The 60,948-nt window shown below is 41.9% G+C and overlaps 1 protein-coding gene and 1 pseudogene across 1 annotated transcript; one reads left to right on the top strand and one right to left on the bottom strand.

Annotated features, from left to right (window-relative positions):
• Positions 1–1,840: 1,840 nt before the first annotated feature.
• On the bottom strand, positions 1,841–4,437 carry LOC128103821 (leucine-rich repeat-containing protein 40-like; annotated as a pseudogene).
• Positions 4,394–27,955, top strand: Snrnp48 (small nuclear ribonucleoprotein U11/U12 subunit 48). Its single transcript, XM_052728070.1, has 9 exons — positions 4,394–4,591; positions 9,636–9,749; positions 10,123–10,183; positions 11,503–11,577; positions 16,759–16,947; positions 17,396–17,517; positions 22,130–22,218; positions 22,724–22,882; positions 27,134–27,955. Exons 1-9 carry the CDS (start codon positions 4,436–4,438, stop codon positions 27,180–27,182), a joined length of 1,014 nt encoding a protein of 337 aa, XP_052584030.1. The 5' UTR covers positions 4,394–4,435; the 3' UTR covers positions 27,183–27,955.
• Positions 27,956–60,948: the final 32,993 nt, after the last annotated feature.

Genomic DNA, 60,948 nt, shown 5'->3' with positions numbered 1-60,948 from the left:
ACATTTAGTGGCAGTGAATACAGTGTGGCCTGCGACTACCTAGTGACACTGAGTACTGAATACAGTCACTGGAGGCCAGCTTTGTCCTTTCCAGGATGACCATTCCTAGGATGAGAAGCCAAATAGAACTCAGGCAGGAATTTGGTCTCTCAGATCCCAACACAGTGGCTGTGTCTTTCCTTAATATTATTGCTCAAGGGATGTGGAACAGATTTCCATCAAGCAATAGTGTTTATAAACACACACAGTTCCCAAGCTGCTGGGGAGCCTGCAGCAGGCCATTGTGTGGAAGGCTCGGGTGCTCACATTTTCCACCAGCTTCATTGAGGTCCATGGAGACAACCTGACTGCTAGCAGGTCAGAGCTGTTTGCAGTGTGGGTGGAGCACAGAACTGCACTCTGAAATGTGTCAACGGAAGGATCAATCATTTGTAGCTCTGCTAGTGATGCTGATTTCTTCAGGGTAAAAACTCAAAAAGCTTGTTCACAGATCTAAAAACACCAAACTGTGGAAAACACCTAACTCTCAGGGTGCAAAGGAAAGCTTGTTAAAGCTGAGATTGACATCAGACGTCAACCCTTTAGACGTACAAATCCTTTCTGCAGTTTCATACAGACGATGCTTACTGTGGAAGTGATGATGTTTTTCCACCATCAAACACATCACTGGAATGAAGGTTGCTTGTCTATCACACCGGTCTAGCAGCCCTAGTGTGACAATGGGGTGATCACTAACTCTGGCTTCATTGGCAGTGCCAAGGCAGTCTCAGGTACACAGTCTTGGATCTTTCAGCTTGCTTTGTAGGTATTTTGGAACTCCTTGGGTTCTTTGCTTACCATTTTCTTTGAACAGTTTGTAAAGGATTACCTTTTAGTGCCAGGAATTTCAAAGGGAGGTTTCCCAATGGACTGGACAGACTATTAGTGTCGTTGTTGCTTAGGTCAAGCTTTCCCAAAGATGATAGTGGGGCTGTTTCCTCTGGGAGAGTTTAACTTGTCCCTCAGGTCTGGTACAAGGATCACATCCAAGGCTTAAGACATTGCTCCTAATGCAGTGGTTCTCAACCTGTAGGTCATGATCCCTTTGGGGGGGGGGTCACATTTCAAATATCCTGTATATTAGATATTTACATTATGATTCATAACAGTAGCAAAATTACAGTTTTGAAGTAGCAATAGAAATAATTTTATGGTTGGAGGGTGTCTTAGAGATTTTATTGCTGTGAAGAGACCCCATGACCACAACAACTCTTTTTTTTCTTTGTTTTGTTTTGTTTTTCGAGACAGCGTTTCTCTGTGTTGTTTTGGTGCCTGTCCTGGATCTTGCTCTGTAGACCAGGCTGACCTCAAACTCACAGAGATCCGCCTGGCTCTGCCTCCTGAGTGCTAGGATTAAAGGTGTGCATCACTCACTGCCGCCCAGCTGACCACAGCAACTCTTATAAAGGAAAACATTTAATTGGGTGGCTTACAGTTTCAGAGGTTCAGTCCATTATCATCATGGTGGGACACAATGCCACACAGGCACACATGGTGCTAGAGAAGTTGCTGAGAGTGGAGAAGGAACTACATCTTGATCCCTCAGGCAACAGGAAGTGAGCTGTCTCACTGGGCAAAGCTTGAGTATATATGGGACCTCAAAGCCCGCCTCCACAGTGACACACTTCCTCCAAAATGACCACACCTACTCCAACAAAGTCACACCTCCTAAATGTGCTACTCCCTCTGGGGGCCATTTTCTTTCAAACCATCAAAGGGAGGGGGTCACCACAACATGAGGAACTAAGTTAATGCATCACAGCATTAGGGAAATTGAGAACCATGGCCCTGATGTTTCAGTTTATTCTTCATCTATGTGTAATTATTTCAATAGACTACATGAATGAAATTCTGGTAGAACACTCCATTTATTTCTTTATTTCTTTGCAAATAAAGTAATTCTAGTGATTCCACACTGGCCAATTCAGGAGGCACAGGCTCTAAGAGATTTGAACTACAACCCAAATGATTTAATCTTTTTATTTTGCTTATTTCTTTGGGCAGATGCTTTAGTTGTCTGTTATACAGAGGGGATTGCAGCAGAATGGATACAGAAATAAAGTAGCAGGCAGAGTTTTCAGATGATTGTTTGAAAGACTTAAATCTTCTAAACTAGAAAGGTTCAAATCCCTCTAGTACACAAGTTGGTTTGTTTTGCTAGATATACAGCACCTTCAGATTTCTTATGTTTCTAATTTCTTTATGGCACATTTTCAGTTTGTTATGGCTGACATTACATTTCTGAAGGTTTTCTAGCTCTTTCGTAGCAGAAGGAAGGAAGGAATGAATGTCAGCTGATCATCATGCACATCAGTAACAGCTAGAGCGGGCAAGAACCAGAAGCCATCTGAGAGTGACTGAAGTTGATTGCTTTCGATGACAAGCATGGGCAGATCTGTCTGCTCCCACTGTCATTCAGGAGATCATTCCCAAGGTTCCTTCATGCCAGACTGAGCTGGCTGCTACGTTAACGCAGTCTGTACAATTTCATGGGTTGGGCTCAGGACTGAACGAGAAGGGGAGAGATTGCTGAGTGTGGGATGCATGCACTTTTACCACACTCTCTGCTTCCTTACTGTGAATGCTATGTGACTAGATTCTTCAAACTCCTGCCACAGTGATTTCTCCTGGAATGATAGACTGTAACCCTGAACTGTGAACCAAAACAAACCCTTTTCCCCATGTATTAGTTACTTTTCTGTTGCTGTGATAAAATAAAATGTGTTCAAACACATAAACCTATTGGGGATGTTTCACAACACCCTCTTAAATAGCTTTTGTCAAAGTATTTTATTAAAGCAATAGACAAGAAACTGAGACAAATGCCTATTAATAAATGTGAACACATGACACTATATGGGAACAATGATTTTTAACTTGTAATAATTGTTGCATAAATCCTAATTTGTTTTAATAAAAACCTGGAACCAGATATCAGGGTGAAAGCTGGAAGATCAGAGAAGCAGAGCAAGCCACAGCCACCATCTCTTACCTCACCAACTCCCCAGCCTGAAAGAGAGAGAGAATCCCTATTTCCTCCCGTCTTATATTCCTTTCTCCACCCAGCCATATCACTTCCTGTCTCAACCTTCCTAGTGGTGAAATTAAAGGCATGTGCCACCATTGCCTGGCTCTGTTTCTCTTTTAGACTGGATTAATCTCATGTAACCCAGTGTGGTCTTGAACTCACAGAAATCCTGACAGATCTCTGCCTCTGCCTCCCAAGTGCTAGGATGTGTACTACCATTGCCTGACCTCTATGGCTAACTCTATGGCTGACTCTGTCCTCTAATCTTCAGGCAAGCTTTATTTCTTAGCTTACAAACAATATCACCACAAACAATAGGTCAGTGGAGGCTTGGTTATATGGACATGTGGGGAACATATTCTTATGGTCTCTATTAACTATGGTCATGGCATTATGTAAAGCTCCTCCATTTTGGTTAAACAATAACAAGTGCTGAAACTAATTTCCTGTCCAGAACTACAGTGACTAGCTTTTTTTTTTTTTTTAAAGATTCTTGCCTTCTCTGTCCTATCCATGCTCAGAAATGATTTATCTGTCATCTGACATTGTTTCATCCACCACTCATTTTGTTTTCCTAGCTACCACTAGTAACAGCCCACTTTCAGTCCCCTTTCTCTTTTCTTCTTTATAACTACCTCAGACTGGTGGTGCAAGTCGTTAATCTTAGCATTCCAAAGGCAGAAGCAGGCAGATCCCAGGTCTGGTCTCCAAAATAAGTTCCAGACCAGACAGCCACTGCTACATAGTGACACTCTGTCTCAGAAAGAGGAGGGGGGAACTAGACAGAGAGGGAGAGAAGAGGAGGGTGCCCGAAACTAAGCGATTATAACTAATTATAGCCAGTTGGTTAAAACATAGTACAATTGCTGTAAGAAGAACTTGGCAGGCAACAATTAAACTGTACGTTAGATGATTTTATGAATTTTCTGTTTGATCATGCACTGCAGTTATGTAGGAAAACGTTCTGAGGACGTGCATACTAACGTTTGGGAAGAAGTGTCAAGATATAAAGACATTTAGAGTAATTAAAATTGGCAAAATGCTAATGAGCTGGAGGAATGCTACACAGACACTTTTTTGTTATTCTTTAAGCGTTCCTGTCGATATAAACCATTTTTCCTAAATATGCTGACGAGGCGTGGGGAATGATGTTCTGGGAAGACAGGATCCAAGTACAAACCAGCTGTGGGCAAACGAAGTCTGGTCCGGAAGAGCCCGGAAGCCACCTGTCAAAACTACCGCTCCCACCCTGCCCGGGGCTCTTTCCTATAGGTTGGCGCCATCCCTCGGCCCCGCCCACAGCTCCCAAAAGCCCGCGCGCGCGCGGCCAGCCGTTCGGCTGCTTCCGGCGTAAGGCGAACAGCGATCATGGAGGCTGAGCCTCCTCCTTTGGAGGAACGGCGGCGGCTGCAGGAGGAGTTGAGCGAGTTCGTAGAGAGCTGCTGCCGGACTCTGGAGGAGGTGACGGCGTCTCTGGGATGGAGCCTGGATCAGCTGGACCCTGGGGACGAGGCGGCGGCCGAGGTGAGGGACGAGGTGGCCCGGCCTTTCCGGGGCTGTGGGCTTCTCGTGGAGGGGAAGGCGCGCGTTGGGTCCAGGTCTCTCCGAGCGCTCCACCCCGGTGCCGAGCAGAGGAGGGCATGGCTCGTCGGGTGCTTGTCCCGGGGGTGCTGCTGGTGGGTTTGACGATTTGCTTTGTCATCTGTCATAAGGATTCCGCGTTGCGTTAAGAGTCAGTTTCAGGAAAGCTTGGGTGTCGAGTTCTGTTTTCTCTGCCTTAAACCCGGACGCCTTCCACTCGGACAGTACCGGTTCTGGGACGATTAAAGGGACGACACCAAAGAATGGTAGCCAGGAACTGACTCTTAAGAAGTGTGTTTGAGTTGAATTATCTTGACTTTTGTGTTGATGGACTCAGGGTGAAGGGGAATTTGCATTGCGCGGTTGATTTCTTATATCCCCTGCGCTTACTATGCTGAAATAACAAGGTTTAAGTCGTACGCCAATGGAAATATTTAAGATATGTTTGATTTACATATAAGCTAATCACCATTAAATTGAAGTGGAAATAATAAGAAAAATACTCTCCTTTGTTTTTTCACAAGTATATTTGGAGTTGTGAATTAACCTATTACAGCTCATGAATTAAAACCTAGTAACAGAGCCAGGCGATGGTGGCGCACGCCATTAATTCTAGCACTTGGGAGGAAGAGACAGGTGGATCTCAGTCAGTTCGGGGCCAGCCTGGTCTACAAAGCCAGTTCCAGGACAGCCAGGACTGTTACATAGAGAAACCCTGTCTTGAAAAACCAAAAAAAAAAAAAAATGAAAACAAAACAAAAAACCCTAGTAACGGTTCTGTAAAGCAGATTTGGGGGAGAGCTGAAAAATTTTGAGCTATGCATTAGATAACTTATGAAATTTCCAGGCCATTGAGCAGGACCCACCACACCCTTCTGTGTCATTGGTTACTCAGCTTCAGGGTATTAACATTCACTTAACACTTTGTATATGGCACTACATTACTTCATTTAAAATTTAACCCTTGGAGGTGAGAATGATTGGCAGCAATCTGCAGATGAGGAAACAGAAACATCAAAGTTTTTACTTTGATAAACTGATCCTAAATGGCAGCTGGGGTTTGAATGCATACCTCTGGTTTCTGAGAGTTTGTGTGCTTAATTGCTTTGTAATCTCCATTGTAAAATCCCCCATGACAGTAAGCTGTGGAGTACACGATTATCTGATACTCAGAAGAGTAACTGGCTTTAAAAAATCCTGGGAAATGACATTGATAATTCCTAGGCTAGGTGCAATCCAGATACTTAATGACTCTCCGTGTTTCTGTGACACAGCATAGTGGAGAGCAGTGACATGGTGGAGAACTTATGGTGGCAGTGAGGGGGTACAGAGAAATGACAGCTGGTGTGTTATTGTGTAGCAAAGTCTGTGATGGATGGAATTAAATTTTTTTTTGTAATATTAGTTATTATGGGCTATGGTGGGTCAGTAAAAGCTTCTGGGAAAATGTTTCTCAAAATCTGTGTGGGTGTTTATGGGGGTATGGCCTGGGTTATGGATCATTGACTTACCTTGTTCAGACTCTATTGTTGTCTTGATATCGCATACACCATTCTAGCTGGTTCATGAGAGCTTTTGGGCATTTTCCAGTCCATCTCCTATCTCATAGTGGGAGCACAGATATTGCAGATACATACTAACCATGCCTTTTACATGGGTTCTGAGGATTTGAACTCAGGTCCTTATGCTTACTGAGTCATCTCCCTAGCCCTGACCCCGCCCCTCCTCCCCAAATTCAAAGCTGAAAAATAAATGAGTAGAATTGGCTAGGTGACTCCCAGAGAAAGCACTCTTAGAATTCCAGGCTGAAATGATAAGATTAGAGGGCTTCAAGTGCTTACGGATGGCTAGAACATTGAGAGGAGAGCTGGTGGCCAGGCAGGGTGGCGCACACCTTCAATCCCAGCACCTGGGAGGCAGAGGCAGGTGGATCTGTGTAAATCTGAGCAAGCCTGGCCTACACAGTGAGTTTTAGACCAACCAGGACTCCATGATATAAAGGGGGAGTGGAGTGATAATAGGTAGGTGGTTAGAACCTAAAGGTCCTTGTCAGCCATATTAGAGAATCTTGGTTTTGTTGTTGTTGTTGTCTTTTAAAATGAGGGTCAACAGGGGAGGAAGCATAGACACATTTTAAGTCAGGGCATATCCAAATCACATTTGTGTTTTAATAAAATACCTACCTAATAAAATACCTAAAAAAATATTTAGTACTTACTATGTACCAGGCCCTACTCAAATGTTTTCTGTGTATAAACTCACATATTTATATTTATTTAATCTCCATGATATCTTTGTGAGATGAGGGTCTATTGCTTCCATTTTACAGATGAAGAAACTAAGTCAAGGAAAGGTTGATTATGTTGCCCAATATGTTATAGCCAGTAAAGAGCAGCACTGGGGTTTCAAAAATAGCTGCATTGTGGAGAATGGAGTAGAGAGCAGCCATCCTGGAAGCAGAGAGAGAGAGAGAGAGCAGTTAGATAGCTGTTGTAATCCAGAGAAGTAACATGACACTTGAATTGGAAAGGTGGCACTGGGGATGGGGAGAATGAAGATTTCAGACACTTAAGAGTGAAAATGTCAGGACTGGGCGATGGCTTGGATGTGGTGATTAGGGAGGAGGCAGTGTCTTGCTTGAGCAGGTGGCGCCTTTCACTGAAATGGGAAGAAGGCAGGTTTGGGTGCTACAAGACTTACTTACTTTTGTGTTGCTGTGATAAAATACTCAACAATAACAAGGTAAGAAAAGAAAGTGTGGGGCTGGAGAGATGGCTCAGTGGTTAAGAGCATTGGCACTCTTCTAGAGGACCCTGATTCAAGTCCCAGCACCTATATGGCAGCTCACAACTATCTTTAACTACAGTTCTAGTAGATCTGACACCCTCACACAGATACACATGCAGGCAAAACACCAATGCACATAAAATAAAAATAAAGCACTTAAAAAAGAAAGAATGGTATAGTGATTAGTTTTGACACAATGCAGAATCACCTGGGATAGGAGTCTCAATAAGGAATTGTCTAAATTAGGTTGGCCTGTGGGCATCCTAGGGAGGGATTTATTAATTGAATTAATTAAGGTGGAGAAATTCACCCTGAAGGTGGGCAGCACCAAATTATGAACTGAGTCCTGTACTAAATTAAAGGAAAAAATAACCCAAACACTAGCAGGTCATACATTCTTTGTCTCATCCCGTAATTGTAGGTGTGAGTAGCTACTTCACATTTGCTCCACTTTGACTTCTCTGCAGGATGGACTGTAACCTGGAACTGTGAGCCAAATAAACTCCTACGTTGTTTTTGCAGGATGTTTTCTCACAGCAACAAACACAAAACTAAGAAGGCTTACAGTTTAAGGTAAAGTCTGTGATAATAGGAAAGTCAAAGCTACAGGAGCTTGAAGCAGTTGCATCTGCAACCAAGAAGAGCATGAACCTTTGCTCAGCTCATTTTCTTTTTTTTATACAGTTTAGGAGTAGTTCCACAGTCTTTTCAACCTCGATTAACCTAAGATAGAGATATTAACCTGCTTCTCCATAGATAGAGGCCCAGAGGCCCTCAGTGATTCTAGATTTTATCAGTTTGACAATTAAGATCAACCATCACACAAACCACAAATATATTGAATTTATTTTTATTCATGTTGGACTTTTAGTACAAGGTACTTAATAATTATAAAAAAATTAAGGAAAATTATTATGTGTATATGATGTGGGGTGGGTCAGGACAGTTTTGTGGATTTAGTTTCTCTCTTCCCAACTTTGTGTGAATTCCAGGGATTGAGCTCAGGTCATCAGCCTTGTTTGGTGAGTGCGTCACCCTCTGAACCACCTTGCTCCTAGTATAAGGTACCTAAGAGAGAAACATGGTCTGATGAGATAGATTTGGGAAACTTTAAAAGTATAGTGAGAATTGAAGCCAGATTATTGCTAGGAAGCATGTTATCGAATAACAAGAGGTTAATGATTAGAATTACACGAAACACCAGCATTTAAAAGGGGCGACTGCAGGAAACCAAATAAAAACCAGAGGGGTAGAAATAAACATTTGTTAAGAGCTAGCTGTGGTGTTGAATGGTTGCAATCCCAGCACTCTGAGGCCGAGCAAGAAGGTTGCCATAAGTTCAAAGCCAGCCTGGGCTACATAGCAGGAGCCTGTTTCAAAGAACAAAACAAAACAAAACAAAGGCTGGGGAGGTGGCTCAGTTGATAATGTGCTTGCTAAGGAAGCATGAGACTCCACAGAATCAATAACCTCAGTACTGGAGATGTAGGTGCTTGCTGGCACTATCCAGTCTTGCCAAATAGGTGAGCTTCGGATTTAGTAAGAGACCTTGTCTCAAAAAATAAGATAGAGAGTGACTGACAGAGACACCAGATGTTGATCTCTGATCTCCACATGCACACTACTTACACATGTGCCTCTATGTACATGTGTACATATGAACAACACAAGAGAGAGCAAAGTGTACCAGGAGTACCAGGAGCTCAAATACAACAACTATGATGTGTGCCTTGGCTTCAATAGCAGGAAGATGGCTAGTGGCAGGTGTCAGTGAGGTAGTGATGGCAGAGATGAGGAATGGCTATTCGAGATGCTGTGGAGAGAGTGAAATTAATCATTGAGAAAGTTAAGCTCAGCTGGGTGGTGGTGGCGGCGGCGCACACTTTTAATCCCAGCACTCTGGAGGCAGAGGCAGGTGGATTCAAGGCCCGCCTGGTCTACAGAGTGAATTCCAGGACAGCCAGGACTGTTACACAGAGAAACCTTGTCTTGAAAAACAAACAGAAAGCGGGGGGGGGGAAAGGAAGAAAGTTAAGCTCTGAAGGGCTGGAGAGAGGACTGAGGCTTTAGAATGATGCATTGAGAGAATTTCCTTTTTTATTTTTTTAATACAAACACCCACATTGAAGGGAGATCTGCAGAAAGGAAGAACTAGATTGATTTTAAAATACTGTTCTCCTTCTGTTTGATTTTTTTTCAGGATGAAATCACGATATGTCCTTACGATTCCAATCATCACATGCCTAAATCATCACTAGCAAAGCACATGGAGTCTTGCAGATTGAGGAAGCTGGGCTATGCCAAAGAGGAAGAGGTAACATTTGTTTGTTACATCATATCGTGACATTCATTCGTTAGTAAGTCGGGAGAGTGTATTATGAGCTCTGGTAGAAAAGGTAGTACTTTGCCCGACTTCACAAAGTGTTAGATATTTAAATAGTGGTATTATTTATATCAAATCTTGACACAGCCAGTTGTGCAGTCCTTAAGAATACTAGCTAAATGGGTGGTGGTGGCGCACACCTTTAATCCCAGCACTCTGGAGGCAGAGGCAGGTGAATCTCTGAGTTTGAGGCCAGCCTGGTCTATAGAGTTCCAGAACAGCCAGGACTACACAGAGAAACTCTGAGTCGTTAAACCAAAAAAAAACTAGCTAAAGTTTCTGTTTTTGTTTTTTTACTGTATAGGATGAAATGTACAATCCTGCTTTTTTCTATGAGAATTTGAAGATTCCTTCAGTTACTTTGAGTAAGTATATTAGATTATGATTGAAAAGTAGTTGTGGGAGCCCACAAAGGTTTCCTAGTAAGATCTGAGCTTGCTTTACACCACAGGGCTGCATTAGGGGGATGGCTTGACCCATGTGCAAGGTCACCAGATGTTTGTGATGGTCTACACTTGGCTGTGCTGGGGGAGGTCTTTTGCTCCATCCCTTAGCATTCCTTTAAAAAGCCCTTTAGTAGAGACAGAAGAAGCTTGTGGGTTTGGACCCAGGCCCTCCCCAGGCTGTCCTGTTTTCTAATGGTCTCTCTCTCTCTCTCTCTCTCTCTCTCTATCTCTCTATCTCTATCTCTATCTCTATCTACCTATCTATCTATCTATCTATATATATACTTCTATCTACAAATTCCTCATTTCTTCCTGCTTAAGAGTACCCTGGGGGAATAAGAGGGAGCTGGTGTCTCTCAAGTAGTCTAGTTTTTGTATTAATTTTTTTTTAGCAAAAGAATGGATATTATAGACATGTTTTTGATTAATGATAATAGGCGTAATTAATACACAATGAAGATAGTTCATATAATGTAAAAATAAGACTGGGCTTATGTTAACAGGGAGTGAAAAATTCTGCAAAATCTTGCATAGTAGACCAGATATGATGGTACACATCTTCAGTCCCAGCACTCGGGAAGAAGAGGCAGGCTGATCTCTGTGAGTTCGAAGCCATTCTGGTCTATAGATTGAGTTCCAGGACAGCCAGAACTGTTACACAGAGAAACCCTGTCTTGAAAAACCAAAACCAAACAAACAAAAAATTATATAGTAGGGCACATACCTCCCTTCTTGGTTGTAACAAAAATATGACCATACAACATTGACTGAAGATGTGAGGGAGGGTGGAATCATGATCCACACAATGTTGACTGAATGTAAAGGGAAGATGGAAATGAAATATGTATTCATTATTTGCAGTATTCAGCTAAAGTCCTGATTGACACAGAATGTCCTGTCAACTCATATGTATGTAACTTTTGGTGAGATGTTGCCCTGTTTATTGCCTAAGTTTCAGTATTTTTTGTGGTACTGGAGACTGAACCTAGAGTGTCTTATTTGCCAGGGAAGCACACTATCCCCACACCTTAAAGATTATGATAAATCTAATGCACTTCAAATGATGTCTGGCTCTAAAAGATATTAGTTATTAGTTGCTTGAATTTGTACCTGCTGATCATGAATGCCTGATAATGTTTTTTTAACTCATTGGCATCTGATCACTTCTTGGGCTGTAGCTAGCTCAGAAAGAATTCTTACTGAGGTTACATGTCATGATTCGGATTTCTCTTTTTCAGATAAGGATTCACAGTTCCAGATAATTAAACAAGCCAGAACTGCAGCTGGGAAAGATGGTGATTGTTACAGTCAAAGTAAGTGTTGTTGTACGTTCAGCTGATTGGTGAATCAAGGTATTTTTTTCTCATGTAAGCATGGTTCTACTTCTTAAGAAAACCTTTGTGAAATGGCTGCATTGGAAAAGGATCAGTGTTACATTTAACAGTGGAATAGCTTACATTGTTTCAACTTGATTATTAGCTATTTCCTATTCAGATACACTGGAGGCTCCCTCAAATACCATCTCAGCCAGGGGTGCTGTTTTGGCATTATCTGATAGGTGTGGTTGCCTTGTGGGTAAGTTTTTTAAAAACAGATTATTTAGTAAGTATACTGGATAAGAGTGTCTTCTTTTGTTCTGTTGGGGTGCAAGTACCTGACCCTGAGAGCTTTCTGAGAATATTGAAATATACATATCGCTAACCATGTAATTTCCATTGCTGCTCTCAGACTGTTCCCTCCCTCCTAAGTTTGTGTTTGTAACCTCTGAGATGTGGTATGCCCCAGAAAAAGCACAAGTACTATGTGCACCTGTAGTCTTAGAGGCTTTGTGGGTTCTCATGCCCAGCTTGGGAGCTGCTTGAAATGTTTCTGCCTCGGAATTGGACAGAAACTAGAGTTAAAAAAAATTAACTACAAGCTAAAGGAACAGCTTCGTCCAACCAGAAGGAGGGAAGTTAATAAAGAATTTAGATTTTTGAATCTGGATGTGACATTTAGTCAGAGCACAGCTGTCTCCTCTTACCAAGGTTGTCTTTCTGTGGGAGGCGGACCACTCCTTCCTCTCCTCACCTCCCCGCTCCCTGCCTGCCCCTGGTCATCATGCAGGTTTTCTCCCTTGTCAAAATTCAGTCTTTCTAAAACTCTTCTAAGAAGCCGTTGTGCCGAGATCTGGACTTGATTTCTCCTGAGTTGCACTGTGGCTTTAGAAGGAAAATCATTTTGTCCTTGGCCTGTGTATCTTGTGTTAGTTACTTCCAGTAGCTGGAAACACATTTTCATTTGTGTGTGTGTGTGGGGGGGGGGGGTGGTGGCACATGTGTCATAATATTATGTAGAGGTCCAAGGACAACTTTAGGAAGTCAATTCTCTCCTTCCACAGTGTAGCTTCTGAGGGTTGAACTCATGTGGTCATGCTTGGTGGCAAGCATCTTTACCCACTGAGCCACCTTGCCAGCCTAAACACATTTCTTGTATTTCTTTTCAAAGCTTCTACTTTGGTGTCTGTAGGCTTCAGCTCAGCTTTCAAATTTACAGATTACTTATCTGTGATCACTTAAGTCTTTTATAATCTCTGTTGTTTCTGTTTGTTGGCCCTGTTAGTTAATAGACCAGTAGAATTAATTTAAATTTTTTTTTGAGAGTCTTGCCTTTTAAGACTATGACTCTTAGCTGGTTTAGATAGATTAATGAATTTGTTTCGGAGTTGAAAGAGTACTTGGATCGTGTAATCCAGTGTCTGTATTTTACAGATAGGAACCAAACTGGCCAATAGGGCCAGTTTGAGAAAGTCCTTGGGTGTTTTGTTCTTTAGTAAGATTCTCCCTTCTGCACTTACTCCCTGTGTTTCTGTGAGACATGGTCTCTGGCCGAGGCCCCTCATTCTGACCATGCTCTTACCTCAGCCCCCCTTCTGAATGCTGGAGTTCCAGGTGTGTGCCACACATCCAACTAATCCTTTTATTTAAAACTCCTTTATCCCAGAGCTCTTTTGCATGTTTCATTTCTTTTTCCCAGAAAACTTGTGCTATGTTGGAGAAGTGTTTTAGTAGGTGAAGAAACACACCGGGAAGAAACTCACCTTGGCTGGGTAGCAGCAAGGCTGCCTCCAGAATGGAGTTCTGACTTCTGTCACAGGCTCTCAGCTGAGCGGGTTAGAATTGATCTGCCTGTAGTGAAAGTCGTGGACTGGGCTCTTTTTGATGTTCATATGTATTACATCATTGTGAGAACATCAGACTGCACACACATGCGCATGTTAATGCTGCTCATCATTCATTTATTGTTTGTTAGTCTAAAGAAGTAACTTGAGAGCTTTTGTTCTTCTGTGTAGTGGAACAGTTGTCTTGAGAATAGACATGGCAAGTGCTACAGTAATTGGCAGGCATACTGTCTAAGAAAAAAGTAATGTGCAGAGAGTGTTAGTTTTACGTAAGTAAATGATTTAGTAAAGGTCACAGTTTATGGATTTATAGAACTAGACAGTAAAATTTAACATTGAGCTCAGTTCATCACAGAAACAGAATTATTTTGGGTTTTTTATTTTATTTATTTATTTTTTTTTGTGGTGCCAGGGATTGAATTTGGGGTCACGATCTGGGCACAACAATTTTGGGTTTTTTATTTTGTTTTTTTGTAGTGCCGGGGATTGAATTTAGGGCATCTAAGAATTACTTTGAACTTAGAGTAGAGAAACTTATTTGACTTTGAATTCTATCTTAAGGTTGATTGCTTTGAATAGCTTTGTGATCTGTAATCCTCTTTTAAAAATGTGTTAAATCCTATGAAGGGTTCTGTATTTTTTTTTTTTTTATCAGAATTGTCTTTGTGGTCCACTTATGTCTTAGATATTTTCGCATCTTTGACATGAGGACAAGAATCTCTTTAACTACCTTCTTACTGATTTGTTTATGTGAACATGAAGCAATATGCATTTCCTCATCTTATTAATAGTGTAAGATGCACCAGAAGGGAAATCTTTTGGCAGCAAATGTGTGTTTTCATTGTGTCTGCTGCATCAGTCAGACCTAAGCTCTGCTGGCCTCCATGTGATGTGAAAAGCCTAGACCTAGGTGTTTACGTTCTTGTGCACCTATTTTGACTGGTTTTATAACAAAGATTAATTTTGATCATAAATTGTAATTTTATATTTAGTGGTTTATCTTTTTTTCTCCAATATTAAGCATTCACGTTGCTCTAAGTTTCATGGCACATATTTGAACATGGCCATGATTTGCTATCAGTGTCTTATAGAAGAACCTTGGAGGGCCATTTGGGCAAGTTAGTTTTCTCCCATGGGCCTTGTTTTTTTTAATCTAATGCAAGGGATTGTCTCTGTGTGGGTGCTCTGCGCAGTTGTGAGTGCCACACTGAGACCATTCCTTTTACTAAAATAAATGTGCCGTGGGTAAGTTTTCCCATGATGGCGAGTGACAGCCAGGAGGACTGTGCATTCAGGTAAACTTGAATGAGAGTTCTGGAGATGAGAAGAGGTGGTGAGTGCAGAAAGTGAAGTCTGGTCCAGTGTTCTGAACCGTGTAAGTCAAACTGATCAGAAGGATGGATTGTGTTTCATGTATTTTACCACAGTTTAAAAAGTTCAAAAAGAGGACACAGACTTACAGAAAGTACAGCACATAAATGAGATGGAAACTTAGTTTGAAAATTTACACTCCTGTAAATGAAGCTTGCTTAAGTGTGTTTATTTTTTTTAAATCAAAAATATCTGTTATGAGAGATTTGAAATGTAGTTTGTTGCTTAACCTTTTCTGTACTTTTTCTTTTTCAGTAATTGGGGTGAGTATAAAGAGGAATTAGGAACCTGAATGTACTCCTTATTTAAAGATATGCAGTATCCTTTTTGCAAATGATATCCTTTTAAAAGTATCACTGAACTTCTGACTTTATCTCAATAACTGTCACTCTTAGAAGTCTTGGTTTGGAATTCTGATTGAATTTTAATAAGTTTAAGTATTAGTTTCTATCATAAAGACATTTAAGATTAATTAATAAAAGAACTTTGAGCTTGATTATTATACTGTTTTCTAAATTTTGTATTTTTCCTCTCAGATTTTTATAGCTGATATTCAAAGGAATTAGGCTTGTCAAAGCCAGTTTTATGTTGTATGTTATGTTTAACACCCGGCTACATAAAGTCTTTGATAGTTCCGCAGCATCAGAGGGAGTCCTCCTTTCCCACTCATTTCCAACCCCTTGTAACAATGTCCAGGTGTGATTGTCTGCATCTGTTAAACCACAGTGCCACTGTGCCCTCCTTAGCTTGTGGAGAAGTGTGAAGTCGTTTCTTTTTTTGTCTTTCTTTTTTTAATATGCTTAGTTTTTAGTATGCTCTTATTTGAATTCTTCTTTTGCCTCTTAGCCGAGATGTTAATTGCGTCTGGGGAGAGCCACTGTTAACTCCTTTAGGATGACCTTGCAGACATTAGCATTCCTTTAGTAGTGATGTTCTCTTTGCAGTAGGAAGACTTGTTTGAAACTGCTTTGTTTACACTTACAATCATTTTATTTCTTTGAGACCATTTGAATCTCAAAACAAATTTTTTCTTCGATGTTTTAATACATCACATCAAGGTATTGTATTTATTTATTGTTCGTTTGTGAGCAGATTTTAGAATGATCATAACTATTAGGTGCACTGCTGTTGTTACCTTTTCTATTTGATTTAGTTAAGCCAGCATACTTCCTCTTTCGTAAAGTAAAACTAGTGTAAAGTCTTCTCCTGGTCTTAGGAAGTTTAGGATTTCTACTTTAAAAAAGTCTCACTGTGTAGCTCAGGTTGACCTCTTGCTTTGTAGTCCTGTCTGTGATCTTCCCATCTCCTGAGAGCTAGGATTACCAGTGTGTGCCACTATACTTGGCTTAATTTAAACATTTTTTTATTCCCTACTCTAGTCCTTGCACAGATGTAATGAACTTGAATATTGAACGTCTATCTTAATGTTTCATATGAGGTTTTTTTACATATTCATAGCCCCTTTGTTTTTTTCAGAAGGACTAAAAATGTACATTGCCTATTAAAAATATTTTAAGCTTTTATGAGAAAAAAGAACATGTAACAGAAGTAATTCATACTTTTGTAATAGAGGTTGTACTTAAATTATACAAAGGCTTTCTTGGCCTGTTCTTGTGGCTTGTGCCTGTAGTCCTAGCTACTTGGGAAGCTGAAACAGGAGAATCCCTTGAAGCTACAGTCTGCACCAGCCTGGCAAACATGGCAAGACCTCATCATGAAGGGAAAACAGGCTTTCTGATGAACAAGTCGTTTCCTGTGGTTATTACTGCCTGGTTTCACGGACCCCGTCTTAACCTTGTTTGGGGAGAATAGCAGACATCCATGAACATTACCATTTACCGCATACTTTTTTTTTGTTGTAAAAAAATAGCTTGTGTTAATATTGCATTATTTAAATATTTAAACATATTTAAAGTACAATTCCACATGCTCCATCATTTACTCTCGTCTTCTTTTATCTTAGGAATGTATTCTTCAGTACCTGTTGAAGTTCCTCTGAATCACAAACGATCTGTTTGTGACCTTACCCAAGCAGATCGTCTTGCCCTTTATGATTTTGTCATTGAGGAGACAAAGAAGAAGCGCTCTGGTTCTCAAGTCATTGAAAACGACAGTGATCTGTTTGTAGACTTGGCTGCCAAAGTCAATCAAGGTTTAAGATGAATATCATTCTTTACATTTCTTATCATTCTATCTCATGAGTGTTAGTAGAGTGATTTCATTTTTGTGCCACTTGAGCTGGGGTAAGGTGGTTTTGTATCATCTCATTAACATTATCAATAATGATATTGCTTATAAAAGGAGTTTTACTCTGACTTCTACTTTAAATAGTTCCACCTATAAGAATGCTACTTGTGTGTAATCTGTGAACTTGAACAATTCTATGTTTACCTAATGGGTAAAAAAAAGGGGGGGTGATTAAAAAATAGCCTATTTGTGTACATAATGTAGAATATTTTGAAACTTTTTGTGTGTTACCTTGAAACATACTGAACAGAATTATTCCTAACTATATTCCTAACTATAACTTCTTAATTTAAAACTGGGTTATGAGCTTGCAATTCTCTTGCAAAGGACTCAGGTTCTGTTTCTTTTATTAGATAATAGCCGAAAAAGTCCAAAATCTTACCTGGAAATCCTGGCAGAAGTGAGAGATTATAAAAGAAGACGCCAATCCTATAGAGCCAAGAATGTTCATATAACCAAAAAGTCATATACTGAGGTACGTTTCACATAATTTTGTAGTGCTTGTGTGAGAATAAAAATTTCCCAGTTTTCTAAGTCTGTTTTATGCCCTTGGAGGTTTTCCTGAAGTGTCCTGAGAATGCCATACCTGGTTTGTACTTGCCCCGTGTTCTCAGGCCCATCTCTTGGCCAGGCAGAGGCTTTTCTGGGTACTCACATCATCTGTGATGGTTGTGTAACCCTTTAATGACACTTCTTTTTGAGAAAGTGGTTCTGTGCTGTCATGAGAGTATATATACATTTGGGCTTTCACCTGCCCTTGGCTTGAGAGAGGGTGATGAATGAGTCAAGACTGTCCTGGAACTTGATACATAGACCAAGCTGGTCTTGAACTCACAGATCCTCCTGCTTCTACTTCCTGAATGCTGGAATTAAAGGCATGAGCTACCATGGTCCTTTGCTTGAGTTTTGACTCTGCTGTTTGTTGTTGATTTGCATGAGTTATTTGAGCTTTTTTATTTAAAAAGTTTTAGATTTTACTTATTTTTTTATTTTATGTGTATGCCTGCGTACATATATATATATATATATGCGTTATATGTGTTTAGGTACCCATATAGGCCAGGAGAAAGGGTGCTGGGAATTGAGCCTGGGTCCTTTGGAAGAGCAGCCAGTGTTCTTAGCACTCTTTCCAGCCTCCGATGAACTTCTCAGCAGTCTTCCTTCCAGCCTCCTGAGTGCTGGGCTTACATTCATGAAAGCCATGCCTGCTGGGAAATGTCCTGATGTCTACTGTAAATCAGTCTCTGTGATAAATACCTAGACTTAGTTTTAAGTGTCATTTAGTGGGGAAAATTGATGAAATTTTTGATACATAAATTAATCTACCCAGACCCAGTTCCCATATTAAACTCTGATTGTTCTATACGATTTCTTCCCTGATTTCAAAGATTTTACATTCTAGCCTCATTTTGTCAGTATTTTATTTTGCTTTCGTCCAACATGTCTCTGAAGCTTTCTGGTGACATATATTCTTACCACCGTGCCCTGACATATGATGCTGCTTTACATGAAATGCTCTTCTTTTCTGCCATTTTGAGTCTCATGTGGGTGTGAGGGCCACTTATCCACTTCCACAGTGTACTGGCTACTTCTGAGCTGTCACTGGTTCATTGAATAACACTTTGCCACACACCCAACCTTGCACTCCATACAGTGCTTTTTATAATTAGGATGTATTTTAGACTTGCCTATCCCAGGAAAAGCCTGGAATTGTATGGTGCTTATAGGTCCTCAAATACTTGGTTCTTCACTAGGTCCCCTCTGGTCTCATATCTTTGGAATCATGTTAATACTGGTATTCTCTATCAATTTTTTGATTGACCTTTCCTTCCTTTTTTCCTTCCTTCCTTCCTTCCTTTCTTTCTTTCTTTTTTTTTTTTGCTAAATGAATTAAATTATTTAGTTACTTATTAAATTTTTTCATTTATTTTACATACCAATCATAGTTTCCCCTCCTCCATTCAGAAAGAGGCAGACCTCCCATGGGAGTCAACAAAGCATGACATATCAAGATGAGGCAGGACCAAGCTCCTCCCCCTACATCAAGCCTGGGAGAGGCATCCCAGCATGGGGAATAGTTTCCAAAAAGCCAGCTCATACCCGAGGGACAGGTCCAGATCCCACTGCTGGGGCCCCACAAACAGACCAAGCTATACAACTGTCACTCACATGCAGAGGGCCTAGGTTGATCCCATGCAGGCTTTCTAGCTGTGAGTCCAGAGTCTGTGAGCTCCCACTAGCTCAGGATTGACCTTTTCTTATGAAAATACTTAAACATACTCAAGTAAACAGCACAGTATAAGGAGTTTATATTCCCTTAACTATCTACCTCCTGCCTCTACACTTGATAATTTTCCCCTTCTTCTGGCTTTGTTTGCATTTTAACCTCTCCTAGCTTCCATTTCATGCCTTGCATACTTTTTGTTTGCTGTGGACTAGAACCTGAATTTTGACAAGTTTCAGCAAAAAATTACATATTATAGTTAAGCCTAGCACACTGCTGTAGGGTGTGCAAAGGTGATAGCAACAAGATATTTGAGCTTTTAATGCTTGCTGTAAATGAAACATGTTACAGGTTGTGTGAGTGCTGAAGTGTGAGAGGACAATGATTCTTCAAAGGCTGGATTGGTGTGAGGTCTTAGAGGCCATAGCTCTAAGGGAAAAGGGAAATAAGGAAGCTTAAAAACTCCTTCTTTTTCCTGTGTGGCAGACCTGTGCTAGCTCTGACCTGGGTGTCTAAGCTAAGGTTTCTGTTGCTATATAGAGACACCATGACCATGGCAACTCTTATAAAGGAAGACATTTAATTGGGGGTGGCTTACGGTTCAGAGGTTTAGTCCATTATCATCGTGGGAGGAAGCATGGCAGCGTGCAGGCAGATATGGTGCTGGAGAAGCTGCTGAGAGTTCTACATCTGGAGAAGAGAGAGACACTGGGCCTGTCTTGAGCTTCTGGACTCCAAGCCCACCCCCAGTGACATACTTTCTCCAACAAGGCTATACATCTAATAATTGTGTGGGGCCATTTTCATTCAAACCAACACAGTGGGCTTCAGTGAGCTCAAGTAGAGCTATCAAAAAGTAGTCTAATGAGGCTGCTTAAGAGGCACTAGAATTGGAATATGACTGCTGATGTGTGTGGCTCATATAAAAAACCAACGTTGAGTGTCTTGGGGATGGCTGGAGCTTAGGGTTCCATGAAAACTGCCTAGTGTGCTTTCTAAGGCACTGTGTGCTGTCCTGAAATCATGGAGGACTCCCAAGCTTTACTGAGAGTTGACATTGTTCTGTGTTTAGCTTTTGGAACTATTGAAAGTTTCTCTGATGGAGGGAAAAATTGCAGTCAGGTCTGAACTATGGTGGCTTTCTCTTTGTTTTTGAGACAGGGTTTCCTGTGTAGTCCTAGCTGTCCTTGAACTCACAGAGATCTACCTACCTCTTTCTCCCAAGTGCTGGGATTAAAAGCATGTGCTACTACACCTGACTCTGTAGTGTCTTTCTTTGGTAATTGCCCCTATTTCCTATACTGTGAAACATTTCCTTAGCAGGCAGGAGAGAAGTATCAGCTCTGTTTTGTTTTATCTGTCTTCCCTGACTAGTCCTGTGTTTGATAGTATGGAAAAGATAGAAAAGAAACTTTCAAGTGGTTCTCATCAAAGCTTAGGGACTTGACTCTTTGGGAGAGCATCTGTGAAGTAACTCATATTTCACACTCTGTCTGTCTTTCATCTTGGTTTAATTATAAGGTTTAAAAATCATGTGCAGATGTTCTCCTCCAGAAGTTATGGAGCTAGGAACAGCAGTAAGAATTCTGCACAACTTTACATTGTGGGTGTTGTGTCTTGTGTACTCACTGTTTCCATTCACTCCCTTCCTTTTTGTTCCTTTATTCTTTTTTCATTTTTAAAAAATTTACTTGTCACGTGATGAGTTTCATTCTGATGATGTTTTCATGTACATGTAGCATTATTCTTTGCACTTGTTCATAAACTCCTCGTTGTCTTCTGTTGTCCCTACCCCCCTCTGCTGTCCCCTCCCTCACCTCAAGTGGTCCCTCCTTCTGTCTTCATGTCCCATGTATTCCATTACTCTCCTCTTTTTATCCACTTGCCCTTTCTTGACAGTGTTTCACTCCATAGCCCAGGCTATTCTAGAATTCCTTCAGTACTGGGATTATAGGCATAGCTACCCAGCCACCGTTTTTCCTTTCTGTACTTCTTTTACTATTTTGTATCTGTACATTTTTTTCCTTGAATTATTCAAGAGTAAGTTCCATACATCATGATTCTTTATTCCAAAGTAGTATGTATGTGTTTCCAGAGAATAAGGCTATTTTCTTACATAGTCATAACATAGCTCCAACTTCAAATTTAATATTGAAATAATGCTGCCATCTACCATTTATTAACCAGTGTGACCAATGCCTTTTTTATAGTTCCTAAACACATGCATCTCATAGTCCATTATGTCATAGCCCTTAGTAAATTTTTGAGTGACAACAAGCAGAGATTTGTTAAGATCAATCCACATGAGTCTATTTAATGGGTAATAGGGATTTATTAAGATATAAACTGAGAAAATAAACTCATGAACACAGAACCAAGTAAACAGCTGAAGTCATCCTCTGTTATGTCTGGGAGCAAATGCACCTGGCTATCCGATCACGCCAGGAAGAAGGAAACACATAACCCCTCTCCATTTTTTTTTATTTTTTAAGGTCATGTACAAAGGCAAGAAGCACCACCTCTTTCAGGCTATATAGCTCAAGGTCATGGACAGAGCAAATACCACTACAGAGATTTTTCTAAAAGATTTTATTTTTAATTACATGTATGTGTGTGGTTATATGCACATGAGTGCCGGTGCCCAAGGAGACCAGAAGAGGGCATTAGATCCCCAAATCTTCAGTTATAGGTGGTTGGTTGTGAGCCACACCACATGGATGCTGGCAACCAAACTTGGTCTTCTGGAAGAGCAACAGATGCTTTTAACCCTGAGCCATCTCTCCAGCCCCTATTTTCCTGGTTTTATGATCTTAAGTTTTAGAACAACTTCCTTATCTGACATTTGGTTTTTGCTTCTTCCAAGGTAATTCGGGATGTGATAAAGGTGCACATGGAAGAACTCAGTAACCACTGGCAAGAAGAACAGGAAAGAGCAGAAGATGGTGCTGAAAAGTGTGTCATTGTCTTTACTAATGAAACATTCGCTTATTTAATTTTCTGTTTGTATTGAACCCAGGGCCAGGCACTTGCTGCGTAGTGTGCCTTTCATGTGCTATAAATTGTGGGCATGCAGCACTATGTCTGGCTTAAAGTAGTATCTTTTTAAAGAATCATCTATCTGTACTATTAAACCGTAGCATTTCCAAGACTCTTAGTAACATACTGTGATTCACTGGTGCTTGTTTATTGTCAGTGCTCAGAATTACTGTACTTAGAGCTGTGACATTGCCATGCATAGGGATGAGCAACCATATTAGGGAAATAGTTATAAATAAGTTATATTATAGAGGCTGTTTGTTCAGTTGCTACCTTTGTGGAATATAAGATTATACTTGTTTATTTACATGCTAGTTGCCATTGGTATGATACAGAATATTATACATTAGGTCGATGGTCTGTGTGTGCAATGGAGGCCATTGGTGAAAGGAGCTGATGGCTTTTCCTTTCCATGCTGCAGGAATGAAGAAAGGCGATCAGCTTCAGTAGATTCACGACAGTCTGGTGGAAGTTATGTGGATGTGGAAAATTCACGACATAGAAGGGCTCGGAGTAGAAGTCCACACAAACGAAAAAGAAATAAGGACAAAAATTCTGAGTTGAGAAGAAGGAAAGAGAGGTGAGTCTGTCTACCCCTGAGAGCATTGTTATCTTTATCCAGCATTGTTGACTTTGTTGTAGAATGCAGGAAAATAAATTGTAGGAATAAGATAAGATAGGGGAGGAATTAATGGACTCTTTCAGACTCACCATTGCTCAGTTCAGTCTACCCCTGTAGAGTCGTAGTTCCTAGTTCTGTGTGCGTGATAAAACATTGCTTTTCCCCCAACCCCTTTTCTTTGTGGTATTGGAAATTGAACCTAGAGACTGATGAATAGTAGGCCAAGCGCTCCACTACTGAGCTGTAACTTCAGTCCTTTTCTATATTTTTTTAAAGTTTTGAGACACAACCTCACCATGTTACCCAGGCAGGCCTTGAACTTGTGATCTTCTTGCCTCTGCCTGCCACATAGCCTGGATTATAGACTTGCACCACCGGGTGACCATCTTGGTGTTCCCTCTTTTTTTTTTAAATCACTTCTTAACCTGACATATGAAAGTAATATCTGGATAAGGCCGTGGTACAATACCTGCTTAGACCTTTCTTTTGTTCGTATTGTCCTCTCATGTTTCTCATTCTTCATGCTAATTCTCCAGATGAAATATTTTTAGAGTCAGAGACATTCCAATCTATATCAGTCAATTTTACCCTTGGTAGTATAATTTTGATAACTAGAAGATATGAATTAATTTTTAAATAATACATTTTAAATATCTAATCTTGTATGCCAGCTGCTTAGTGGGCATCCTCCTGGGTGTCACATTCACCAGGGCTCTAACTAAACTGTTTCTTAGTCTGTCCTCCTTCCCTAGTATTCCTGTCCAGGTTGGTGGGATAGCCCTCTCAAATTTACTTAAGCCAGAAATCAGGTGGTCATTAATGCTTACCATCTGGTCAGGTCCAAATTCCTGTCCATTCGGCCGTGAGCCTCCTACTGTTCCTGTTGCTGTCTGTCTAGACTAGAGAATAATGGTTGTCTTTTGAGTTGCTGTAGATGTCTCTAAACTTACCCTTTGTGAATCCATTTCTCCTGTGCTGCCCAAGTGAATTCTCTTAAAATGCAGCAGCAGCAAAATTCACATTCCTTTGAATGGTTTTCAGCACTTAGGATCAGTTTCTGCTTGTTTCTTGTACTTTCCATGACCCTGTGGAGTGCAGAATCTGCCCTGGGTAGCCTGACTTGAGTTCTCATCCCTATCTATGCCTGTTTTGTTTTTTTTTTAAAGGCTTGCTTGGCAAACTTATCTTTTCTTGAGCCCTCTTTTACTCAAGCAGAAAGGACAGTCTTACCTAGCACATCATTGTTTGCTGCACTTAGTGGTTCTCCCCCATAGCGTCTTCACCCCTGGAAGGCAGGGTCTGGGTCTTACTTAGTGGTGTTGCTGTTGTTATTGTTTGTTTTTGGTTTTCTGAGACAGGGTCTCACTGTGTAGCTCTGGCTGCCCCAGAACTCACTATGTGGACCAAGCTGGTCTCAAACTCACAGAGATATGCCTGTCTCTGCCTCCCAGGTGCTGAGATTAAAGTTGTACACCACCGTGCCTGGCTCTTTAGTTTGATGTGGATAGTACTATTCAACACTCAGCTTTCACATGATGTGTCTTTCCAGGGCCACTGAAAAGAAGAATTAGTGAACCTTTTTCTAAAAAGTAATTTGCCAGGCTGTGGTGGCTCATGCCTTTAATCCCAGTACTCGGGAGGCAGAGTTAGGTGGATCTCTGAGTTCCACAGACAAACTCTGTCTCAAAAAGAAAAATAATTAAAAAAAAAAAAGTTATTTACATAAATGTATGTGTGCCTGCGTGAGCTTATGTGCACCCAGTGTGTGCAGATGCCTGTGGAGGCCAGAAGAAGGCATTGGGTGTCCTGGAACTGTAGCTGTGAGCACTTGTGAGCTGCCTGGATGATGGGAACTGACCCCTGGTCCTCTGCAAGAGCAGTGAACATTCGAACCATCTCTCTAGCCCTAGTAAAGCTTTTTGTGTTGGCCTGACAGTTGTGCTGATCTTACTGTCGTTCTGTAGGTCTAAAGCTAGCTGTGATTAGTTCTTCTCTTAGGAAGATGAAATGCTTGCTTAGTTACCCCTTCTGACCCCCACAAATGAACTCTTGCCCATCTAGTAGAAACTGTGCTTTGGCTCTTTTTGGAGTTGACATCTCTAATCAGTCCCTGTAAACTTACATTGCAAGTCTTCAGTGTGAATATGAAGTAGCAGAGGGTAAGCACTGAATGAGCAGGAAATACTTCTTCTTAGAGTAAGGCTGATATCTACATTGATTCCTAAGATAGAATGAGTTCTAGAAAGTTGAGATGGCAGCCAGAATAAGGAAGTCAGACAATTTAACATTTTTTTTTTTTCTGTACCTTTAGTATTTTATTTGAAATGGATTCTCTGGTCATCTAACATTAACATATATTTAGTTATTTTAAAGCAGACCTCCAAAATATAATCCTATTTTGCTTGCCATTTTCCTTTCTTTTACTTTTGAGATATCTTCTCCTCCTCCTTCTCACTCCTCCCTCCAAGCTCCTATATACCCCTCTTTGCTCTTCAAATTCATGGCCTCTTTTTTCATTAATTGCTGTTACATGCATATGTGCACGTGCATATACATTCCTAAATATAGCCTGCTTGGTTTGTGTGTTACTTGTCTGTTTTCAGAGCTGACCGTTTGGTCCTGATTGATAACCAGACGATGGCTCTTTCAGAAGACTGTTTCCCCTGCTCTCAGCGTTCTGGAGTTGCCTCTAGTTCTCTGTAGACTTGCAGTCTCCTGGGCTTTTCCCAGGCCACTTTGGCATGTCTGCTGTTGTCCTTGTTCGGGTCTTGTTTAGGTACTTATGTTAGTGAGACTTGGAGTGTAGCTTCTGAGATTCCTTAGAGACACAGTCTCTCCCTGACCTTCTGCCTCTTATGATCTGTCAGCCCCTCTTCTGCAGTGTCCCCTGAAGCTGAGGTGTGGGAGTGTTTTGTAGATGTAGCCATTGGTACCAGGCTCCACAACTCCACGTTTTCATTAGTTGTGGTTTTCTGTAATGGTCTCATGTCTGATGTAAAGAGAAATTTCTGTCATGAGGGGTGAGGATTACATTTAACTGAGGGTATAAGGACAAATATTTTGAGTATAGTTAGGGATTATGGTGGTTTAGTAAAGTGGTGGTTGAAGGTTCTCTTCCATAATCCATGACTTCATTAGCCCTGGATAGTTGGCTAGGTTTCCAGTACCAGGCATGATTTCCCTCTTGTTGAACTTAATTGTCTTAAGTCCAATTAGAGAGCTTTTAGTTACCAAGAAGGTATTTGTGCCACCTTAGGATTATCATGCCATGCTTGGTGTTGCTGTGGTCCATAGCATGTTGGTTACTTCCCTCCTTTGGAAGCTTGCATGGTGCCTTGAAGACTATGAAAGCTAGTCTTCAAGGAGAAGGATTCATTCAGGTCAGTTCTAGCTCCAGGGTCTCTGGGCCCTGTGTCTGAAGTACATGGTGCCTTCAGTAATAGGTCTTTACCTTCCACTTCTGAACATAGTGTCTTCAGGAATAGGAACTTACCTTCTTCCTCTGAGGGGCAACCAAGGACAATAGCAATAACCTATCATGTTTGGGGAGTTTCTTGGGCAATTCTCACCAACAACTCAGAAGAAGGCTTTCCATGCCTGGTGTTGGGGGTTTTGTTAAGTGAGTGGTCTTTGGCTCTTGGAGGGAGCATTGTCTGCCCAGATGATAAAATTTCATATAAATCATATATTTGTAAATAGACTTAGGAGTATTATGGTTTTGTTTTTGTTTTATTAGCTAGTTAGTACTATGATTCCTCATAGCATTTTTCGGACATCATTATTGTTATTTTGCCCTCTTATTTCTTTCTTTTGTATTTATCTCCCTTCCTCTTCCTATTTATAGCCTCCCCATTTTGCTTACCTGTATTTTAATCTTGATCTTAATTTTAGTAATTTGACTTTCCCTTTTTACTCTTAAAGTATTGTTAGCTGGGAGTGGTGATGCATGTTTTTAATCTCAGTGCTCAGGAGGCAGAGGCAGGTAGACTTCTGAGTTCAAGGACAGCCTGGTCTACAGAGTGAGTTCTAGGCTAGCTGGGGATATGTAGTGAGACTGTCTCAAAAAAAGAAAAAAGTATTGTTCAGTTCTAAATGCATGTTTTAACTTATCATAATTTATGTCTGGTAAAAATATATTACTGTTGAATTATTACAAAGCTCTAATATTAAAATGTCTCTCATTTATAATTTTATGCCTATTTATTTCAGGGATGGAGAAAGACACCATAGTCATAAAAGAAGAAAACAAAAAATATAAACAGAATGTGACTGCATTAATTATGCTTATGGAATAAATATGCTGATGTTTTAATTATAATCTTTGCATAGGATAAAATGGCTGTTATGATTGTGTAATACTGATTATTTTAATAAATGCTTCAAGCCATGAATCAAAATTATACCCTACATGTTTATATTTTCCTTAATATTTTAATAGATTCTTATTACTGTTTGTTTCATTGTGTTGGTAATTTATCAGTTTTCTTTTTTTTTACAAATCAGTACTTGAAATAGGTAAATTATCCATGAAAACATTCTCATTGTAAATGAGATTCTACCCTAGCAGTAACTGCTGTTTATCACTACACTGGAGAGTTGTAATAGGGCAAAACAATCTAATTGTCTTTCTGAATGGGGAATGGCCTGGCTAAATGAACTATGGTGTAGTCAGTCATAGGTTAAATTACTGTATTAGCATTAAAAGGAATAGCCTTGATGTGTTCACATGGATAGATCTTTAAAATGTAATGATAAGGGGGAATTGCAAGTGGTAGGTATATTTAAGTTAGCATTAGGTCCATGTGCAAAACAATACTATGTATTTCTTATGGATATATATGTATATGATTATATTTTAAAGGTTTATTAGAAGACATTCCAAATTCCTAATTATATGTGGGGAAAGATATAGAAATAATTGGGAGAGATAACAGGATTGGGAGGTTGGTCAAAGGGAACTTGGGCTTGTCAATAATATCAATAATATATATTTATGTTTCATTTGATAATTAAAAATTACTATAATTTGTATCTTGTTTGATTGAAATACTGTGTGCACACACTAAAATGTGCTTATTTTAAATAATTCCATCAAGTGTGACTGGTGTATATCTGCACATCACCATAGGTGTAGAGTGTTCTGCTGCCTCCAGAAGTTTTGTACCTCCCATATGGTTTCTGTGCCCCTGACATAGAGCAACCAGAGCTCTGGTTTTTGTTACTATTGGTTGGATATCTCTTTCCTACAGCTTTGGCAGTGCAATGCCCCAGTGTGAGCTCTCCCATTGACACAGGAGTGTTTGTGTTTATTTTTGTCTTTGAGCCCAGGTTGGCTCTGAATTTGAATTCCTGTGTCAGTCTTCCAAGTGCTGGGGTTATAGGCTGTGCCACCATGCTTGGTGGCTTCACGTTTTTGGTATTGATCCTGCTGTATATGTTATATAGCACATTCCTTTTTGTTGATGGGTACTGTGTTCTGTTTTATCTAGAACAATCAGTTAGGTCCAGTGCATTAAGTGTTAAGTGTCTCTCACTTAAATTAACAGTAGCCTGGACATTTGAAACTCAGGTGAAGATTGCATTTCCAAACAGAAATGAAAGATTACTTGAGTAAGTAGTTAACAAAGATGGATTGAATTTTGACCAGATTTACTCTTAAGTTCCATGCATGAGAGAGAGGTTCAACTCTCCTTTTGGTTTTTCTAAACGCGCTTTGCTGTGTATCCCACGCTGGCCTTAAACCCAATAACAGTCCTTCCGCCTCAGCCCACCTAGTGCTGGGATTACAGCTGTGCACCACTACACACACTGGTTTTTACAAGTTAGAAATAACCAGTCATTTTCTAATATGACGTTCCATTGGACCAAATTTTTGGAATTTAGGCTTTAAAGCACCTTCTCCCTCCTTAATGGTACTGGCTTTGAACCTAGGGCCTTGTGTGTGCTAAGCATGTGTCCTACTACTGTGGTAGAGCACTCGGCCCTGAAACTCAGAACCTCAAAGCCCAAGGCTGGGGAAATAGCTTAGTCAAGTCTTCGCCATGTTGAATTCCATCCCCAGAACCCATGGTTGGTTTATAATCCCAGCTCCAGGAAAGTATAGATAGGTAGGTCCCTGGGGTTGGCTGGCCTGCCAGCCTAGCTTACGTGGTGAGCTCCATGTTTCCTGAGACAGAAACAAAACAAGGTGGATGCTGCCTGGAGGTGGGCCTCTGGCCTCCACATGCATGCACGTAGATGTGAAGGTCCACCCACACACAGAACACACAAAACCCCAGGGCCTAGGAGTCACAGTACTAACCTCACAGAATTGCTGCTTTTGTAAGTCAGAACCATACAAATTACTAGCAGTTTAACATTGTATGCTCAACTTACAATTTTGTTTTAAATTATGATTTCTACCACTAGGAGAAACTGAAGAGTAAGGCTGGATAGCTTATTTAGATATTTCATAGAACAAATAAATGGAAAGGAGTGGTATGTGGGAAATGGGGACAGATAGGACAGGGTGGAGAAAGGAAAAGAGCTAAGATGTAGGTAAGTTCCTTACAGATTTGTAAGTCTGTAATCAGCTGATGTGGAGTTAGGTAAATCGAGAACACAGGTAACTTGGGCCAGTTTTCATACTGTCTGTGCTGCGGACTGCGGCATGATGACCTCGAGAACAACAAGGCTTCTACGACAGTAGCTCCTGGGCCTGGCACTCAGCAGCTGTCCATTTGTTATTTTAAATCCGACAGAAGCATCTTCAGACCCGAATCTTGCACTTAGTATTGATTTATGAGCTGCTGCTCTTAGTCATTGCTCTAGCTGTCCCCTCCCCCTTTTGTGTGTGCTGTGATCAAACCCAAGGTCTTATTCACACACACACTAGGCAAGTGCTTTACCACCAATCCACATCCCAGCATTTCTGTTTTAAAGACAGTCTCACTATGGAGCCCAGGCTAGCTTCAGATTCATAGTCCTCTCTCTACCTCCAGCTTCTGTGCCTGTTCAGGCCTGACTCTCCCACCAACATTTCCAACCTCTCACATTATTTTTTTCTTCCTGAACTTTGTTAAATGCACTAAGAATAGTTAATGCTTACTATGTACCTAGTGGCCAGTTTCTGAGACTTAAAATACCAATTTGATGGCACATGCTTTTAGTCCCAGCACACAAGATGCTGAGGCAGAAGGATTGCTTGAACACAGGGAAACCCTGACTCCACAGTCGGGTGCTGTACTCTGGGTAACTGGTATTGCATTCTTTTTTAGGTAAGAATGAGGCAAGGTATGGCTTCCAGTCACAGTAAGAATTTCTCTAATAGAATGATAAAAGCAGCTAAGAATTGGTTTATAGGCAGAAGGTGGCAGGCACATCAAGAACCCAATACTCAAGAGGCTGAGGCAAAAGGATTGCTTGAGCCTCAAAGTTTGAGACTGGCCTAGGCAACATAGTGAGATTTAATAAAAATATTAAGTGTATAGGTTTAAAACACCAAGGGTATAACAAGAATTTAAACTATGTTGTGAAGCAAGGAGTTGGGAGAGGAAAATTATTGCCTTAATTAATGTGTTGTTTAATGTTTAAAGGTTTGTAAACAGCTTGTACTCACGTTCCATGATTTGCTTGCATGTCTACAGAAGGTTGGTAGGGGAAATATGCCTAACTCCCATTTTCAAGGACAGACGTCGAGAGACCTGGGAAGAGGTATGCTCATGTATGAAGGAGAACTTGGGGATCAGCCACTGAAGTGTCTCCTGCCTGTACTCCTCACGCGTGTCCCCAAGGTGGCTGTGTACCTGAAGGGCACTCAGTGAGCGGGGCTGATTGAGTTGAAAGAGCCCTTGTTATCCCCTCTCACCCTTCCTTCCCTCACTTCCCAGCAGGGCTTCACTAGGTTCAAGCCGGGCTTGAAGTCATGATTCCTGTCTCCACCCTCTTGAGTAGATGGAGGGCCTGGCTGCAGGCATGTGCCACCACGAGCATGTGTCCACTTGATGAAACATATAAGTCTTAAAATTGTTCCTGGGTAGCAAGGAGAAAGCTTTCAGAACTTCTGAAAGGTCTAGGGCTTGATTGATCGTTAAGGAGCAGCAGTGTGGAGAGATACAGCTTGCAGTGAATCTGCCACAAGAGTTTAAAAGGCGGCTGTCCTCCTTCAACACAACATAACTTGGCTTACCTTATCTAGGAATTTCACTTTCTCAGCTACTTTGTTAGTCAGCAACTTCAAAAGCCGTCTGTGATCCTGCTGGGTCAGTGACAATGGGTCCAGTCCTGTTTCACTCTTTTTTTTTTTTTTTTTTTTTCCTATTTCACTCTTGACTAAAGCCTCAGGGCCAAGCAACCATGGATTGAAAAGCTCTGAACTCATGAACTGAGATGAAGGTTTTGTCCTTGTTTAAGTAATTTTCTCAGGTGTTTTGCCACATTAATGGGAAGCTGGCTAGCAAATAACATACAAACAGGTCCTTTGAAAAAAGGAATCATTTGATAATATATATTTTTCTTTCTAAATATTTATTTAGCAGCTGGAGAGATGGCTCAGTGCTTAAGAGCACTTATTGCTCTTTCCAGAGGACCAGACTTCTGTTCTCAGCACCTACATGTTGGCTTACAACCACCCATAACTCCTGTCCCTGGAGATCTGAATCCCTTTTCTGTCCACCTCCGGCACCAGGCACTATATAGCTCTGGCTGTCGTGGAACTCACAGATCCTCCTGTCTGCATCCCAAGTGCTGGAATTAAAAGTGTATATCACTATGCCCTGCAAAACCCAGCTCTTCATTTAAATGAGGCATGGCCTCACTCTGCAGCCCCTAACTAGCCTAGAATTCACTATGTAGCCTAGGTTGGCCTTGAACTCATGGTGATCTTTATACCTTGGACCTGAAGTGGAGATTATATGCATGTCCCACTATGCTTGGTTGGGAATCATTATACTAAAAGAAATGATAATATTAGCATTATGAATGAACAGGTATCATGTACCACACATGTTTTCTGCATTATTTCTCTCCATCATGACAGTACTCATGGTAGATTATCTAGTTTTATTGCCCCCTGGATTTTGTTTGTGACCTAGTAAGTTTAACCAGTGCCATCAGCATGAACTTGGAAGTGGAACTATCCCATTAGAGCATGGTAGGCTCACCAGTGGCCACACACCTGAAAACAATAACTTCCCCTCCACCAGGTAGGGTCTCGTGAGTCCCTTACTCATCCATGACAGGGTCAGTCTTGTACAGGAAAGTCATTGAGCCTTGAACAGGCTTTTGCCACATGCCAGCTCTTCGGCAGTCTCCTTGATCACATTCCTGCACTTCTTTCCCCCCACTCTGGACATTTACTTTGCTGATTCCTGTGTGTATCATACCCTTGTATCCCTCAGCAGACACTGCTGGTCTTGCTTCTCAACTGTTCCAGACAATATTCTCTGCACCTACCTCTCTTATGCTGCCACACTGTGGAGCATCTGTGCATACTTCTCTCCCATGCCCACTGTGTGCACAGCTCCAGCTTGATCCCTTTTGCTTAGGAACATCTGCCTGTGCTGCCTGTCACAATGCTCTCTACACATGCCTCCTCTCTGGTGACAGTTCTCTCCCCACATGACTCCTCTCTATCCCAATGCTCTCTCCTCATGTCTCTTTCCTGTCACAATGCTCTCTCCACATAACTACTCTCTGTCACAATTCTCTCTCCACATGCCTCCTCCCTGTCATAATTCTCTCTCCACATGCCTCTCCCTGTCACAATGCTCTCTCCACATGCCTCCTCCCTGTCACAATGCTCTCTCCACATACCTACTCTCGGTCACAATGGTCTCTCACATACCTCATGCAACATACAAAATAAATAAATGTTTAAAATTAAAGAGTTAAATACTGGTTGAATGTTTGACCTGGTAGGATACAGAACGTTTTCAACATTGTCCATAGTGGACGATATTTTGATTTTATAATTGTCAATGCTGAGAATGAAGCTTCCCCTAAACATATAGTACAAAATGGCAAAAGTGTTTGGAGCCATCTCAAAAACTGAAAACTGTTTTGTCTAAACCCAAATAAAATTTCTAACTATACTACAAAATAGTCACTTCACTTAAAAGTTCTCTACAAGAAAAATGTTAAAATAGAATGCTAGCTTAGTGAATGCATTGATTGTGAAGAATAGGAAAAATGTATTAAATACAAAAGATTAAAAAGCTACAACTATAATCTGAGCTGAATAACTCACCATCAGAGTATATCACAGCTACTAATAATAATATCAGTGGTTGAGAAGCTAATGAATGAGGTGAAAATACTAAATCATGAAAATATTCTTCCTCAGAGAAAGCTAATGAAGAATGTGTTTCATGAAACAACATCTATGTTCTTGACTCCTTTGAATAATAACAGTTTGGCCGGACGGTGGTGGCGCACGCCTTTAATCCCAGCACTTGGGAGGCAGAGGCAGGTGGATCTTTGTGAGTTCGAGGCCAGCCTGGTCTAGAGAGCGAGATCCAGGAAAGGCGCAAAGCTGCACAGAGAAACCCTGTCTCGAAAAACCTAAAAAAAAAAAAAAAAAGAATAATAACAGTTTGGGTGAACAAATAATCTTGCCAGAAATATTGGACTAATAAAAATCTATCAGAAACATCAGCATTGTTAAAAAGAACTTATGACAAATACAGCTTTAAAAAATTAAGAAGGGGGAAAATTGAGAGTTTGGTGATGAGTGTGGAACAGAGGAATGTCTGCTCCAATGACACTCCTCCAGAGGAACTGGAGTGAAAAGCAGCTAAACCAATTTTCCTGATATTGAGGTTCCCTCTGGCAGTCTGGGGGTAGTAGCAGAATAAGGAGACCTCCAGACTGCTGAGGAGTTTGGGATGAAGTTTCAGCAATGTTTTTTGGTACATAGGGGAACCTGCTGAAGGCTGCAGGTCTGGAACCCCACTCCAACTTAGACAATCATTAGAAATTGTTGTGGAGTTGCCAGTTGAGCAATTCAGAAACAATATTCCTTAGGAGGTTTTTCTTCCCCCTCATCTCCTTTCTTCTTTTTTGGGTTTGCTGTAAACTGAGATAGCTCTTAATAGAGTTTTTATAAAAGATCTGGAATGCATAAAGTACTGTTTAGCAACAACACTAAATCCCAGGGTTGAGGGAGAGCCATTGAAGAATTAGGCTCTTGTTTCCAACTGTCAGGAGAACTTTCAGAATATCAAAGCTGACTATAAACTCTGAACTTTACTATAAACTCTGAACTTTACAAATGATTTGCGTACTTCCTGTCTTGTTAATAGTTTAGCTAAAAAAATCTCTTCTAGGAACTAATAAATCTCTTCTAAAAGTTAAGAAATTTCGTTTAGATGCTTGCTAGTGTAAGTTAGTTCTAGATGTCTATACAGTTCTATAGAGTTTCCTCTTAAATATAAACTTGGTAAATAGTTCTTCTAAGAGATATGTGCTAATAGTTTCCTTATGAATATAAGTTTATAAGATAGTTGTATAGAGTTTGCTTTTTTCGGGGGGGGGGGGTTCGAGACAGGGTTTCTCTGTGTAGCTTTGCGCCTTTCCTGGAACTCACTCTGTAGCCCAGGCGAACTCACAGAGATCCACCTGCCTCTACCTTCCGAGTGCTGGGATTAAAGGCATGCGCCACTATTACCCGGCTAGAGTTTGCTCTTGAATATGTTTGTAAGAAGTAAGATTGTAAAGAGTTGTAAATATGTATAGTGATGTAAGTTTGTAAGAAGTGTAAATATATATAGTAAATGGCCATGCTAGTTGTAAATACATATAGTAAATAGTCATGATAGTGATAAATATGTAATGCTTATACTAAAATTATGTTGATGTTATAAACCAGAGTTTGGTAAAAGCTAAGGGAATCTTTAAGTTTGATGTAATTTATCTGATGCGGTTTATTGATTTTAAAAGGGCCTGGCACAGCTAAGGCTGTTACAGACATTTATGACCCATTCCAAAGAGATATGCCATCTCTATCATCCACTACTCCTATACTGGGAAGTGTGGCAGCTATGGAGATAGCTGTGGAAGTTGTAAGCTTAATAGGAACCTGGGCCAGAGCTGAGTTAAGTTCAGTACTCCCTCCTACCAGAGGCTGAGAGCCAAGGATGGGCAACTTTCTCTTGCCAGGTTCCCAACCTAAGCCGCACTTGATGGAAAGTGTACCTCCAAGATGGGTAAGGGTTGTCTGGCTGAAGGGGACAATATAGACAGACCTCAGCTTATCTGAGGGGCCTGGGGGCTCTTTAAAAAAATAAAGAAATGGGACCTGTGGTAGCCCACAAAGTTTCCTAGTTAGATCTGAGCTTGCTTTACTCAGCAGGGCTGCATTAGAGAATGGCTTGACCACGTGCATGGTCACCAGGTGTCTTGGATAGTCTGCACTTGGCTGTGCTGGGGGGAGGTCTTTGCTCCACCCCTTGGCATTCCTTTAAAAGCCCTTTAGTAGAGACAGAAGGGGCTGGTGGATTAAGATCCAGGCCCTCCTGAGCTATCCTATGTTTTCTAACCGTCTCTCTCTCCTTTGTACTTCTGTCTACATATTTCTCACTTCTCCCTCCTCAAGAATACCCTGGGGAGAAAGAGAGAGCTGGTCTCCCTCTTAGGGCTTACTTAACAAAAGTACCCAGGCCACTGGAGTGGAGAAAAGCATATCTCCCATCCATTTCAAGTCCTCAAAGAGATCTGATGGGTTAGAGTTCTTTCCCATCAGTTCAAGCCAGGCATCTTTGGGAGGATGTGGGAGTAGTCACAGCAGAATCTCAAATATTGGTTTGCATTTCAAACTATTCTGGACTTACCCTATCCCCTGCCCAGGTTAAAACCAACTGCCTGTGCTGTCTCTCCAGAACTAGGTGGTGAAACATTGGCATGTTGTTCCCTCCTCCGAGCATCTCTGAAGCCATTTCTTTTACTTCAGTGGAATGAAGTCTCTCTCCTAAGAAGTTCTTCAAAGTCCTTAGGTTTCTAGGTTCAGAGATGAAAGAGCCATGTTTATATGAGAGGCTCTGGCTTTGTTGTTTTAAGTTGCTGTTCATGTTAAAAATGCAGGCAGGTCGGTTTTTGTTCTTTTTTTTTTTTTTTAACCCCTTTGGAACTCACCCTCAAAGGAATGGCTTATAACCTGGGGAATTGAATCCATTCCTATGGTGATATTTTATTTGTATTAAAATGTTATTTGTATGTTAATAAATAAAGTTGCCCGGGGGTCAGAGCTATTAGCAAGCCATAGGAAAGCAGGGCAGTGGTAGCGTACGCTTGTAATTCCAGCACTTGGTAGGCAGAGCTGGGTAAGTCTCCGTGTGTTCAGGGATACAGCCATTATTGGATACACATGCCTTTAATCTTAATACCAATCATGGAAAACCTGGAGGCCTATACAGACAGGCCATGAGGAGGCGGTCATGTGGTTGGGTTTACAACCAATGAGAAGGCAGGACAGGAACTCTATATAAAGACTTTAACACAGGGGTAGCTCTGGTTCAGAGAGGTAGGACCACCGCAGGAGGAAGGGTAAGGTTTTAGCTCTTAGCTCTGACCTCTTGGCTTTCTTCTTTGCATTAGTTCTGTGTTTCTTATTTAATAAGAAGGTTGGATACATCTACACATTCCCTCAGCAATGGTACTGCCTACAGTCAGGGAACACAGACTTTGACAGAGTTAGGACATAATGAAGCACTGCTGTAGGACACTGGGGGGCAAAGTTAACTAAACATCTGGCAGAGTCATCACGTGAAGTCTATGGGTGATAGAACCCCATGGTGGGTGTTAGGCCCCCATGATGGGTGGCAAGCCCTCATGGTGAGTGGTAGGCCCCCATGATGGATGGTAAATGTCCATAGTGGGTAGTAGGCCCCTATAGTGGGTGGTAGGTCCCCATGGTGGGTGGTGCCATTGAGAGATACAACCAGGGGCTGGAGAAATGGCTCAGCCATTAAGAGCATACACTACTCAGCTGAAATCCGAGGTTCAGGTCCCAGTACCCATGTTGGGCTGGGCTGTTCACAATCACCTATAACTCCAGCTACTGGAAGATGAGATACCTCTGGCCTCTATAAGCACCTTCACTCATGTGCACACATCCACACCCACACCCACCCACACACATACTTACACATAATTAAAATTAAAGGAAATTCTTAGAAACATAACTAAATGAACACATATGAGGCAGTAAGGAAATACATTAAATTTTCCTTGTCCATTGTCAACATATCTGGTACAGCGATGGTGCTTGGTGACGGTAGGTAGAGGGACTTTTCAACTTAATGGAAAACGATGCAGCTGCCACTCAAAACTCACATTTCATGAAGTATCATTGCATAGAACACCAAAAAACTATGTGAAGAAGCATTAAAAATTGATAATGGCCTGAAAATTGTCCAGACTGACTTCTGTGAAGGACAAGGGACCAAATTGTTGGCAATCCCAGGAATTCCTCAAAAGGAAAGACTTTTTGGAAGTAAGATGGACATGTCAAAGCCAAATGGCTGTAATTTTTTCCTTCTAAATTTGAAATATATTATTTATAGGATCAAAACAAAATTTATGCCATAACATCCAGCATTTTTAGTGAATTTAAACCCTCACTTGAATGAGTTCAACATGTGCCTTCAAGGTGACACCGACTTACTGCTACAGTGTTTCAGATCCCTATCACCTTCCAGATGAAGGCTCCGTGTGCTCAAGTCAAGGCAGGCAGCTTTATGCGTTTCGACACATGGGCTAAACAGTCCTACCAATATGAAAATATGTGGCTTTGCTTTTTGAGTTTGTACGAAACCTTGAAGACTTTTTTTTTTTTAGTTTTTTGAGACAGGGTTTCTCTGTGTAGTTCTGGTGCCTTTCCTGGAACTCACTCTATAGACCAGGCTGGCTTTGAACTCACAGAGATCCACCTGGCTCTGCCTCCCAAGTACTGGGATTAAAGGCATGTGCCACCACCACCCGGCTCTTGAAAACATTTTAAGATTTCTGGGAAAGTAATCATTATTTTGATATATTTGTGACCCCAAGTTTAATCAACGTAAGTGTGGTAACTTCCAATTTCTGATGGCACACACAGAGCTACAATCTAATTTAAAGATTTGATCATGCCTATTGACTAGAGTTGAGCCCTCTAATTGATTATCCAATACTGAGTGGTCAGCCCTGAAATCATATGCATACAGCCCCACCAAACAAATTTAGCAGACTGTATTTATATATTAATATATATGTATATACAAATGGTTGTATATATATATATATATATATAATTTTTTTGAACAAAAATGAAAAAAGAGGCTATCAGTTTGAGAGGGAATAAGGGGAGGGACCAAAGGGGGGGTTGCAGGGAGGACAAGGAATGGGGGGAATGATGTAATTATATTTAATGTTTTTTTAATTTTTAATAAAAACAATAAAAAGGAAAAAAACAAAGCCAAAGGTTTCCCCACAGTGAAAAAGTTCAAAAGTAAATTAGATAAATATAAGAAGGGGAATACAAACATAAGTATTTAAAAATCCAACAAAGTCAAAAATAATATTAAAGGTGTACACTAACACAGAGGACAAGAAAGAAAAAAAGAAACTAAGGAAAAGAAATATTGCCCCTAAATGGAAAAAAAAATGCAATGTAGGCAGGAGAACAATAAAAAGAAAATGAAAAACAGAAAAAAAATTAAAATGTAGTACTGTGAAAATGCAGCTCAGTGTGTGTGTGTGGGAGGGGGAAGAACCTCATGGCAAAAGGAAAACGATTTGTCGTTTGAACAGGTTCTTTTTGGGGCCTCACAGATTTGAGACTCAGCTATCCTGGGGGTGGGGTTCTGGTGGGCTTGTCGCTGAGCCTGTGTGGGACAAGTGTCTGATGATGGAACATCTTCGCAGGGCTTGTTTTCTTTCTTTGCACACTGGGGCCTCTGCTGGGCACATTTAACCTTGCAGTTTGTGGGCTCGGCAGATTCCCTAGCCCTCCTGAGACACTCCAGAGCATTTGAGGTGCCTTGTAAATGTGTTGGCAATGTGGGAGGCAGCTCCCACCGTGATTGGTACAGCAGAGGACCTGCTTTGTACTTTCAAAGCCTTTTGAGTGGTAGTCACCCTGCTGGAGGGGCGAAACTGTGGACATCATGCACAAGTCTGGAGCTTCATCATTCAGACCCTCCATTAGTGAGAGGCAGATAGGTGGCTTCGGGATTGGATCCATTGGCTGGCCTCAGGCTCGGAGCCATCAGACTTCAGGGTAATGCTCTGTTGATGAGATCTGCTCTAGGTTACTAAGAGTGGGGTTGTGTCTTCTTCTGTACTTCTAGCCTGAGCCAACCTCCAGGTACCTGTACCCTTTGACTCGTCGATGTCTGTTGCTTTTCCTTCCTACAGCTGCCTCTCTGGGCCTTCTCTCAGAGGCTCGAGCAGGCCAGATTGAGATCCCTACTTGCAGATATTCCCTGATCTCAGAACCCTAAGGATTACTCATCCTTAAATAATAGATTCTTTGTCACGATGGTGCCTGGCCCTCCAGATGATAGTGACAAAATGGAATTCATCTCTGCTGTCTTACCAAAACAAGCAACTGGGTTTGAGCCTTGGGCTTGTCCTGAGGCTAGGGCTGTCCATCTTTAGTGTGACTTTTGGAAGTGGTTTCTAGGGTTGACCACCCTGGGGAACTGCCCACCTGAAGCTGTCTTCAGCTTGCTTCTCTGTATCATGTGTAATCTCTCATACATGGGGCCTGCGCCAGTCTTGACAGTGCTTCCCTCTATAACCTTCTCTTAGGGTTACTATTGCTGTGATGAAACACCATAACCAAAGGCAACTTGGGGAGGAAAGGATTTATTCCACTTACAGTTTCATATAACAGTTCATCACCAAAAGTACTGAGGGCAGGAACTCAAGCAAGCTAGGAACCTGAAGGCAGGAGCTGATGCAGAGGCCATGGAGGGTGCTGCTTACTGGTTTCCTCCCACCTGACTTCCTCAGCTCTCTGTCTCTCTCTCTCTGTGTCTCTCTCTCTCTGTGTCTCTGTCTCTGTCTCTGTCTCTCTCTTCTTTCTTTCTTTCTTTTTTTGAGACAGGGTTTGTCCCTATAGCCCTCCCTGGCTGTCCTGGAACTTGCTCTGTAGACCAGGCTGGCCTTGAGGACCACAGAGATCCTCCTGCCTCTGCCTCCTGAATGTTGGGATTAAAGGCATACACCACCACCATCTGGCTCAGCTTGCTTTCTTAGAGAACTCAGGACCACCAGCTTTGGGGTGACACCATCCATGATGGGGTGGACCCTCCCCCATCAATCACTAATTAAGAAAATGCCTTACAGGCTTGCCTATAGCCCAATCTTATAGAGGCATTTTCTTTATTGAGGATCCCTCCTCTTAAATGACTTTAGCCTGTGTCAAATTGACATAAACTATCTAGCACAAACCTGCACTTCTGTTTTGATCTAGATGAAGTTAGCTTGCTTCTTCTGCATTTCAGTGTGGGCCTTTATTTCAGTTCTGCGGATGAGAACCAAGAACCTGGGAGCTCCTGACGAGGACCCCAACCACCAGCAACAACACCCTTAGGCCTGACAATTTGTTAGAATGGCTCCTGGAACTCACAGAAAGACTTAGCTTACAGTTCTGATTTGTTACATAGGGTATATTGAAGGGTGAAAATAGTTACTCAAAGAGCACATAGGGTAAGGTCCAGAAGGCACGGAGCTTAGAAGTCTTGATGAACTGGAATATGCTACCATCCCGAAACTTGGATGTGTTCAGTAATCTGGAATCTCACTGAGCCCTGTCCTCTGGGTTCTTATGGGGGCCTCCCTATGAAGGCATAGTTGATTAAATCATCAATAAATGGTGATTAAATCCATCTTCACCCCTTCTCTCTTGTATTGGAGCTCTCTAAGGTCTTGATTGGTTTCCCTGGTAACTAATGATCAGCCTTCTGAGGTTGTCCTCGAGCTCCCAGCCACAGTCTGCACACTAACATTTGTATCCGTTAAGGTTCTCCTCAGTGTGACCCATACCTGTTGGGAAATAACTTAGGGAGGAAGGATTTATTTTGGTAATTCTATGGTGGCAGGAACACATGGCTAGACCTCCTCATCTCCCAGGAATTAGAGCAGAAAGTGGAGACCAGACCGAAAGCAGAACTGGGCTTTCTCCAGCAATACTCCATGACCTCTCCAAACAGAGACCAAGTGTTCAAACACATGAGCCTACAGGGGACATTCCACATTCAAACTGTAGTAGTGTTCAAAGAGGCACCCCACTCCAGAGGAGTGCCCAGAAACAAAAAGACAGCATATGTATTTCATAAACCCCAGCATCACGTTTCTCTGCCCTGGATCTGGTGCCAAGCGTCTCTTGCCTACACTGCTATACCATCTCCTAATCGATCACCTATTCTCCCCATTCTTAGGTTAGTCCCACCGACAGATGTCAAAGTAACTGCCTGCCCTCCTCTCCTCAGTTCTTTCCCCGTCCCCAGTAATACCAGAGATGGTTTCAGGGGCCCTTTTAAGACTTTATTATTTTTGGATTCACAGCAAAACTGAAATGAAACTACAGAAATATTCCATCTACTCCCTATTCCCACATGTGGAGAATTGTCCCATTGTCCCCACTCCCACCAGAGGGAAGCATTTGTTACAACTGATGAACTTATGGACGGCACAAAATGAGTCTGCTTTAAAGGCAGTGTGGGCAAAGGCCGATTCTGAGCAAATATGGGTGACTATGAGTGAATTGTGGGTGACCATTCACATTACCCTGAATGACATGTCTCATCACAGAAGAGGTTCCCTGAACTTTTATAGTCACAAAACAGAAAGTTCATGGATGACATCAGAAGGGCACCAGGCAGGAGGCTATGCCTACCGGTGTTCTCTTGGTAACAGGGTTTGTGGGAGCCAGAGGTTGACCAAACTTCGTGGCTACCCCTGAGTAGTTTACCTATTAGCCATGAGAGTATTAGGTTATAAGCAAAAGCTAAGGGATTGCGTATTAAAGGGCTGGAGATAGCCTAAGATGCCTTTAGCTCTAGACTTGCAACATTCTGTCACAATCACAATCTTCTACTCAGCCAAAGTCAAAATGGAGAACTTCAGCTCACATTGCCTTGATGCACTGTTAGCACTCACATTCTGTGTTTATATTTGGTTTCGTCCTGGTGTGGACTATTCTATGGGTTGGGACAAATGGCTAGTGACACATAGTACCCTAAAGAGTAGTTTCAGAACCCTATAAATCACCTGTTCTACCTATTGAAGCTTCCTTCCCCCTCACTCATAAAAACCCTCGATGTTTTCATTCTTGGCATAGTTTTATCTTTTCCAGAATGTCAGTGTCACATACTAGTAAACAAACTGTATGTAGCCACTTCAGGGAAGGGGTTACTTCCCAACATGTGAATTTTGAAGAACATTCAAACCATAGCACTGCCCTCCTCAGGCAGAGTAAGGCTCTCACCAGGACGTTGAAGGCTCATGTGGTCTGTGTCCGCACTCTCGCCCTGCCTCACACTGTCTCTCTCTCTCTCCTCCGCCAGCTTCCCGATTCTCCTCCAGTACGTGCCCTCCCACCCTGAGCTGTCTACTCAGTGAGCCTGAAAAGCTCGTTTCTCTCCCCTGAGTTTCTACTTAAAAGTTGTTTCAGCAGATTGTCCTTCCCAGACGCTCCTGTCTAAAATAAACTTGTCACCCTCCTGTCTCGGCTTGCTGAATACTGGGAGTATAGTCTTGCCTTATTACATCTGGCCAGTTTGTTCCTTTTTGAGCTGCAAATATTGCTAAGGAAAAGACTAGTATGGGCTCTTGTCCCTTGTGAAAGAATTTTAGACTTCTGTTGAAAAAGTTATTGTGATAAATGTTTAAGAGTGAAAGTACCAACAGCTGGGTCCATCATCCTTCTCTAATTGATGGACACCAAACCCAAGGGACCCAAATGAGACATCAATTGTGTTAATGGCTACAAGACAACTGCTCATTAAACCTCAAAGAACCTGGCCCCATGATACCAGCCTGGAATTTATACTTGAGACCTCTCCCATCTTCTTCAGTTTGAATTTGTGGGCATGCACAGGAAATAGAGCTCAGAAAAACAGAAGCAGTGTGTGTGTGTGTGTGTGTGTGTGTGTGTGTGTGTGTGTGTGTGTGTGTGTGTTGAATGAATATACATGTGTATGTAGAAGGAGAGAGAAGTCAGCCCATGCATTTGTATTCTGGCATATCCACAGTGGGTGGGGTAGACCAGCAGGCTGGAAAGCTAAGGAAGAACTTATTTTCCAATGAAACCCAAAGGTCATCTGCTGATAGATTTCCTTCTTGCTCAGTGGAGGTCAGCCTTCTTCATGTGTCTAAACCTCCAGCTGACTTAATGAGCCCCATCCACATCAGAGAGGACAATCCAATTTACTCAAAGTCTACTAATTTCAGTATTAATCTCATCTAAAAACATCCTCACAGTAACACCTGGCATATTTTCAAACCAAGTTTCTAGGTGTTGTGTCAAGTTGCCACATAAAACAAAAACAAAAAACCCAAAACAAAACAACTACAAAAAAAATCAACTTAACCAGGACCTGACACGTGGCACACACCTTTAATCCCAGCACTTAGGAGGCAGAGGCAGGTGGATCTCTATAAATTTGAAGCCAGCCTGGTCTACATAGTGTGTTCTAAGCCAGTCAAGGCTACATAGTGAGATCCTGTCTCAAAACAAACAAGCAAACAAAATAAAAGAAGAAATGTAACTAGCATAGGCAGCTGGCTGTGGGACCGAGGCTGACCCCCTTCCCGATGAGAGGCTCTGCTTATCCGAATGGGGCTCCACAGGAGGCTGGAGACGGAGAGTTCACCGCCCTGCAACTTGGGAGTTTAAAAGGCGCAAAGTCATCCTGGGCAAGGGCAGGCACTACCTTAGATGTGTTCATTCAGACTGGGGGCAGATCCCGTTTCTCTGGGGCCTTCTTTAAGAAAAAAGAACCCAAGAGGCTGGAAGTGGAGGTGCCTGCTAGCACGTGTAAGGCCCCCAGTCCATCCCTAGAATGGAGGAGGTGGAGGAGGAAGAGAAGCAAAAAAGGAGGATGGAGGTGAAATAGGGGAAGAAGGAGATGGAATAGGAGGAGGAGGGAGAGGAGTATGAGAAGGAGAGGAAGATGAAATAGAAAGAAGAGAAGACGAGGAGGAGGAAAAGGGGGAAGAGGAGATGGCAAATCTCAGTACCAAACCTTGGGAAGGATCCGGAACATAAGCTTCTTGGCCCCCAGCACAGTCGTCTATGAGAAAGAACGCAGGTAGAGCAGGGAGAGGGTGAGCTCCGCCCCCAGCAGTCTTATTGTAACTAAGGAATATGGATCGATATTTGCGCTTTAACAGATGACTAAATGTTGGAGGAAGATTTCGGCCACTGGCCCTGCCTTGCTGTTAACTCATAACACTACCTCCATGGAAGCACAAACATTTGGGCTTGTCTGAGTTCAGATGTCTTTCCTCTAAATCAGGGGTTGGCAACCTCCTTTTTGCAAAAGGCCAAGAGTAAATACTTTAGGCTTTGTGGGCCATATGGTTCCTGTTGCAATTACCCATCTCTGCTATTATAGTGCAGACCAGCCCTAGGCCATCCAATAAAATTTTATTTACCAAGATGGGTGATGGGCCAGGCTTGGCCAGCCTAAGCTGCAGCTTGCTGACCCCTGCTCTAGACCCCAGGTTTCAATAAAAAATGAAAAACACCACCCAGGATGTTTTCTTTAAGTCATCTTAATAATATTCATTCTGTAAACCCCATAAAGCAGTTTCCAGTTAGAGTCTGGGCAAGCAGAAGGCAAGTGAGAACCCTGCCCATGTTGGAGACCCCAAAGGAAGTTCCATGGGGCGCCTTGGGTCCTATACTTCAGTGTGACATCTACTCCCTCATCTAGATGGCCTGCCCCCTTCATGCTGGTGACCAAACCTTAGCTCATTTTGCTATAGCATTCCTTATCACACTGTTGCAGCACTCTTGAGGGCTTGGGCCACCTCCCTCCCACCCCCACCCCACTCCCCGCCACTGTAGTGGCCAGTGTGATCTGGGGCACAGGCATAACTGTTCACACAACACACTTGGAAATCCAGTTAGGCACACACCAGTCTCTGACTCTTGACAGCCAGACAATGGACACATAGGCACCAGGCAGAGAGAGAGAAGGGAGGGAAGGAGGGAGGGAGGGAGAGAAGGAGGGAGGGAGGGAAGGAGGGGGGACTGAAACTTTCTTCACAGCCCTATCCCACTCCACCCAATCCCTGTGTCTCAGGTGAGAAAACAAGACCATATGTTCATCTTTTTGCTAACTTCTAAATTCTAAGCTCTGACAGACATTCACACTCACAGACCTTGATTTTAGTCTGTCCTGTTTTAGGAACTGAACATTCATGCTTATGAATAGTTATACACACCCCCCAAAAAAAATAAAAGAACAACAACTAGCAGGGAGAAGGCTGGTGGAGCTGGTGGAGTTGGCAGTATACACGCAAGTGTGAGGGTGGGGCTATCAGCATCTATTGTTCTTGCCTGGACAAAGAAACCTGCAGTAGCCATGGAAACATAGCTATGGATGGTCCTTCACTTGGGTGTTGAATCATGCTTTGCCCACACTTTTGATATAGGGTGAATGAGGTAGAATGGTGGTCTCGAGGGATTCCTCTTGTCCCACGCTCATAATCTGAGATCCTGACATTATAGAGTTAGCTGCACAAAAGATTAAAAACCACACACATGGTGAAAGTATTTATTTACTAAGAGCCAGATGTGGTGATGCAGGCTTTCACTATGCCTTTAATCTCAGCAGGTGGATCTCTGGGAGTTTGAGGCCAGCCTAGTCTACATAGTAAGTTCCAGGTCAACCAGGGCTATGTAGAGAGACCCTGACTTAAAATAAGATAAAATATTAACTAAAACCCAACTGCACATAAACTCTTCCTCCACTTAAACGTCTGTCCCAGACATCTGTTGTTGTAAACACTATGAGACGCCACACCAAAGCAAATGGACTTCTCAGGAAGCTGGTAAAAGGGACAGTAGGTCAGTGGTCAGCCAAGAAAGTTCTGGAAGTCAGCACCAGGAAAGGAATGAGGAAGAGAAAGTTCACCGAACAGTAAGAGAGTTTCTTCAAAAGGGAGGGATTGTGATAGCAAAGGAGTACGTCAGACGTGTGGGCAAACTGATGAAGCAAGTTTGTGTCTGTAAAAATGGCTGGAGCAGAAAACGGAGGTGTCCTCACACATCAAAGAATGTGTCAGAGTGACATCCCCCTCCGCAAAAGCCTGTTCCGTGTGCTCATCTTGAAAATTAATGGATTTTGGAAATAGTAACAAAAATTCTGTTCGATAGTAGATCAAGAACACATTTAAGTTGATTTTTCCAGATAAATTTTCAGCTCAAGCTTTTTTAATTATTTGTTATGAAAACACATTCCCCCTTTTAATTCTTCCACCTTGAATCCATCTTCCCTTGGTATTATTTGGACTCAGATAATGAAGACTGTTTTCCATAATGTTGGAGTGGAAAAAACTTTTCTTGTGATCAAGATGTCAATAGAAAAGGCTGTCAGGATGTTCTACCAAGATTTTGATACTTTTTTGCATAACAAATTAAAGATAATGAGGCAACTCAGTAAGTGAAAATATGTGTTAGTGTGAACAGTCATATATGGCCAATTACCATGACACAGATGTTGTGGGTATTCCTTCCACCTATGGCCTTGGGGTACCAGCCCCTAGGGCATGACCTCTTGGCTGGCTTAAGACCTGGGGAGCACGTATGCGGGTCCCTTCTCTCTCACATGCTCTTGGAGGGTGGAGACCGAATGAGGTGGTGTGAAGCAGCATGGGGCCGGTTCTCAGCCTTCCAGGACTGTGCGACTGAATTTGCCATATCTTGCATTAGTGAGTTGTTCCTCCCATTATAATCCTTTAACAAATAGTTCCTTCATCAGTAATCCACGTATTTTCTGCATTACACAGAGAAAGCAAAGACAGATAAAAAAAAAAAGAAAGAAAGAAAAGTAGCTAGGAGTCCCCGAAACAACATAGACTGTTGCCATTGCCCCGGTCTCCTGCCAGAACTAGATGGTGAGACCTGTTGCTGGAAATAAAACACACGTTGGTTATGCAAGATAGAGAGATATCAAGCTGGTGCTGACCTGAATAATCCTCCCCCTGGGTAGTTTTCATAGTGCTCCAAGGTACTTACTATTCAGGCTGCGAGGAGAGAAAAGCCATTAATGCTGCGTGCTATCACACTGACTTGCAAGGCAAGAGGTACCCATGGGAACAATGGTAGCATGACAGTTATGGGAGCAACCAACCATTTCCTGATTGAATCTGAGGTATGCTCCACAGGAGGGAATTCATGCCTGGTACTCTAAACTGGGTCAAAAGCCCATGACTAGAGAGGTCATAAACCTTGGGGAGAACCTACCACTTTTGTCTTGCTAAATGTACATGGCAAACTGCCTTCTAAATCTTCATGCTTCTACCCGTAGATTAATAATGCTCCAGAAGCTTCTCTCTGCAGTGGGCAGCAGTTAATGCAGAGACTCATAACTGGTCAAAGTCCTGACAACAGGTGACCGTTGAGTGCTTGTCCCTAAGTGGGACATCTGTACCACCAACCACTCCCATCCCCAGGTTCAGGGAACATCATTGAAGAGGATGGTGAGGGATGCTGTGGCATGCTGTCTTCTGGACATGACATGGCCATGGATGAACTCACCACAGCTATGATTACATGCACAGGACCAAGCCAGCAAGATCAGCTGACATTCTAACAGGCAGCACTAACTGGACTCAGTGAAATTTTTTTTTTAAAGGAGAGGACATGGCATGGGGATGTGTTGGGCAGTGTCTGAGGGGACTGGGAGGAGGAAGTAGGGGTACATCGATCAATATACACAGTTTACACGTATGAAATTGTCAAAGAATGAATAAAATCTATTGTGTTTTTAAAAAAGATAAGGCAGAAACAGAATTGGCAAAGATCATGGTTAATAGGTTTAGAGAAGGGGGTGGATAGGATGTGCTGGAGACCAATCAATACCTACTCTTGATGGTCCTCAGAGGCTGCAAAAGGACACATGGAAAGCCATTCAACAACCCAGCATTGGTGTGGGTACAAAGAAACACACATATTCATCATATCTGTTTTTGTCTTTGGGAGGCCCAAGTTTGTAGCTCGAGTTTTCCTGCCTGGCCCACAGTCAGGACAAATCTCTCTCACCTGCCAGTCCCACAGCCGTCAGACCCAACCAAGTAAACACAGAGACTTATATTGGTTACAAACTGTATGGCCGTGGCAGGCTTCTTGCTAACTGTTCTTACAGCTTAAATTAATCCATTTTCATTAATCTATACCTTGCCACATGGCTTGTGGCTTACCGGCATCTTCACATGCTGCTTGTCATCATGGCGGCTGGCAGTGTCTCTCTGACTCAGCCTTCCACTTCCCAGCTTTATTCTCCTCCTTGTCCTGCCTACACTTCCTGCCTAGCCAATGGCCAATTAGTGTTTTATTTATGACTAATCAGCAACACATTTGCCATACAGAACATCCCACAGCACAAGTTAGCAGTGTTGAGCAAACAGAAATCGTATCTATCATTTGATTTAGTAATCTCACTGCTAGTGATGGGGATCATCCCTCAGGGATACACAACATGCCCACACAGGATGTTCTATCTGTTGTTTAAGATCTTATGACTGGCAAATGTTGGAAATACTGCTATCCCTCTTCCTGGGTCAGTGTTTGTCTTCAGCATTTTATACCGACCTTGTCCTGAATGACAGCTCTGTTAAGTAAATACTTTCCTTGTTCTATGTCCTCAGGGCACCCACTTGAGCACCAAGCCATGCAGGTTATTCAAGGTCATTCACTAGTGGGAGGTGGAAGTGTAACGTGAGTCCAGCAATCTGACATGAGTCTGATTTGTAACACCACACAACCCGTAGGTTTGATTGTGAAGTCCATACAAGACAGATTATAAAATGGAAACAGATGGGTGGCAGCGTAAATTCATTTTTAAAAGATGCAAAATGCTTATGTGGTGTTTGTGTATGTGTGTGCTTGCATAAGTGGGCAACTGGAAGAAACATACAAATTGTTAATAATGGTTGCTTCTACCAGGGTGCATTTGACATATGCAAGGATGAGGTAAACTGATATAGGAAGAATTTTTGTTTCTATTGGAGAAGTTGTTGAAGATTTCAGAACATTGTATTTCTTGAGGGGATGGCAGGTGTTTCTGGCCTGGTCTGTGGGCAGTTTCATTAGAGGCATGACGGCTAGCTCCAGGGTTGCCTGAGCTGGATGGAAGCAGCCATCGGTGTGATGGCAGCAGCTGAGGAAGGGGTTCAGCCAGGTGAGTGGTGAGCAGCAGCTCTCTTCAGAGATGCAGCGGCTCTCTTCAGAGATGCGGCGGCTCCCTTGAGAGGTGCGGCGGCTCCCTTGAGAGGTGCAGCGGCTCCCTTGAGAGGTGCAGCGGCTCTCCTCTTGAGAGGTGCAGCGGCTCCCTTGAGAAGTGCAGTGGCTCCCTTGAGAGATGCAGCGGTTCTTTTGAGAGGTACAGCAGCTCTCCTCTTCAGAGGTGCAGCAACTCTCGTCAGAGGTGATCCTTGACGGGCTTCAGGCCTGGCCATGGACGTAAAAGAAAGCTAGCTGTCTGCAGAACCATACTTTCTCTTGCTGAAGGTCCCAGAGAAGGATCCTTCTGGCTTCTTAGCTTCTGGTGTTGTGGGCAATCCTCGCTGTGCCTTGTGAGCTTATTTTCTGCCTGTACGGCTGCAGGGCCCTTTTACATGCCTCTTCTCGCGAGGATCGCCGGTCACAGTGGACTTCAGGTTAACACTACTTCAGTAGGCCCTCCTCTTGCTTTGACTCTGTCTATAAACTGTATATCCAGGTAAAGGTACAGTCACAGATGCTAGGGTTAAGACTTGGATGTACGTTAAAGGAGCACAATTCAATTAATAAAACAGACTAAGGGCTGAGAATGACAAGATAGAAGTTTCAGGGAGCTTTGTGGTGCTCAGCCTTGGGTGGCCTACTTATGACTTATTTTAAATATAATATTATTATTATAATATTATTGATTATTATATTATTAATACTAATAGTTATTATAATATTACTAATAGTATAATTCATTCTTTGACAATGCCATGCATGCATGTAATATATCTCCATCATATCCACCTCAGCTTCCCTGTCTCACTCTCCTGGGACACTGCCCAACATGTTCCCCTTCTACCTTTATAACCCACAGTATAATCATGCTGCCTGCTGGAATGTTGACTCGTCTTGTTGGTCTGCACTTGTGCAGGTCACCACAATTGCCGTGAGTTCATGACTAGAGAGACATGGCCATGGGACTCACACATCACAGCACCGAGGAGACAACATCTCACAGTGCTTGGCCTCATCCTCTGGCTCTTACAAGAAGGGAAGGGGGGATGAGAAGGAAGGAAGGTAGTAGGGGAGGACAGAGAAAGGGAGGGGAGAAGAGGGGGGCTTATTTGACTCCCACAAGATGCCCTGCATTTGCATGCAAATTAAAAATACATAATTTAAAAAGCAATTTGAGCATGGACATCCTGCATGGATGGACAGCTTCCCCCCAAAAGATAAGGGCTATTAAATGAAAATCTCAGTTCCATCTCCACTTTTTCTTCTACGATTTTCCCTGAGCCTGGGCAGGTGTGGGGTGGGGTGGTTGATACAGATGTCCCATTTAGGGCTGAGCACTCAACTGTCACCTGTTCTCAGCCCTTTGGCCAGCCATGAGTCCCTGCATTAACTGCTGCCCACTACCGAGAGAAGCTTGTCTGGCCACGGCCGAGGCAGCACTGATCTACGGCTATAAGAATAAAGATTCAGACAGCAGTTTGACAACATGTCCATTTAGCAAGGCAATAGTAGTAGTTTCTCCCCTGGGGCCTCTGACCTCCCCAGCCATGAGCTTTTGGTCAAGCTTACAGGACCAGGCATGAGTTCCCTCCCGTGGAGCATACCTCAAATCCAGTCAGAAAGTGGCTGATTATTGCCCCTTAACCTTCCTGCTCCTGTTGTACCCGTGGGTACATCTTGCCTGGCAGACTAGTATTGTATCTTCAGGCTTACCACTCATTTTCTGCTCCAGTGGTCTACATAGCACTCTCGGGCATTGGGAAAGCTGCGCGGCAGAAGGAAATTTCTAGGTCAGTTCCAGCTTGATTTCTCTGTCCTGCAACTAAAGTGTTTTTAGTTGCAGGACAGAGAAATCTTACCTGTTTCCAGTAGGGTCTTACCATTAAGTTCTTGTGGGCAACCAAGAGCAAGGGCATTAGCCTGTTTTGCTTTGGTATGTAGCTCAGGTTGGTCTTGAACTCAAGTTCCTAGTGCGTCAGTCTCCTGTGTGCTGAGATTATAGGAATGAACCACCACATTCAGCTTAAATTCCTTTTTCTCTCCTTTTAAGATTTTGTTTGTTTTTTTAAATAATTTACTTTTATTTTATGTACATTGGTGTTTTGCTTTCATGTATATCTGAGGGTGTAAGATCTTGGAGTCACAGACAGTTGTGAACAACCATGTAGGTGCTGGGGACTGACCCTGGGTCCTCCGGAAGAACTGTCAGTGCTCTTAACTGATGAGCCGTCTCTCTGGCCATTAAATTCCTTTTTCATCTAAGCCATAGTTTAGATCTTTATTTTGCTTATTGCCAAATGCATCCCTAATTGACATATTCTTAATTACCATATCTATCCATCCAACCAACCAGCCAGCCATCCTTCCATTCAACCTGTTAAACAATTTTTAGAACGTGCCTATAGTGTGCTACTCAGGGAACTAGATGGGATATACTTCAGAACTGAGGTGAGGAGAGAGAATACTTAGTGTTTATTAAGCAGATGCAGGAATGGAATTCTTTTTATGGAACTTACACAAGCAAGTAGGCAATTAAAATGCATGCTGGAGCTTGCACCTAAGTTGAGCGTCGGGTGCAGGGTGGTTTCCTGGTGACTGAGCAGGGTGATGAAAGTACCAAAGCCAAGGATACTGAGAAAGTGAAAAGTAATTGACTATGATAGACTCGTGGAAGCTAGAGAGGTGTGGCTGGAACTGAGGAGGGAGAGGTGGCAATTTGGGGGTGGGGGCTAGGGTTGAGAGAGGGAAGGGAGAGAAAAAAAACAAGAAGGTCAATCTGGAGACCTAAACATGGACATATGCAATCACTCTAAAATGGTAATAATGTTTAAAGTGGGACGATTGTGTGTCCTTTCTGGGGTAGGAATTGTGGTACTGGGTGCCTTCCTCTCTCCTTCCCTCCTCCCCTCCCTTCATCTCTTCCTTCCTCCCATCTTTCCTTTCCTTCCTTCTTTCTTTGTGTGTTTAAGGCCGGGTCTGGCCTTGAACTTGCAGTCTTCCTGTGGCAGGCTGTCTCGTGCTGACATTCCCCTGTACAGTCCCATGTGTGGCTAGGAAACCTTTCAGTTTTTAGGATACCTGGCTGCTATGTACAGTGCTCAGCAGAAGGAAAAGGACGCTGCAGAGCAAACCTTTCCTTCTGTATTAGATGCTGGTCTGGTTAATGCTGGATTCTCGGGTCCATGGTGTGTGCAACGTCTAGGCTTTGTGCTTCGTGGAGCATGTGTTAACACTCATGGGATGTCTCCAGTAGGTCTTGTATTCACACGTCATCCTTTTGCAGCTGTGTTTTCTGGACAGGGCCTTGGAAAGCTGGATAATACCCAAGCTTACCCCTGACACTCAGATTCCCACTTTATGTCTTGCTTGCCAGGGGAACACACACAGGTAGCTTTCATTTCCATGAGCCTCTTTCCCTGTATTCTAAAATTAGCCTAAACACTTCAGAGAGAGAGAAAAAAACCCACATGATATATAAAGTGTGTTCTGCTCAGAGTAAGCACTCAAAATTGGCCAAATGTGTGTGTGTGTGTGTGTGTGTGTGTGTGTGTGTGTGTGTGTGTGTGTGTTGTTGAAATGAAGATCATTTAGATCCAGTACCTTGAGTAAATCTGTCGTCAAGATTGTGAAGGAGTGATTAGAAAGTGGGTTGATTTTTTTTTTTTGTGTGTGTGTGTGTGTGTGTGTGTGTGTGTGTGTGTGTGTGTGTGAGTGTGTGTGTGTGTACATGCATCCCTTTGCCACAGCATGTGCATGGAGGTCAGAAAGCAACCTTGGGTGTTGGTCCTTGCCTTCTCCTCTGTTTGAGATCAGGGTCTCTTTTTCTTGTTTGTGGCTGCATACACTAGTTGGCCGTGGACTTCTGGGGTTGCTCCACTTCCTGTCTCCTCATAGCTGCACTGGGATTACAGATGTATGCTACCATGTCCGACTCTGGGTTTGGGGATTCCAAGTCAGGCCCTCAATCTTGTACTTGCTGAGCTAGCTCTCCAGCTCCTAGGTTGAGCTTTGTGTATGCCTCATGGTGAGTTGGTTCTGCTCTTGCTTCTAGATATGAACACTTGGACAGGATTGTGACTTTCCTAGACAATGTGGCTTGGAGGTGTTCATGGAAGTGCTCTAGACTTGGCAGGTCTATAAAGCTGAGTGTTTCACTTGAGGTTCTCTTGTGGGATTTTGGAAGAGCCCCTCAACTTGGATCACTCATATTGTTTCCTTCCTTCCTTCCTTCCTTCCTTCCTTCCTTCCTTCCTTCCTTCCTTCCTTCCTTCTCCCTCCCCCCTCTATCCTTCCCTTCCTTTCTTTTTGTTAAATATATTTTCTGGGTTTTTGTACAGAGATTCTTCTCCTTCTAGTCCTATTATTCTTAAGTTTGATCTGTTCATGGTGTGCTAGATTTCCTGGATGCTTTGTGTTAGGGTTTTTAGATTTAACATTTTTTTTTGATTGATGAATCTATTTCTTCTATTGTGTCTTCAACACCTGAGATTTTCTCTTGCATCTCTTGCATTCTGTTGGTGATGCTTGTGTCTGTAGTTCCTGTTCGCTTTCCCAGATTTTCCATTTCCTGAATTCCCTCAGTTTGTGTTTTCTTTATTGCTTCTATTTCAATTTAAATGTTGTGAATAGTTTCCTTCATCTGTTTTTTTTTTTTTTTTTGGCTTTCTTGGGATTCCCTCTAATTTTTTTGGTTGTCTTTTCCTTGATTTCTTTAAGTGAGTTTTTCATTTCCTCTTTAAGGACTTCTATTATCTTCATAAAGTTGTTTTTAAGTTGTTTTCTTGTGCTTTGGCTGCTTTGGAATGTTCAGGTCTTGCTGTTGTAGGATAGCTGGGCTCTGGTGGGGCCATCTTGCCCTGGCTCTTGTTGACTGTGTTTTTACACTGGCATTCAGGCAGGTGGGTTTGGGATGATTGGCTCTAGTCCCTGGTTTCTGAGCTTGTCTTTGTTGGACAGGTATTTTGTTCCTTGGTTTCTGTTTCCTCGTTGGTTTTCTAATATCTGTGGCCTGGATTTCTGGGCTAGTTGGGAGTCTCTATCCAAGACGGGAGTTGGCCTTCTGGTGGATAGCTTTGCCTTTGGTGCAGCAGGGCCCTCTGTTCTTCTGACTAGTGAGGCCTGCACCTCAGCAGCTGAAGTCTGTTCAAGCTGGTGTGGCTTGAGCCTGAGTGGCTGAAGTCCACTGGGGTTTGGGGCAGGGTTCAGCAGTGGGACCTGAGATGAGCTGGGGTGCTGGGCTGTGGGAAGGGTCTTGGGATACAGAATCTAGGGAATGGGGCAGTTCCATCCACAGTTGGGTCACTCACCAGTTCTGGTCACTGTGGCCTGTGCCTGAGTGGCAGAGGTTCATTGAGGTTGTGAGCTGGGACTGATGGCAGTGTGGGCCTGGGAAAGGGTCCCTCTCTTTCTTTCTTTCAAATTTTTGAAAGTTTTTTTTTATTAAATTTTAAAATTTATTTTATGTACCAACCACAGTTTCCCCTCCCTCCTCTCCTCCCCTGACCTCTTTTCTTACCCCCCCTCATCCACTCCTCAGAAAGGGTAAGGCCTCCCATAAAAATCAACAAAGCATGTTATATCAAGTTGAGGCAGGACCAAGAACCCCGCCCCCACACATCAAGGCTGAGCAAGGCATCCCACCATAGGGAATAGGTTCCAAAAAGCTAGATTACGTGCCAGGGATAGATCCTGGTCCCATTGCTAGGAGCCCCACAAACAGACAAAGTTGCAAAACTGTCACCCACATGCAGAGGTCCTAGGTCAGTCACATGAAGGCTCCCTAGCTGTCAGTCTAGAATCTGTGAGCTCCCACGAGCTTGGTTTAGCTGTCTCTGTGCGTTTCCTAGTCATGATCTTGACACCCCCCCCCCCCCCATATAATCCTTCCTTCCTTTCTTCAATTGGGCTCCCAGAGCTCAGCCCAATGCTTAGCTGTGTATCTCTGCATCTGCTTCCATCAGTTACTGGATGAAGGTTCTATGATGATAATTAGTGTAGTCACCAATCTGATCACAAGAGAAAGCCAGTTCAGGCACCCTCTCCACTCTTGCTAGGAGTCATAGCAGGGGTCATCCTTGTGGATTCCCGAGTTTCCCTGGCACCAGGTTTCTCCCTAACCCTGTAATGGCCCCCTCTATCAAGGTATCTCTTTCATTGCGCTCCCTCTCCATCCCTCCCCCAACTTAAGTTCCCATCCTCCATCTCCTCCTCTTACCCACCAACCCCCTGGCCCCCAGTTTACCCAGGATATCTCATTGATTTCCCCTGCCCAGGGTGATCCATGCGTCCTTCTCAGGGTTCTCCTTGTTACCTATCTTCTCTGGGGGCTGTGGGTTGTAGTCTGGTTATCCTTTGCTTTACATCTAGTATCCACTTGTGAGTGAGTACATACCATGTGTGCCTTTCTGGGTCTGGGTTACCTCACTCAGGATGATTTTTTTTTCTAGTTCCATCCATTTGCCTACAAATTTCATGTCTTTTTTTTTTTTACAGCTGAGTAAAAATCCATTTCGTAAATTTTCCTTATCCATTCTTCAGTTGAGGGGCATCTAGATTGTTTTCAGGTTCTGGCTATTACAAATAATGTTGCTATGAACATAGTTGTATCCTTGTGGTATGATTGAGCATCCTTCGGTTATATGTCCAAGAGTATCTCTGGGTCTTGAGGTAGATTGATTTCCAATTTTCTGAGAAACCACCATACTGATTTCCACAGTGGTTGTACAAGTTTGCACTCGAACCAGCAGTGGAGGAGTGTTCCCCTTACTCCACATCCTCTCCAACATAAGCTGTCTTCAGTGTTTTTGATCTTAGCCATTCTGACAGGTGTAAGATGGTATCTCAGAGTCGTTTTGGTTTGCATTTCCCTGATGACTAAGGATGTTGAGTAATTCCTTAAATGTCTTTCAGTCATTTGAGATTCTTCTGTTGAGAAGAATCTGTTTAGATCTGTACCCCAATTTTAATTGGATTATTTGGTATTTTGTTGTCTAGTTTCTGAGTTCTTTATATATTTTGAAGATCAGCCCTCTGTCAGATGTGGGGTTGGTGAAGTTCCTTTCTCATTCTGTAGGCTACTGTTTTATCTTATTGACTATGTCCTTTGCCTTACAGAAGCTTTTCAGTTTCAGGAGGTCCCATTTATTAATTGTCTATCTCAGTGTCTGTGCTACTGGTGTTATATTCAGGAAGTAGTCTCTTGTGCCAATGTATGCAAGGCTATTTCCCACTTTCTCTTCCATCAGGTTCAGTATAACTGGATTTATGTTGATCCACTTGGACTTGAGTTTTGTGCATGTCAATAGATGTGGATCTATTTGCATTCTTCTAGATGTCAACAGCCAGTTATACTAGCACCATTTGTTGAAGATGCTTTATTTTTTCCATTGTACAATTTTGGTTTCTTTGTCAAAAATCAGGTGTTCATAGGTGTGTGGATTTATGTTAGGGTCTTTGATTCAATTCCATTGATCCTTATGTCTGTTTTTATGCCAATGCCAAGCTGTTTTTATTACTATAGCTCTATAGGGATGGTGATGCCTCTGGAAGTTCCTTTATTGTACAGGATTGTTTTAGCTATCCTGAGTTTTTTTTTTTTTTTTCCATATGAAGTTGAGTATTGTTCTTTCGAGGTCTGTGAAGAATTGTGTTGGGATTTTGATGGGAATTTCATTGAATCTGTAGATTGCTATTTTTACTATGTTAATTCTACCTATCCAAGAGCATGGGAGATCATTCCATTTTCTGATGTCTTCAATTTCTTTCTTCAAATACTTAAAGTTCTTGTCATACAGGTCTTTCACTTGTTTGGTTAGAGCTACCCCAAGATATTTTATATTTTTTGTGGCTATTGTAAAGGGTATTGTTTCTCTGATTTCTTTCTCAGCCCATTTATCATTTGTATATAGGAGGGCTACTGATTTTGTTGAGTTAATCTTGTATCCCACCACATTACTGAAGGTGTTTTTCAGCTGTAGGAGTTCCCTGGTAGAATTTTTGGGGTCACTTATGCATACTATCATGTCATCTGCAAATAGTAAAAGTTTGGCTTTCTTCCTTTCCATTTTGTATACCCTTGATCGCCTTTTGGTGTCTTACTAGTCTAGCTAGAACTTCGAGTACTATAGTGAATAGATATGGGGAGATTGGACAGCCTTGTCTTGTTCCTGATTTTAGTGGAATTGCTTTGAGTTTCTCTCCATTTAATTTGATGTTGGCAATCTGCTTGCTCTATATTGCTTTTATTATGTTTAAGTATGTTCCTGTATCCCTGATCTCTCCAAGACCTTTATCATGAAGGGGTGCTGAATTTTGTTAAAGGCTTTTCAGCATCTAATGAGATGATCATGTGCTTTTTTTTTTCTTTCAGTTTGTTTATATGGTGGATTACCTTGACAGATTTTCATATGTTGAACCATCCCTGCATCTCTGGGATGAAGCCTACTTGATCATGGCAGATGATTTTTTTATGTGTTCTTGGATTCAGTTTGCCAGTATTTTGAGTATTTTTGCATCAGTGTTCATGAAGGCGATTGGCCTGTAATTCTCTTTCCTAGTTGTGTCTTTATGTGGTTTGGGTATCAGGGTAACTGTAGCCTCATAAGAGTTTGGCGATGTTCCTTCTGTTTCTATTGTGTGAAACAATTTGAGAAGTATTGGTATTTTTCTTTGAAATTCTGGTAGAATTCTGCACTGAAACCATCTGACCCTGGGCTTTTTTTGGTTGGGAGACTTTTAATGACTGCTTCTATTTCCTTAGGGTAATAGGTCTATTTAAATTGTTTATCTGGTCTTGATTTAATATTGGCATGTGGTACCTATCCAGAAAATTGTCCATTTCTTTTAAATTTTCCGATTTTGTGGAGTACAGGTTTTTGAAGTATGACCTAATGATTCTCTGGATTTCCTCAGTGTCTGTTGTTATGTCCCCTTTTTCATTTCTGAGTTTGTTAATTTGGATATTCTCTCTCTGTCTTTTGGTTAGTGTAGCAGGAATCTTAAAAGGTCTTATTAATAAAAATCAAACCTGAGGCCTGTTATTGGGGTGAACGCTGGAAGATCAGAGGGAGAACAAACCACATCTTCCTCAACTAATACTGAAAGGGTCTCAGCTGAACTGCTTCTTGAAAGCCTGAAAGCTTAACCAGCCAAATGTTTAACCAGCCAAATGCTTATAGTTCCTGGTCTTCATGCCTTATATACCTTTCTGCTATCTGCCATCACTCCCTGGGATTAAAGGTTCGCTTTCTGGGATTAAAGGCTCGAGTCACCATGCTTGGCTGTATCCTTGAACAGATGGATTTCTGCCTCTCGAATGCTAGGATTAAAGGTGTGTGCTACCACCGCCTATCCTGAGTATCTAGTGGCTTTTCTGTTCTCTGACCCCAGATAAGTTTATTAGGGTACACAATATTTTGGGGAACACAATACCACCACAGGTTAGTTTGGATAAAGTTTTATCTATCTGGTTGATTTTTCTCAAAGAACTAACTCTTTGTTTTATTGATTATTTGTACTGTTCCCTTTGTTTCTATTGTATTGATTTCAGCCCTCAGTTTGATTATTTCCTATCATCTACTCCTCCTGGGTGAGTGTGCTTCTTTTTGTTCTAGAGATTTCAGGTGTGCTGCTAAGTCACTAGTGTGAGATTTCTCCGAATTCTTTTTTTTTTTTTTTAGATTTATTTATTATGTATACAGTGCAGAACACCAGAAGAGGGTACCAGTCTCATTACAGATGGTTGTGAGCCACCATGTGGTTGCTGGGAATTTTGAACTCAGGACGTCTGGAAGAGCAGCCAGTGCTCTTAACCTCTGAGCCATCTTGCCAGCCCCAAATTCTTTATATAGGCACTTAGTGCTATGAACTTTCCTCTTAGCACTGCTTTCATAGTGTCCCATAAGGTTGGGTATGTTGTACATTCATTTTCATTGAATTCTAGGAAGTCTTTAATTTCTTTCTTTAGTTCTTCCTTGACCCAGTGATGATTCCATTGAGCATTGTTCAGTTTACATGTGTTTGTAAGCTTTCTTCATTTTGTGCTGTTGAATTCTAACTTTAAGCCATGATGATCCAATAAGACACAGGGGGTTATTCCATTTTTTTGTATCTGTTGAGATTTGCTTTTGTGACTGAGTCTGTGATCAGTTTTAGAGAAGATTCTATGAGGTGCTGAGAAGAAGGTATATTCTTTTGTGTTTGGGTAAAATGTTCTATAGATGTCTGTTAAGTACATCTGAGTTATAACACCTGTTAATTTCCTTATTTCTCTGTTAAGTTTCTGTCTGGTAGACCTGTCCATTGGTGAGAGTGGGGTGTTGATGTCTCCCACTATTACTGTGTGGGGTTTTATGTGTGATTTAAGCTTTAGTAATGTTTCTTTTACAAATGTGGGCGCCCTTGTATTTGGGGCATAAATGTTCAGAATTGAGACTTCATCTTGATGTTTTTTTTTTCCTGTGATGAATATGAAATGTCCTTCTCTGTCTCTTTTGATTAATTTTAGTTTGAAGTCTATTTTGTTAGATATTAGGATAGCTACACCAGCTTGCTTCTTAGGTCCATTTGATTGGAAAATCTTTTCCCAACCCTTTACTCTGAGGTAATGTCTGTCTTTGAAGTTGAGATGTGTTTCTTGTATCCAGAGGGATGGATCCTGTTTTCATATCCATTCTGTTAGCCTGTGTCTTTTTATAGGCAAATTGAGTCCATTGGTATTAAGAGATATTAATGACCAGAATTGTTAATTCCTGTTATTTTTTTGGTTTTATTGTTGTTAGTAGTGTGTGTGTGTTTCCCTTCTCTGAGATTTGCTGGTGTGAGATTATTTATTGCCTGTGTTTTTGTGGGTGAAGCTAACTTCCTTGGGTTGGAATTTTCCTTTTAGTACTTTCTGTAGGACTGAATTTGTTGACACTTATTGTTTAAGTCTCATTTTGTCATGGAATATCTTGTTTTCTCCATCTAATAGTGATTGAAAGTTTTGCTGGGTATGGTAGTCTGGGCTGGTATCTGTGATCTCTTAGTGTCTGCAAAATGTCTGTCCAGGACTATCTGGCTTTCAGAGTCCCCGTTGAGAAGTTGGGTATAATTCTGATAGGTCTGCCTTTATATGTTACTTGGCCCTTTTCCTTTGCAGCTCTTAATATTCTTTATTTTGTATGTTTAGTGTTTTGCTTATTATGTGGTGAGGGGACTTTTTATTTTGTCCATTCTATTTGGTGTTCTTTAAGCTTCTTATATCTTCATAGGCATGTCCTTCTTTAGGTTGGGAAAATTTTCTTCTATTATTTTCTTGAATATATTTTCCGTATCTTTGAGCTGGAATTCTTCTACTTCTATTCCTGTTATCCTTGGGTTTGTTCTTTTCATGGTGTCCCAGATTTTCTGGATGTTTTGTGTTAAGAATTTGTTGAATATAACACTTTTTGACCAATGAATCTGTTTTCTCCATAGTATCTTCAATGCCTGACATTCTCTCATCCATTTCTTGTATTCTGTTGGTTATATTTGCATCTGTAGTTCCTGTTCATTTACCCAGATTTTCCATTTCCAGAATTCCCTCGGTTTGTGTTTTCTTTATTACTTTTATTTAAAATTTCAAGTCTTG

This window comes from Peromyscus californicus, unplaced genomic scaffold (assembly GCF_007827085.1).
Source record: "Peromyscus californicus insignis strain IS unplaced genomic scaffold, ASM782708v3 Scaffold_8__1_contigs__length_139910024, whole genome shotgun sequence".
NCBI lineage: Eukaryota > Metazoa > Chordata > Mammalia > Rodentia > Cricetidae > Peromyscus > Peromyscus californicus.
The sequence above is the reverse complement of the archived record's forward strand: the minus strand, read 5'-3'. Positions and strand labels throughout refer to the sequence as shown.

Bases quoted from the DNA above. Each gene is read 5' to 3' on its own strand.
- Snrnp48 (XM_052728070.1), top strand. From the start codon at position 4,436: ATGGAGGCTGAGCCTCCTCCTTTGGAGGAACGGCGGCGGCTGCAGGAG. The intron at 10,184-11,502 runs GTAAGTATATTA...TCTCTTTTTCAG, and splicing joins GATTCCTTCAGTTACTTTGA to ATAAGGATTCACAGTTCCAG. The intron at 11,578-16,758 runs GTAAGTGTTGTT...CTTTTATCTTAG, and splicing joins TGGTGATTGTTACAGTCAAA to GAATGTATTCTTCAGTACCT.